This window comes from Delphinapterus leucas, chromosome 11, assembly GCF_059928025.1.
Source record: "Delphinapterus leucas isolate spDelLeu-1000000601 "Yukka" chromosome 11, BTC_Dleu_Yukka2, whole genome shotgun sequence".
In the NCBI taxonomy this organism is placed as follows: Eukaryota; Metazoa; Chordata; class Mammalia; order Artiodactyla; family Monodontidae; genus Delphinapterus; species Delphinapterus leucas.
The window spans coordinates 11,046,425-11,118,513 of record NC_143139.1 but is presented as its reverse complement, the minus strand read 5'-3'; positions in this window follow the sequence as shown (position 1 = coordinate 11,118,513).

The following is a 72,089-nucleotide window of genomic DNA, read 5'->3' as shown; positions in this document are numbered from 1 at the left end:
TATCCTTAGCATTCAACCCTTTACCCTGGATAGCTTAATTCATTTTTATTATACTGCTTCGTCAAACCTCATTGGGTTTATTCTCCTCTTACTTTCTCTCTTTAAAGAAAGTATGCACCTAATAATTCAGACAGTGTACCGTAGAGGTCACTTACCATGTTGTACTTGGCTAATGTCTGATGTGTTGTACTTTATGCAATAGAGAACTTCAGTGGCATTTAGAAGTGCCTCATCTCACTGAGATCTCATGTCTGGTCCTCTGCTTTCACCTTAGTTCTAAGGTTAGGTGATTTGTACTATTGTGTGAATATTAGAATCATTTCTTTTGCCCAGAAAAATGTCAATGTGAATTTTTTTCAAGTCGAATCAAAACACTGTGATTTTTAAATCGCTTGCTTTGTTTCTTATGCTAATGTCTGAAAGTATTTTGAGAATCGCTGAAGGGTCATATCAACACATTTCCAGTTAGTTCAGATTTTGTAGAAGTTGCATCTCTATTAGTGGGGCTTTTAGGTTGCAGTCCACAGGAAATGACATTGACTCATTTAAGGGGGGAAAAAAAGATGTATATTAATTTGAAGGGAAAGGAAAGGAAAAGTGTCATGGAGCTTCCAAGGATCTGGGTAGCAGGAATTAATAAATACACTTTCTTTGTCCCAGAGATACACTCCTGGAACGAATGATGCTTGATGGCTCTATGGTTTCTGAAGTCTTTGTGGTACTCTGCTTAAGATTCAAATTCCAGGGAGAGGGGATCTTTTTTGGTCCAGCATGGGGCATCTTGTTTGACAGGCCCATGGAGATTTTATCCACTGGGGAAGCTGTTGTTCCTCAAAGCACAACTTGGGTGTTGTTACCACTAACAGGAGAACGGGTGCCTGGCGGGCAAAGCCAACAGATGTCCACTTCAGCATCTCTCTTTAGTCTTCTGTTTCTCTCTCTGCCAGATCATTAAGTAAGACGTTACATAAAGCTGGACTTATCATGGGTGCCACAGGCTCCCCACCAGGCATTCCTCTGACTATGTACATTATCACTAATAATTGTCCATTTGCTTTTAGGCAGGTTTTAGCCTCTGTGATGAGCTTCACACTCCTGCCAGTTTGAACCTCACGTAAGGAATAAGCTTTCATGAGTTGTTGTGTCAGTTTTTTAAAGTCAAAACGTATTATTTCATTGCCTGTGTGCTCCTCTCTACTAATCTTGTAATCCTACCCCAAATAACAGTTCAATTTGGAAGGCTGCCATGTGGCCAAAACATCAGCTTTTCCTAGCCAGGTTCCGTTGTGTGAGCAAGGGCCCGAGCTAGGACAGCCAGGGTACCCTGCTATCTGCCATTCTGGCTAATGAACTGGAGACACAATTTCTATTTCAGATGACCTGCTGAAGCACTTTAGTGCTCTCTGAACCATTGAGGAAAAATTGAATTAGACTCAGTATAGGTGTATAATCCAAGCATATTTGAGGCTATTCAAATCCAGGGGAAATTGGTAATGATAAGAGCTAATATTTATGGGGAGCTTACTACGTGCCAGACACCTTGCACTTCACCTGTATCACCTCTCTTGAACCTTCACCCCAACCCTAAAGACCCTATAAAGTAGGTACAAATATTATCCTTGTTCTCCTGGTGCAGAAACTAAGGCTTAGGGGCAAACTAACTTGTTCAAGGTTACACATTTACTAATACGTATTGTATATACTCTAACCTCTATGCTGTGCAGCCACTCACGCTTGGTAAATACCTATGCACCTCGCCATCTCTTCACTGACTCCTCAGTTCAATGAATAAGATATGTATCAAATGCTCAGGGTGGGGCAGCACTGTTGGAGGTGCAGGTGCGGAATGTGTAGCTGATGAGACACGATGCCTTCCCTGCCAGGAGGGATCTTGCCTTCCAGGAGCTAACGTGTGTACAGAAGCTCAGTGACTTGAATGCTGTGTGCCCTGACTGTGCTGTTCACAGAGAGTGTATCCCCAGTGCTACCAGGGCATCTAGAATCCCTTCTGAAAGTGGAACATGGGAGAAGCTTAGGTAGGTAGGTAGGTAGGTGGGTAGCTAGCTAGCTAGCTAGCTAGATAGAATGATGAATGGGTATATAGCTAGATGATAGAATATGTAGATTAGATAGAGAGATGATACATGGTGTAGATAGACGATGATAGACGATGATAGATATACAGACAGACACATGTGCATTGTGTCTCTAACTCGTCCACCACGTTACACGTAATGGGTATATAGCTAGATGATAGAATATGTAGATTAGATAGAGAGATGATACATGGTGTAGATAGACGATGATAGACGATGATAGATGATATACAGACAGACACATGTGCATTGTGTCTCTAACTCGTCCACCACGTTACACGTAATGGGTATATAGCTAGATGATAGAATATGTAGATTAGATAGAGAGATGATACATGGTGTAGATAGATGATGATAGACGATGATAGATATACAGACAGACACATGTGCATTGTGCGATGATACATGGTGTAGATAGATGATGATGATAGATATACAGACAGACACATGTGCATTGTGTCTCTAACTCGTCCACCACGTTACACGTAATGGGTATATAGCTAGATGATAGAATATGTAGATTAGATAGAGAGATGATACATGGTGTAGATAGACGATGATAGACGATGATAGATGATATACAGACAGACACATGTGCATTGTGTCTCTAACTCGTCCACCACGTTACACGTAATGGGTATATAGCTAGATGATAGAATATGTAGATTAGATAGAGCGATGATACATGGTGTAGATAGATGATGATAGACGATGATAGATATACAGACAGACACATGTGCATTGTGTCTCTAACTCGTCCACCACGTTACACGTAATGGGTATATAGCTAGATGATAGAATATGTAGATTAGATAGAGCGATGATACATGGTGTAGATAGACGATGATAGACGATGATAGATATACAGACAGACACATGTGCATTGTGTCTCTAACTCGTCCACCACGTTACACGTAATGGGTATATAGCTAGATGATAGAATATGTAGATTAGATAGAGCGATGATACATGGTGTAGATAGATGATGATAGACGATGATAGATATACAGACAGACACATGTGCATTGTGTCTCTAACTCATCCACCACGTTACACGTAATGGGTATATAGCTAGATGATAGAATATGTAGATTAGATAGAGCGATGATACATGGTGTAGATAGACGATGATAGACGATGATAGATATACAGACAGACACATGTGCATTGTGTCTCTAACTCGTCCACCATGTTACACGTAATGGGTATATAGCTAGATGATAGAATATGTAGATTAGATAGAGCGATGATACATGGTGTAGATAGATGATGATAGACGATGATAGATATACAGACAGACACATGTGCATTGTGTCTCTAACTCGTCCACCACGTTACATGTAATTGCAGAAAGTGGAAACACGTCCTTCACATTCTGAGATGCTCTGTAGAGCGGCCTTCTGCAAGAGTTACATTCTTTTAGGTTTTGTGTATTATCTTAAAATTTTGTTTTAGTTCTTTTTTTTAACTGAAGTATAGTTGATTTACAATGTTGTGTTAGTTTCAGGTATACAGCAAAGTGATTCATATATATATATATAAAAAACAGAATATATGTGTATATATATATTCTTTTTCAGATTCTTTTCCATTATAGGTTATTACAAGATATTGAATATAGTTCCCTGTGCTGTACAGTAGGTCCTTGTCATTTATCTGTTTTATATACAGTAGTGTGTATCTGTTAACTTCAAACTCTTAATTTATCTCTTTCCCCCCCTTTCCCCTTTGGTAACCATAAGTTTGTTTTCTATGTCTGTGAGTCTATTAAAAGTTCATTTTAAAATGCCCTTTCCCCCATAGTATTTCAATGATTATTTTAACATAAAAATAAATCCCTAAAAGTAGATAGTGGAGTAAACTGTGGCTCCAGGATAGGTACTGTGTTTCTGGGCAGTTTCCATATCCCCAGTGCCCCCAGGGGTTGGTCCGTATACTCTAATTTGAGAGGCAGGGAAGAGACTAATGTATCTCAGAAGCCTCCACAGATATCTTGAATGGGAAGTGGTTTAATACCAGGAATTTGAGGTTTATGAAACCTTTGAAAGGCTGGGGGAGTGAAGGCCAGGAAAGTCCTGTTCAGGAAAAAGGTACGTGCAGGGACTGCAGTGAAGCTAGTGGGCGATTCTCAGGAGATGCCTGATGTCCCAGGCAAACCCCCCTCTGCTGGGTGCCAACAGTCTCACTGTTGGGATCTAACTGGAAACTTGCTGGCTAGGGCACCTACGAAAGGCAGTTTCTAGGCTCTAGAGAGCCTAGCATGCAAGGGAGAGCTTGGAGAGGTGAGGATGGTGCTGAGGATCCACCAATGATATCCCTACTGCACAATGAAAAGGGACATGTGGCCTAGGATAAGGCAATAGCCATTCCTTTTTTCCCTACTGTAGTCCTATCCCTTTCAGCCTTCTCCTTGAACAGCTTAAAGTGCCAAGGAATGAGGTTTCAGTAAGAAGCATAACCATGTTGGGGAAATTTAGTTTTATTGATTCTCTTCCTTTTTTATTTCACTTTCCCACTTTCTACCATCTTGGTTCTCCCATTCCCTTCTTTTAGGGAAGAGAAGGGCTGTTAGTCTCAGGATTGTGTGTCAGTTCCTCTGGGGTCTGTTATCATCCAAGGCCTCTTCAGAGATAAGCTCTTTAGGGAAGACACAGGGTGAAAAGCTGAATGGATCGAAAGGATTTGTAGGGTTTTCCTCTGTAGGAATGTGATTTCCTCCTGTGGTAAAGGGAGCTAAATGCTCCAGCTAGTTCATCTGGAACTGATCTGATCTCATCTGATCTCATTTTCAAGATGCTTCTGATATGAACCTCAAGAAGAAGGTCTGTTTTCTTTGGTCCCTGTGGGGTCCCAACCACTCTCAGGTTGCGGAGCCTTTCCACTCTTTTTTCAAGAAGATTTTCTCTTCTTCACCTCTCAACTTTCAAGCAAGATCTTGGTCAAAAGTTTTCATTGGTTCATTTTGATGCTTCCCTACTGTTCTGTAAATGGATACCACCATTTTTTTTTTTTTAACTCAAATGAATTAAGTTGATGGACTGTCTTAAAAGACTGCGTCACGTTTTTTTAAAAAAATTATTGTTAGAGTTGTCATTAAGCCTGTTAGAAAGAGAAGCCATATGGCCTCTACCTGGCATCTTTCATGTCAGACGGGGCCATTGTTTCCAAAATGTTGGGACCATTCCAAAAGAGAATGGATAGTTATGTATTAGAGAATGTTAGTTTAGAAAAGAGGTTGAATTTTAGAAAAGTTGTGAGAGAAACAAATGATTTAATTTATAAGTGAGTGTTTCAGGGGAAGAGTGTGAGAAGAATCTATGAAGAATAGTAGTTTATAATCTTAAACTTGGCTTTGTTTGCTGTCTGTATGGATTGTATGTCGGGACTAAACCACATTTAGAAGGTCACCAAGTATGAAACTCTGAACATAGACACTCTGACTTAGAAGACTGAAGGTCTGCATGCCTATTTGTAGGGAGGTTTGGTTAAAACAGTGAAATCAGGCAGGTAGATGGTGAACTTTCTGGTTCTGCATGTGGAGAAAAGGAGCTCATGGTGGGAATTCCCCAGAATAGAGATGTGGAAGCAGGTGAATCTCTCTGTTAGCTGGAGTTAGAAGTCTTTATTCCTTCTGTCAGTAGTTTCGAGTGGGTGGAAAAGATTGAGAAGGATCTGGACAAAGAGAAAGCTGACTTTCAAGCTGATAGTTCCAGAAAGAGACCACAGGAGGAGGGGACTAAGGAATCCTTTTCCAGCTTCATTTTGATAAAGCCATTCATTTTGGAGCTACAAACCCTGTAAAAAAAGGAGACCCCCAACTTCATAATGGGTAGTCTGTGAGTCAGTTATCCACAGGCTTTTAGGGGAGGGAGCAAATAATCACCCTTTTAATATATTTTATTTTCCCTTAACAGTGCCCCACTGCAGAATGGCAAATAAATAGAAAATGCAAGGGAACTGGGATTCATGTTCTCAGTTTGTGACTGATCATTAGTCAAGGGATGGAAACCAGGAGTTTTGAAAGCTATGTGGACATTTTTTTTTTTTTGCGGTATGCGGGCCTCTCACTGTTGTGGCCTCTCCTGTTGCGGAGCACAGGCTCCGGACGCGCAGGCTCAGTGGCCATGACTCACGGGCCCAGCCGCTCCGCAGCACGTGGGATCTTCCCGGACTGGGGCACGAACCCGTGTTCGCTGCATCGGCAGGCGGACTCTCAACCACTGCGCCACCAGGGAAGCCCTATGTGGACATTTTATTTAACATCCAGATTTCAGACTGTCAAACTCCTATTATGAATCAGTGCATGGTGTTTATCAGAATCAACTGAACGAAGATTTACTGACTACTATTTTCTTTATGCTTTCACTTATATCATTGTCTTTAATCTTCCTAGCAATCCTGTGAGGTATTACTATTTCCCTTTTACAGATTAGAAAATTGAGGAACAGAGAAGTTAAGAGACTTGTCTTTTTAGATGCACACAAGGAGGAAAGGGTGGACTACAAAAGTTAAAGCTGATGGCTGTCTGAGAGCAGGTCCAGAGCTGTGGTCACAGTGCTCGCCCTACTTGGTTCCAGTTTCTGGGGACCTGAATTCTATCATTGATGTTGCCAGCTGACCACTGTGATGTCTTTATTTGGGAAAATCCACCCAGCACGTCCAAAAAGCCTGGCGAGGTGACCTAATTTTAAGAAGATACAAAAAAAAAAAAAACAAAACTCTACCCAAAAGTTCCGACAATTTTCTAGCATCCGGAATAATAAGAAAGCAGAAAGAAGTATTTTTGTATATTCTGAAGTTGTCACTTAACATGAGATATTGTCACCTAATGTAACAAACGTTTTTCATCTAACAATTATAGGCTAGTTTTGAATTTATATTTATCTGTAATATTGTATAGTTTCCTGTGAATATTCTAGCTTCTTCTGCACTTTGGGGTAAACGTACCTTCTTAAAACTTGGTCTCCTAAATAAGCGTGACTTAAAAGATCAATTTCAGGAATCGAATGTCATGCCAGAAAAATTTCCAGCGAGCCCACGCTTACCTTGGTCATTGCGGTCTCCTTTTCTTCTTCTGCATCACTCTACTGTACTGTACTTTGCAGCCACTCTTAGCCTCCTGACATTCCTCTCATTAAATTAGCTATCACGTAACACCGCTTTTCTTTTTTTAAGGTACTACAGCACTTCCCAACACAGCCAGCCCACCCCAAGGGCTTCCAGCTCCCTCTAAAATCTTTGGGTCATCATCTGAGGTAGCTACCTGCGGCGGCAGCGGAGGGTCTATTCCCAGAAACGGCAAACACCATTCACGTGGGTGGCAGGTTGCTGGGGCTTTGTATAAAGAAGCAGCAGCCTTGATCTGTAGGACCGTGTGATTTTGTTAGCAGGACCCAGTTTGGAGCCTTCTCATAATGGGGCGTGACCCGGAGGAACAGGTTGTTCTTGGACTGGTCGCTTGGATCTGGAAGAGGGCTAAGGGGGTCGGTAAAGCCCGGGAAGACTGAGAGGCTTCAAAATGAAAACAGACCAGTTCTGGGGCTCCTCCCTGGTATAGAAGGCTCGTCCCTGCCCCTCCCTCGTGCTTTTATCCTCTTCCTGAAATGTAGCTCCTCCCCCTGCCGTCCTTGCCCTGGCATACTTCTCTCCAGTCTTCAGTCCCAGCTCAAGGCTTCCTCTTGGGAAAGCCTTCCTTAACTTTCCCTGTGGAACGTCCATTCTCTGTGTTCCCAGGCAGCTTGTGTGGACCGTGTACCTTTTATGTGGTGATTACTTGTTTATAGATTTGTCTCTAGCTAAGCTTGGAGCCCCATCATCTGTGTCTTCCTGGCAGATGGTAGAGACTTAGTAGATATTTATCAGATGAGCAGATGGGCTTTCCCTCCCACCCCCCGCTTTCTCTTACTTGGGCCAGGGTGTTGTATTTTGCTTTGGTTTTGCTTAGGGTAGGTGACTGAGAGCAATCCACACAACACGTTTAATACCTTGGATGAAGGTCATGAAACTATGCAAGGTTCACGCGTTATAAACAAGAGGATGAATCTTCTCTCTCTCAACCCCCTCAGGGCCAATCTCAGTTTGGCAAAGATGACCATTTGTGTAGGATATCAACTCTAACAAACTTTCTGATTTAAAGTGAAAGCTAACTTAATATTCTTTATTGCTTCTTGGAATCTGATCTTGGCAAGATTAATGTAAAAAATATTATGAAGTAAGGTAAATCTTGTGGGATTTTGACCGAGTGAAATTGAAATGCCAGGGATCTCATTTTTCAAAAGGTCCCCAGCATTTTGTCCAGCATCTTCCGTCAGTGCACAGCCTCTTAATCACTGGCCTGAAAGCTCTGCCCTCTGGTGAGATACCCCACAAAGTAACCCCACTGCAGGCAAAACCCCCAGCGACTATTAAAAGAATAGCTGAAATTCACATACATTCCCCCAAATACAGTAAACCAGGGAAATGTTGATTTTACCTGCACGTTAAAAACAAGTCATCTGGTCACCTGGTGATTGGGGGGGGCATTGGAAATAGCCGTTGAGCGGCCTCATTTTCCTGCTCCGCCAAGCCGGCCTGGCTGGAAGTAGCAAAGTCCAAATACAGATACCAGCCAGGTGGTTGGAAGGGTCAGATGTCTTGTTCGGAAGAGTAGCTGGAGTTAGCACTTCAGCCACGACTGGGGTGGTCCTAAGGCTGTGTTGTCCAGTACAGGATACGGTAGCCACAGATCATCTTTACATGTAAATAGATTAAAATTAAATGAAATAACCATTCAGTTTCTTCGTTGCTGAGCTCCATTTCAAGTGCTCAGTGGCCGCCGCAGATAGAATGGCCGTCACCGCAGATAGAATGGCCATCACCGCAGATAGAATGGCCGTCACTGCAGAAAGTCCTCTTGGGTGGTGCTGTGCCAAGGACCTGGATGCCTACAGCGTTACATCTGCAAGATGCCTGACTTTTCCAGAATGGCCAGGAGCAGTCCCGGGAGGCACAACTTAAAATAGAGACAGAGGACAGCAAATGGTGTCGGTTTGCCTGTGGCCAGGGTTTGGGTGATGCCCTTGGGTACCACTAGCAGGTCTGAAACATAGTGGAGAGCGAGGCAATGGAGCGGTTTAGATTCAAATTGAAATCTACCTAAGTTATTGTGTGACTAATGCATGCCAGGACCTACGCTGGGTGCTTTCACCTCCGTTACCTTATTTCTGCCTCTGAGATAGTGGCTACTTGCCTACTTTCTACAGATGAGAAAACCGAGGCTCAGAGGCGTTAAGTAACGTGTAGAAGGGCGGCACATGGTGGCAGGGTCCAAGTTGGAACTTGGTGCTTTTAACTCCAGTTCAGTGCTTCTCTGCCTTTAGGGCTAAGGAGAGGGAGGAGGGTGCAATGAGGGACCTCCATCCACTAGGTCCCTTGGCGCCTGGTTAGTGCTTGACCTTTCGGTCATGGCCTGATGCCGAGGTGGGTGTTTCTTCCATGGGGAGCTTAGTGAATGGAATGAGGATCTGCTTCATTTAGAATCAAAGATGAAAATACATCACCAATCATGACAGTAATAATAATTAGGTAGTTGGTACTGTTCAGTGTGCCAGCTACTGTTCTAAGCGTTTTGCATAAGTTAATGATTTAATCCCCATGACTACCCTATGAAGTAGACACTGTTTTTACCCGTGTTTTATAGATGAAGAAACCAAGGTTTGGAGAGAGAAAGTCAGGTGTCCGATGGCACAGTGAGGGGGTGGCATCTTAGAAACCATTATCTCCACTTGTGGCATCTCAGATGGCCCTGGGACAAGGAATAGTGGGGCAGGAGCGCACGCCCAGCCCAGTGCTTCATATTCACATTGCACGGCGCCCGCAGCACCTCTGTGAGGCCCCGCCAAAGCTCACCTGCAGGTGGCACGTTGCAGACTCTCCATTTTTCAGGTGTGGAAGCAGAGGCCTAAAGGGTTGAAATGACTCACCCAGTGTCCCAGAGAGTAAGTGGCAGCCCCGGCAGCCCAGGATCGCTTATAAACCTTTCCCTGCCTCTGGTACTCCAGTTCTGACCCCTTCTTGGGAAAGCCGGTTCTCAAAGGGGACGCTGCAGAGAAGTTTCTGGAGGCTCTCTGTGTGCGTCAGAGTATAAAGCTGTCTTCCACCGTCCATTTCACTCCAGCCATTCCATGTGTGTCCTGTGTTGTGCTGAGTAGGGCTGATATCAGTAGGGCATCAGAGGTGTTGCATAGAAGATTCTAGTCTCGAAAACCATGTCTTAGTACTGATTTCTGCCTGCGCTCTAATGAGATTTTTGTTTCAGAAAAGAAAAGGAAATGTGGTGAACGTGGCTCTGATAGGACTAAAGATATACATGGGGTCCTCCACCCAGGCGGTGTGGACTCTGGGTATTGGATTTGCATCCTTTCTACCCGGGCTCTTTGAAACTCACTACCACTGTTACTCTCACCTCAGGTGTAAGGAGGAGGGCTCAGTCATTTCTTTCCAATGGGTGGATCGGGGAGTGAGGTGAGATGTTACCCATCCCACTGAGGCATCGGGCTGCGACGCTAGCCCGCGGGACCAGGAGCCTGCCTAGCTCCTCTTCTAAGCAGGGACCAGGAGGCGGCGCCCCAGGGGTTTGTAACGTGCACCTGGACCCTCCTACTGTTTTGCTTGTTGCTTCCCCCCGTTTTTTTCTTTCTTTTCGGCCGTGCCTTGTGGCATGCAGGATGAGCTTAGCTCCTCGACCAGGGATCAAACCCGTGCCCCCTGAAGTGGAAGCATGGAGTCTTAACCGCTGGACCACCAGGGAAGTCCATTGCTTCCCCATGTTGGGAGGCACCCAGAGCTGACACTTGGATTGCACGTTGCAAAATGCACATGCATTGACTCCTCTCCAGCAAATCTGCGAAAGGTATTATATTCAGCTCCATCTTACAGATGAGGAAACTGAGACTCTTCGAGGCCAGTCATATAGAAAAAGTAGTTTGAACCCAGCGCCCCCAATTCCTAAGGCCATGCTCCTTCTACACCGCAGTCACCTTGACTCTTCCGGAGGGCGGTGCAAATTCAGACACCACCTCAAATCCCTGCTGCCTTCCTGTGGCCACACCCTTATCCTGTGCCCACAGGTAAGTACAGAGCTGTGAGCAGGAGGCTCAGGTGAGCCTGCCCCTCTCCTGGACATGCTCTGCTCTCTGAAACCTTGAAGGTGGCTTCCTGCCAGTCATATTAAATACGCAGCTTCGACAGGAGCACTAATTCCTGCCTAGTGTTGTTTGAGAAGCATCTCCTTTAAATGCAATCCACATGTCTTTCACTTTCCCCTCTCACTTTATGTCCCACTCATTTCCTCCTTTCTTCTTCTCTGACCTCTGATCGCCTCCCCTCTCTTTTGCTTTCCTCTTTCTCCTGTTGCTCCGGGAGTGGCAAGCGACCCCGGCTGGTTGTTATGCAGTGTGTACCGTTGTTGAATCGCACCGGAGTGAGCGTCGGCCTGGGATGAAGGGCCATGGCATCAGCTCCGTCCTAATGACCGGCCTGTGCTGCCCGGGGTGGGAAGCACTGAGGAGCCGCCGGCAGGACCCGCTCCCGCTGCGGAAGGGGGAGGTTACAGGGGCCTCGGTGCATCGGGCTTCTCGCCGCCCGTGCCCTGGCCCTGCGGGTCATGCTGGGGGCTGTTTTCATCTCTGCCTGCTGGTCCCGCAGGCACGGTGGGGCAGAGCCTCTCCCTCCTGATGCCTTGGGCGGTCAAGCCTGCTGTTTTCCTGCTACAAGCTTTCTGCAGGAGGAGATGGAAAAAACCAGAGAAGGAGGAGAGTGACAGAGGCTGGAGTGAACAGGTAGCTGAGTAGCTGCCTCTGTGTGCCGTCAGCTCCGCCTCCTGCAAGGCCCGGACCAGGGCGCTGACCCTAGCATCCTGTGCTTGTGAGGGTGCCTGTGTGCGGGGAGCGAGGGGGTGCGGGGAGCCTCAGGCCTAGAGCAGGGGTCCTGACAAAGGGAGAGAGGAGAGCTCATCTGCCCACAAACCCCTGCAGATCAGGGGCCTTCCAGAAAGCCGTCAGATAGGAGTGTGATGTATGGTCTGCGGTGAGCAAGAGAGCAGGTAGCTACGGAAAGCTGCGTAAAGAAGAATAAATACTGACACAAACTCCTCGGAGGTTGTAGGTAGGTTCCTGTTTCCCGGGCTGTGAGGCCAGCGCAGACTTCCGAGAGGAATTTGCTCTCCTGGCTGGGGCCCCCTTGCCGCTCACTTCTCTCCCCTCCTCCCCGCCTCCAGCTTCTCCCAGAGCCTTAGTGTCCAGGCTGGGAGCACTGTGTCAATGCTAGAGATACAAGAAGGAATGGGATCCAGCGGTTTTCTGGAGTTGCTCCCAGTCTAGTTGAGGAGACGGTCAAGACTTGCCACGGTACTAACTGTCACAGGAGAGGCATCAGTAGGGTCTCACCTGAGAACAGAAAGGGGCCCGGAGCAGAGCCAGCCCAGGGAAATGTGGGAAGGGTGGGAAGTGGCTTTCAAGCGAAGGCGATGCTTGAACTGGCTGCTTAAGGAGAGAAGGGAAGGGCGGCCCAGGCGCCCCTTGAGCTTGAGTTGAGGCATGGAGATGTGAAAAGGCACCGCAAATGTAGGAGCCTTCAAGTCAAGGGCAGTAGGTTTGGAGCAGACGGGTTCCTGAGGTGCCGTAAGCTGAGAGTGAAAATCTCTGAAAGATGCAAACCGCAAAGATCATTTTATGTCATGCGGGGGGGGGATTAATTCAAACTATATCCTGAGAGCTGCAGGAAGCCACTGAAGAATCTTTAGACAGAGGAGTGACACAGTGCAATTTACATTTTATTTAGAAAAATTCCTTGGGAGACGGTGTGCAGGAGGATTGCTCAGAGCGGTGAGGCCTTGCCAGTGATCCCAGCCAGGAAAGATGAAGGTCTGAGCCCGAGCAGCGTCAGGGAGATGAGACGGAGGGGGCACTTGAATGGAGGGATTAGCTATGGACAGGAGAGGGTGCACCTCCTCTGGGACGGAGAGAAGGGAAAGAGCAGGCTGCATATTGCTGGAATAATTCTGTCCGAGCGTTTCTTCCTTTTCATCAAACGAGACCAATTCAGTTTTCACGCCTGTACCTAACACCAAGACGTGGTAATGACATTGATTCTTGTAAGTACTCTCTGGCAGAGATTTGGGGGTGTTTATTTGTGTGTCCTATCAGTTTTATAAGGCTCTTAAGCTCTTCAAAGAGGGCACACGATGTATTTATCCATCTATTATGTGCTGCATTCAGCACACCAGGGAGACCTCATAAGTATTTAATAATAATAAGATCTAAACCCCAGGAGCATTATTGTGTTTGTCAGTGAAGGAATAAGTAGGTTTGGAAGCATTTTGTCTAAGTTTAAACTTTATAAGAAGAGTATCAAGTATTTGAACTTCTGAACATATTAAAATCCATTCCTGAAATGTAATATAAATGGCTTCTGCTCTTGGGTTTCCTAGGTAAATAGTTTAGTTGCCCTAATTGGAGATTGTTTCTTACAGTGCAGGAGGCGGTATTTCTTTGTTGTTCTATAATCTCTGACAATCAATCAATCTGCCTTTAGAAAGAAGAGCTTTTTGCAAAGATGGCTGATATCTTCTAATTCAGGTCCCTTTTCTCTTCTCTGATGTTTTATATAAATCAGAAAAGCCACCATTAGTTTGTCTCACCATTAGTTGCAACATCCTTCTCCCTCTCATATTCATTCCTTGTCACATTTACCTTTATTACTCCTGGGTATTCCTCCAGCCTTACAGCCCTCTTGTCTGCATCTTTTTTCCTGAGTCTCTCTCATCTCTGTCCCAGTTTAGGGACCAGTCAGACGTCAGCCATCAGGCCGCTGGATACAGTGTATTTCCCCAGCACGTTAATGCGGGGCGCCAGACCTCGCTGTGCCTCTGTCCGTCGCGATGCGTACAGTTCGTATCTTTCCCTGAGACTCTGATAAGCCTGATCAGAAACTTTTGCTGGATTTGGGAACAAAGCTCATTATTTCCTGCCCTCCGCTCCTGTTTGGGCTCTCCCTCACTAGGACACATAGCACTGTTGAGGGGTATTATTACTAACCATCGCAACAGGCTTCCGACCTCCCTGTGTTGAGCCCAGGTTGTCCTGATCAAAGATAAGTTCGCACAAGTCAGTACTGCTCGTGTTTATCTACTTGGGTTGTCTCCCAGCCAGTCGTGTGTTTTCACATGGATTTCTACACACACGAGAAGTAGTTAAGTCAACTTTAAGTGAAGCTCTGTGTAACATAGCCTGCCTGTGCCATGGAATTTGGAGCTCCAAAATTTTGCCCTTTGTGCTGCCCAAGGATAAGTGGCTTTGATCTGGCTTTAGGAAAGTAGAAGGAGAGAAGGAAGTATCATTATGTTACTTTCTTGGAGCCTGCCCTCATTGCAGGGTATGAACTCATACACATTTATACTGAGCATGGTGTGTGTACACACAAACCCAGGGCTGCTGCTTCTGACCACTTCTTCCACTACGTACCAAGCATTTCTAGCCTCTATTAAGGTGGTCGTTCTCTTCTGGAGCAGTCTAGCAGTATGCTTTGTGTTGTGTACTTTTCAGGCCCCTTTGAATGTCCTTTCTTCCATTCCAGGCAATCACTGAATACTCTGGGGTGCATTTTGTAAGAAGTCTTAAGTAAGGGGACATGACTTGAAACAAGTTATATCAAAAACAAACAAACAAAACAACTGTGGAAGGCAGTGGTGGTATTTAATCTGCAGGAGAGAAGATCAGAGCAGAACGCGATAGTTTTCTTCAGGCATTTGAAATGTTGTCATATGGAAGGGGATCAAGGTTGTTCTGCGTTTCCCCAAGGAGCAGAACTAGTGCAAGGTAAAGGGAGACAGAGTTCAGTTCACTGTCAGGAAGGATTTTAGAGTATGATAGTTAAGAATTTTTGCACTGGAATCAAGCTTCTTGAGTTTAAATCTACCATCTGCAGTTACTAGCCACACTTGGGTACATTTTTTTTTTTTAACTCTTCTAATCTTTAGTTTCTTTATTCATTCGGTGGGGTTAATATGAGCATCTATCGCATGAATTTCTCTGGTTATCTGGTAACATAATACCAGTTAAATGCTCTTACCATGATGCATAGTGAGTGCTTGATAATGCGGGCAATTATTAACATCCGAACTGTCTCAGGATAGTACATGCGTTTAACAGCAGTTTCCAGCATTTCCTATTACAATTGAGCATTACAATTTTTTCTTTTCAAATTTGAAATTTAGAATATTTATGTGTGGTTTTCTTATTTTTTTTCTTCAGTGAAGGAGGTTGGTGGTGTCAGGGAGGAAGAACTTTTCCTCCACCCTTCTAGGTTTCTTCTGGCTGGTCTAAGAATGAAATCAACATGAGACAGATTAATAGGAGAAAATCAAACAAATGTTTAATAACATGTATATATGGGAGAGACCCAGGAAAACTGAGTAACTTGCCAAAATGGTCGAAATCCTCACCTCACGAAATCCAGCTAAAGACAAAAGAGGATGTTGGGGGTAGTGGTTTGGGACCTCAAAGGGGAGGAAGGCGATTCACATGAAGATGGAAACGCAAATGTTTGGTAGAGAAACATTTGCTGGGCCTTGCAGACAGTATGAGACACAGAGTGGGCTCTGATCTATAGGTCCTTCCTGAAGTTTTCCCCACCACACCCAGCCCAGATTGTTTGAAGATCCCTCTGAGGACAGCTCTACTCAGGGAAGCAGGCCCTCTATTTAAGTTCTTTGAGGCAGTTAAGGGGAAGGTCAAAGTTTCTTCCTGAGTCTTTTGAGCCTTGATTATTTTCACCTAGAAATAATCTGCGTGCTAAAGAAACAGTTTGAGGTGGCAAATTTTGCTCCCCTACAGTGGGGAACTGAGAAGGCTTAGCTTCCGGAAAAAGTTAAATGGCATAAATATTCCTGTGATGCGTAGGAAAAGGAAAGTATACAGTGTCTTGAATTCAAAATAACTGGAGCCTGGGGTAGAATGGATGAGGATGTCATTCTGACCTGGTGAAAGTTAAATGAAGATATTTTATTTTTTTTAAATAAAGAAATGAAGTTTTAGGATTTAAAAACATCATACATATTTCTAACTAAGGCATTCATGGGCAGTAATAAGTAAAATACCGTTCACGCACAGATTTTTTAAAAGAAAAGGATAAATTGTTTGATCTTTTTAGAAGCATTGAAATAATAAAGTCTGTAACTTTTGAGTCCTTGTTTATACACTTGAAAAAATTGAGGTGAAACATACACGTAGTTAAGTGAACAAATATCACATATCAAGCTCAATGAATGTTTACATATGTATACGCCCACACCACCATCACAGATAAAGATATAAAACATTACCATCAAGCCAGGGAGTTCCCTCATGCCCCCTTCCAGTCAGTACCACCTCCAGTACTGATGAAACCACTATTCAGACTCTGTCAAGCCTTAGATTTATCCCTGTTCTTGAATTTCATGTAAGGGAAATCAGGCAGTATGTACTCTTGTGTCTAGTGGCTTTTGCTTAACATCTTGTCTCTGAGATTCTTATCGTTGCATGTAAAAAAATATGCAAAAAGCTTATTTCTAAATGGCTTTCCATTATTAAAAATAAATGTTTGGAAGAAATGTGAGGCTAGAAGGAGTCTTACACAATTTCATGTCCAGGCCCTGTGATTAAGAAATGAAGCATCTGACATTAAATGACATTAAGGGGACTTCCCTGGTGGCACAGTGGTTAAGATTCCACGCTCCCATATGCAGAAGGCCCGAGTTCGATCCCTGGTCAGGGAACTAGATCCCACATGCATGCCACAGCTAAGAGTTCGCATGCCACAACTAAGGAGCAGGCGAGCCGCAACTAAGGCCCAGTGCAACCAAATAAATAAATAAATAAATAAAATATTAAAGAATATATAAATGACATTAAGTAACTTGCATAGTTAACTCATGACCAAGTGATGTGGTATGCTGTATCTTCACATATATAAATCTTTTGCAAACTTTATTCTCAGTGAGAATCATGTACCTAGTGTCTGAGTTATATAGAAAATTTGAATTATTTAAAATTGCAAATTACTTTGATACAAATTAATCCTCTTCAGCATTGGTGCGTCTTCTTAGGTTGTACGCACATTTCGACAATGACGTTTTTTGAGTGCCTTATTCTGATTGTCCAGTGGGCACATTGTCATTATGCCCATTCACCAAGTCATAAAGCTCCAGGTACAACAAAATGAGATTGATTTCGCCAGACTAAATCTTCACCTACACATCCTCTCTCTCTCCCGTTCTCACTTTCTCTTGTGTGCACTCACGTAAACACACACAAACACACATACTCACAAGCACATGTACCAATTTCAGTAGACCCTGTGAAAACCACACATTTCCTGGGATGTAACCATTCATCTCCATGTCATCAAGTGCGTAATTGTCTCTCCCCAATAGTATTGTTTCAAAATGTTATACTTGGAATTGACTGAATATAGCAAAACCTTGTAGTAAAGGGATGGGAGGAGATGGAAGGGTGGTGGAGAATGGGAGGACAGGGTGTATGGCTCAGAGCGCCTGTGGATTTGTTGGTAGTGAGGACGCCAGATACAAGGTAAAACGCGTTAAGTGACAGGAGTACAAAGAAATGCCATTTCGTCTCCTGGAATATGGCATTCTGGCTATTCAGCCTAACCCTCTGGCTAAAATCAAATTAAAATACTGGATAAAAAGGATGTTGTCCTAAGAGCATCAAATTGCTTTAAGAAAATAAGGAATCGGGGGCTGAAATCCAAGAGAGAGGAAAGCATTGGGAGCTCCTTTTACCCAGTGGTATTTGCTGATCTAGGAAATGGAGCTGCAGTTTTGATGGCCTGGCAGGAGAGGGCACAAAACAAAGCTTGGAACTCAGCTCAAGTGGGGTCCCTGGGGAAACCCTCCCGTATTAAGCTGGAGTCTCTGAACCAGAAATACCTGCATCACATCCCCAGGCAAGTCTATGGAGAGCTGCCTTGAGACTGAGCACAAGGGGCTTGGGGGTGGGCAAATGAAAGAAACCTGTGGCTGAGAAGTTGTAACCACATCGGGCTCTCAGCCCAGCAGCATTCTTGCAACCATATTTGCATAAATGGATGGTCAAGAACCCTCCAGCAGGGAATTCAGTTAGAGGTGGTTCCGGGTTCCCAATACTCTTAGGCATCCGGCAGAAGCAAATGCAAAATCTCGGGGGAACACACCTTCATCCTAAGATTACCGGGAATGCCTCCTCCCCTACACTTTCAATGAAAACGAGCATGCCGCAAAACCACCATGAACCAGAAGAAACTAATAGCGCACAGAGACAGACCAGAAACATCTCCAGACTCTGGAATCGTCAGACGCACTTTGTGAGACGGTAGTTAACTGTGTTTAAAGAAGTAAAAGGCAAGCTTAAAAGTATCTCCAGGAACCAATGAAGTATCAAACGTGTTCTCGAAGATTTGTAAAAGAACCATTTAGGGATTTGGGAATTACTGCCGTTGAGCAGGCGGGCATCCACAGCTGTGCAGGGCCTTGACCCCAGCCGGCTGCTGGCGTGCGGGGGACATCGGAGCCTGGAGCCTTCTATTGGCTGCATCACGGAGCACAGGCTCTGCCCTCTTCCCGCAAGAACAAAGGGAGCCGGGATCCTCTGATCCTAAGCCTACCCAAGATGCAGCCCGCCGGCTCCCCGAGAGCCCCGCCCCCTCCACGGCTCCCAGGCTGGCTTTGCAGTGAGAGCCGAGGGCATCACTGCCCCACGTGTAGTTTTACGTGCATCTCCTTCTCTTCCGCTCTCTCTGCTTCCTCCGGGCCTCAGTCAGGTGGATCCCCTCTACTCGCGGTGAAGTTCTTGCGACCTGCAAATTAAACTGATAAAAGACAGATTAACAGGAGAAAAGGAAGGACAACTGAAATATAACTTGCTGCCTTGTCTGGACTCACATGTACTTGGTAGCAATTTGCTGCAAGTCAGCTCTGCCACTTGATGGATGACACCGCTTTTCACCAAAAAATAATTCAAAAATGGCAGAACTCTTTATGGAATGCGAAGAAGAGCTGGAATGGTGGCAGAAGAAAGTATGCAAAAGAGTGTGAGGATGGGGATGAGCCAGTCTTGGTCGGAGAGGTATCAGGTTCAAAGCTAGCAATTTCAAATATTTTGAACACAGCTCCTATTCAGAGGAATAAAGAATGGTGCACTCAGTCGATGTATTACTGCTGCTCTCAAGACTACAAGTCAACACTGTGTGAACCCAACGTCAAATCCAGTGGCTGCCTGTAAATTTTCATCCTGAATCTAGATCTTCAGGTAGTTCTGTTATCGTTCAGCCTTTGTCTAAACCTGGAAGTGTTTCTGAAACTATGCAGTCTGCTTCGGCATACAGTGGAAACTATTTATCAATACCAGCAATACGCAGTTAAAATTCCGGACTGTTATGGGTAGTCATCCAGTAGAAGCATAATTGGCCTCAGAACATGTCACCATCTTTATGATAGCTCAAGCAGGAACTAACTACCCATCCTGTTTGCAAATCAGGTAATATGCTTAAATTAAATAGATACAGAATTGAAAACCGTGCCATCAAAACGTGAATCAAAGTATAATCAGTAATGAATATTGTATAACGGTAAACTGTTTAAGATTATAAACTAGGCCAAGTGTTCTTTTTTTTTTTTTTCAAGTGTTCTTAATTCTTAATTGGGAAGATTGTTGAGATGCTATTGTAACTTTTAATTCTGAAAATATACCTTCATAGTTTAGTTCGTTTAAAAAAAACTCTTAAAAAGTAATAGTTAATATTTATTGATCTGATAATATTTATAAGGCTTTGTGTTAATTGCTATGCATAAATTAATCTCATTTAATTCTTAAACGTCCCTACGAAGTAAGCACTATTATTACTCTTGCTTTACAGTTGAGGAAACTGAGGCTCACAGAGGTTAAATAATTCACTCAAGGTCACATAGCTGGCAAATGATAGATCTGGGATTTCAATACAGACTAACACATAGTTTATATGTATCTGCCTACATGCATACGTATGTGTTGTGTATAAATGTATACTCTTAAAAAAATGGAAACATTGCCTTAGTGCAACAGCTTTCAAAGCGTAGTCTTTAGTCCCCTGGAGTTCATGGGTTTGGGAGTCAACACTATTGTAATAATAATATATAGATACTACTTGCTTCTTTCACTCTGTTGACATTTGCACTGATGATGCAAAGCCAGTGATGGGTGAACTGCTGGTGCCTTCGTATAAATCAAGACAGTGGTACCAAGCTGTACTAGTAGTTTTTGTATTAGTCACCACCATGCATTCACAATAAAAAATGGTAGTCATATTGAATTTCTGTGATGAAATATTAAAATGTTATTAATTTTGTTAGCTCTCTGCCTTTGGCTGTGTGTGTTTAAAAAAACAGTTTGTGTGATGAAATGGGTAGTATGCATAAAGCACTTCTGTGTCTGTGCTTTAGATACAGGATACCATGGTATCTTGAAGAAAAGCACTTGGTGATCGGATTGTGAGCTAAGCCACCCGCTTTTTAACAATAGAAGACTATTTTTATCTGAAAAAAGAGAGAACCAACCAGAAGTTTTAGAAGAAAAACAAAAAACCTGAAAGTGAAAATTCATATGATTGATTTAGCAGGTTTACATACAGCTGAAGAGAGAATTAGTGGACTGGAAGAGTAATCAGAAGAATTATCCAGAGGCAGCAGGGAGAAACTGTCCCCCTTGAAAAAAAGAAAATGTAGAAGAGCAGTTAAAATACATGAGAAACTCTCCCCACTGTCCCCCTTGAAGAAAAGAAAATGTAGAAGAGCAGTTAAAATACATGAGAAACTCTCCCCACTGTCCCCCTTGAAAAAAAGAAAATGTAGAAGAGAGGTTAAAATACATGGAGGATAGAATGAGAAAGTAAAGACCTTTTCTGCTTGTAATCAGAGTTCTAGGAATGGTGAGAGAAACTAGGTAGAGGCAGTATATTTGAAGAAATAATTCCATATGTCACATACATAGATCTCATGATTGCATCATAATGATAAGAAGTTTAGTTTACCAGAAATATGTAACAATTTAAAACTTGTATATACTTAAAACCATGACCTTAAAATAGCCATAACTATCTATCTTGATCTGTCTATATTTATAAATTAATAGACTTATAAAAATAAAACGTACAGATTCAAGAGGTGTAATGAATACTAAGAAACACAAATACAGGTAAATGTATCTTTAATTTATATTTCAAAATGGTTTGTGCAGTAAACTTAATCATAGTATTACAGCAGAAAATCAACTACATAAAGAATATTTTAAAAGAAGTCACAGAAAAGTGGTAGATTACTTTAAAGAAATACCAACAGACTAACTCCTGATTTCTCAACAGCAACAACAGAAGCCAGAAGATAGTAGAAACTTTATGTGCTGAAAGAAAGTAACTGGTGCCTTAGAATTTTGTGCCAGTGAAAACATCTTTTAAGAATTAGAAAGTTGAAAAAAGTTGGGGACCTCCCTGGCGGTCCAGTGGTTAAGACTCTGCGTTCCCAATGCAGGGGGCACGGGTTCGATTCTGGTCAGGGAAGTAAGATCTTTCATGCTTACTTTCTCATTAAAAAAAGAATGAAAGAGCTTCCCTGGTGGTGCAGTGGTTAAGAGTCCACCTGCCAGTGCAGGGGACACGGGTTCGAGCCCTGGGCCGGGAAGATCCCACACGCCGCGGAGCACCTGGGCCCGTGCGCCACAACTACTGAGCCTGCGCTGTAGAGCCCGTGAGCCACAACTACTGAAGCCCACGCGCCTAGAGCCCATGCTCCACAACGGGAGAAGCCACCGCAATGAGAAGCCTGCACACTGCAACGAAGAGTAGCCCCCCCGCGCTGCAACTAGAGAAAGCCCGCGCACAGCAACGGAGACCCAACGCAGCCAAAATAAAATAAATAAATAAATTTATTTTAAAAAAAAAAAGAATGAAAAAAGTTGTAAGAAGTAAGCAAAATAAAAACTAGAATTTTAGTCACTAGAGAACATTCTGAAGTTTTACTTTAAGCAGAAGGAACATGAGCCCAAGAGGAAAGGTCTGAAATGCAAGATGGAGTGAAGAACAAGTAATGAATATGTGAAACTAAAGGAATATTAGCCATATACAGTAATAATAAAATTGACCAAAAGTGATAAAATTAAAAATGGGAAAAGGGAATGATAACAACAATGTATAAATGAAGTAGGGAGGTCAATGGGGTTAAAGTGTCTTAAGATTCTTATATTTTCTGGGAGAGGGGTAAAGTTATTAACTTTACACCAGTAAACTAAGTACACATGTTTTAATTTCTAGGATAATCACTAAAACAGTAAAACTGTGTATAACTTCAAGTAGCAGATGGGAAATAAAATGATAAAAATATTCAGTCAGCCAAAGGAAGGCAAAGAAAGAGGAAATACGAAAAAGAAACAGGTGAGGTGGAACAAATAGAACAAGCAAAATAAAACGATAAATTTAAGCCTATTAATTAAACTAAAAATGATCTAATTAAAAATCAGATTAAAAAATCTAATTATATGCTCTTCATAAGTGACGTATCTAAAACATAAGGATACTGAAAGAGTGAATATAAAAAGTTAGAAAAATATATACTTTGTAATGTTAACCAAAAGAAAGCTGATATTGCTATGTTAATATCATACCAAACATGATATTATGCAGATGGGTCACTTCAATGATTAAAATTTTGGTTTACTAGGAAGATATAAAACTTTTAGATTATAGGAACCTAGTAACACAACCTCAAAATATATGTTATAAAGATTAACAGTTGCAGAAGGAGAAACAAAATCATTCAGAATTATGATAGGAGATTAAAACATACTTCTCTCAGTTGCTGATAGAAAAAGCCAACAAAATATCAATGTGGATATAGAAGATTTGACCAATACGATTAGCAAGTGTGACATAACAGATATATGCAAAACACTGCAGCATACAATTTTTTTTCAAGCACATACAAAACATTTAAGAGATTGATTGTTTACCAGAACTTAAATCACATCTCAATAAATTTCAAAGAACTGAAATCAAGGTAAAAAAGACCTTATTCTTTCTGACCACAGTGCAGTTAAACTAGAAATCAAGAACAAAAGGATAAGTAGAAAATCTCATATATTTGGGGATAAATAACTCGTGTTAAAGGAGAAATCGTGATAGAAATTTAGAAAGTATTTTGAGTCAAACAGTAACAAAAATGCTACATATCAATACCTGTGGGATGCAGGTAAAACAGTCCTTAGAAGGAAATTTATGGTCTCTACAGCTTGTGTTTAAAAAGAAAAAGACTGCAAATTAATAAGCTAGACATTTGTCTTGTGAAGTTAGATAAAGGGAAATAAAATAACCTAGAAGAGTGTAGTGGGAAGTAAATAATCAAGAGTATAAATGAAAGAAATTGATAATAAACATATAAAGTATTCACGAAGTCTAAAGATTTTTTTTTGAAAAAGAGCTTACACAGTTACAAATGTCTGGTAAGGCTGGTCTTGAAAAAATGATAAAGGGAACATGTAATCAATCTAAGGAATAAAAAAGGATAAACTATAAATGCTACATAAAATAAAAAGATAAGTTATAAAAACTATGTGCTAATAAATAAGAAAATTTAGTTAAAATAGAAAAACTATTGGAAAATATAGCTCACCAATACTGATTCACAAATAAGTAGAAAACCCAAGATTATGATAATCTTTGAAATGTTTAATTGGTAGTTAAAGAAATCCTCCAGAAAAGAAAATGCCAGGATTAGATGGCTTCACTGGCAAGTTTTGTCAACTATTAAAGGAAGAAAACTTTCACTCTTATGTAAACGCTCTCAGAGAATTTAAATAAATGACAATCCCTAGGGGTGTGTGTGTGTGTGTGTGTGTGTGTGTGTGTGTGTGTCTTTTAAATGTGGCTTAACATAGTCTCAATACCAAAATTCAGCAAGGGTTCTCTGAGAAAGACAAATTACAGTCCTATTGCACTCATAACATAGATGCAGAAATTTTTAAAAAATAGAGCAAATCAAATCCAGCAGTCTTTGAAATCACTTTGATGTCATGACCAGGCATTTTCCCAGGAAAACAAGGTTGGTTTAATATTATAATAGCAATTAGCTTAATTCATCATATTAACAGATTAAAGGAGAAAGTCATATTATCATTTCAATAAACATTTGAAAATATTCAGCATTTATTAATGATGATGATAAACTCTTAGTAAACCAAATATAGAAGAGATTGTCCTCACTCTGATAAATAGTATCTAAAAATACCTATAACACACACGATAATTAATTGTGAAATATGGAAAACATTACCTTTAAGATCAAGAACAAGACAAGGATGCACCGTATTGTCACTTTTACTCAGCACTGTTTTGGTGGTCTTAGCCTGTGAGGTAAGGAAAGAATAAAAGAACTTAAAAAATTAGAAAGGAGGAAAACCCCCATCATTATTTTCAGATGATATGATTGTATATGCAGAAATAAAAAGTAATCCAAATATATTTGTTGAAACTGATGGGAGTTTAACTTTGTTGTATGATAAAATATATGAAATCAATTATATTGTTAAGCCAGCAGTAATTACAAATGAAAATTCAAAATATATCATTTATAATGCCGTAAAAATATGACCTAGGAATACATCTAACAAAAAAAAACGTATCTGCAAAGACCACACAGAATACTATAAAACATTATAGACTTAAATTGAGGGAGAGAGAGACTATATTCACATATGGGAAGACTCTGCATTTAAAAGATATTAACTCACCTTAAAGTGATTTGAGATTCAATTTACTCCCAATCAAAATGTAGCAGATTTTATTTTGGAGAAATTAAACAGATGGATTAAAAAATTCACTGTAAAATGCATTCAGAAATTCACTGTAAAATTTTACACTGTAAAATTCACTGTCTTGCATACAGCTGAGCATACAGTCAAGACATTCTTGAAGAGGATGATCGGAATGGGAGAACCTGCCCTACCAGGTAGCAAGACCTACTTTAAAGCTTAATGGTGTAATATTTTTACAAAGATATACAGACATGTCAGTGGAATGGACTAAAAAGTTTCTGAAACAGAGCCCCACTGGTAGAGATACTTGATAAATGATAGAAGCACATGGCAGATTGGTGGGGGGGAAAAGCTAGACTTTTTAATAATTAGGGCTGGGGAAATTGGGCACTATATTAAAAAAATTAAATACATTCCTCACTTCGCAGTATATACAAAAATCACTTCCGGGTGGATTTGAGATGTAATTGTAAAAAGTAAAGCCATAAACCTCATAGGAGCTAGAAGAATATTTCATCAACTTGGAGTAGGCAAATATTTTTTATTTAAAGCAAAATATATCTAATAATAAAGGGCCAGTTTGATATGTTCAACTACAATACATTGAATTTACAATTTTTTATCAAGTTACACCCTAAAGATAATGAAAAGACAGGTTGCAGAGTGGGAAAACATATTTAAAGATACATAGCTGACAAAAGACTCCTCTTATTTTGATTAGTTGTACTGTTCAGTACGGTAGCCAGTAGCCACATCTGGCTATTTAAATTAAATTAATTTTAACAAGCAGTTCTTTACTTTCACTAGCCACATTTCAAATGCTCGATAGCCATGTGACTACTGGTTACCATACTGGATAGCACTGATTTAGATTTTATAAGGAAATCTATATCCAGATTATATAAAGGATAGTTCCCTATATAATTCATAAAGAAATGAATATTCTTGTATAAATTAATAAAGAAGACAACTCAGTAGTAAAATGGGTAGTAAAAAGGCTTTAATAGACCCTTCCTAGAAAAAGATACCTAAATGGTCAATAAACATGTGAAAAGATGTCAACCTCATAAAGAAGCAGAGGAATACAAATCAAAAGCATTATAAGTTGCCCCTATATACTCTGTGGATTGACTGAAATATTTTAAATAGCACCAAGTGTTGGTGAGAATGTAGATTAAGAGGAAAACATCTACACTGCTTGTGGAAGCGTAATTGCCCAATTTTGAAAAATAATTTGGTGTTACCTATTAAATCTAAAATATATAGAGAATAAGTTTGAAATTCATAGGGACAATATATGTGTATATACATATATACCCATGTATATCCCTGCTCTGAATCCCACATGTAGGTAAAAACCTTAAGAGAACTTCATACACTGTCATACCAGGGTTCCTGAATAAGAGTTGACATGGAAGAAGAGCTCCAAGCTGCAATCGACCCAGAGGTCTTATCTGTATTCTAATGTACATAAGTATTTTGAGTGGAGCAGTGTATAGCAATTAAGGTAAGCGAATTACAGCTGCACGCAACACCGTGGCTAAATCTCACAGGTGTGATATAGAGTAAAAGAAGCAAAATGGGAAATAATACACACGGTATGATTCTATTTACGTAATTTTATAAAACAAACAACTAAATCATACTACTTAGGAATTTGTCATTAAGTGAAAATTTGAAGAGGAGGAAGAAAATGATTAGTATAGTACTCAGTAGGCTGGTGGCTTCCTCCACTGGTGAGAGAGAAGGTCATAACAAGGAAAGGGCCCAGAGGGGCCTTTTGGGGTAGTTATAATATGCTATTCTTTGATCTGGGTGGTAGTTATGGGAGTATTTGCTCTAGAATTATTTGGAAGAGTGTACATAAATATTTTTTGAACTTTTGTTATATATATTTCATAATAACAAAGGAAGCCCTAAGCTGCTTGTGTTTTCTTGAGTATACTTGAAGTTATACAGGAAGGATATTTAAGAGCGGTATGACTAGATTAAACAGTAGATACAGAGAAAGATCATTCTAGGACTGGAACATCATGAAAACAGCATGGAGGTGGGAAGCCATGCCTGCTTGAGTCCTGTCAATAGTGCCAGCTTCCTTTAGGGGAAGGTGAAAATTGTTGGGAAATAAGGCTGTTACATAGGTTAGTGATGTATAATGGGAGATCCTCCTAGACTTGAAACTGTTCTGAAATTATTCTTGAATTAAAAAAAAAAAAAGCCCTTCATATGTAACATCATCTTCTACAAAACACAGCTGTGGATTTCTTGAAAGAAAACATGACCATAGTCATAACCCCATTGGCACCAGACAGAATAGGACAAGTATTCAACATCTTAATATGCTATTCTTTGTTTATACCACATAACAGGAACTGGACAGTTGGCAATATCCCCATTTGATTTGTTTAATTACAGATGAGCCATTTGCTTTAATTTATTATTTTGACGTAGAAAGTAATCATGTCTAATATTTATAGATTTCCTAATGTGTGTTTGGCACTTTTAACCACCATGCTATGTTGCGTAGCAGAGCTGCTTGGGGCAAAAGTAGACGCCCCTCTGGACATTCCTGCCTATTTTCATCTTCATTTGGATTGAACATGGCTTACGTAAGGCACCTGCCCAATTGCTCTGCGACTAAACTCTCTTCAGCTTGGCACTGACCCATTTACTTTTGTCAGGTCATAGTGTCTTGTCTTATTTCTACTGAATGTTATCCAGTCTTTTTTTGTAAGGGTGGTTTTTCCATTTTAAGTATATATGTGTGTGTTTGTGTGTATATATATATATATATCTTATATATAAAATATGTATACGTATATAAATATACATCTTATATGTATATAATATACATATTTTTTACTTTCAAAGAGTTAAGGGCCCTGCACAAGTTAGTGTCATATGTCAGTTTAATTAACGTGGCCCTCTTTTAAAAAATTAATTAATGTGGACTTGATTCCACATCCAAATTTTAATAATATATTTTGGGGTGAGTCACACCGTGTTGGGCTCTAATTTCATCTCCACTTTATAAGCTGTTTTGACCAGAGGCAAAATATGGGCTTCCTGAATTTTAAGTTTTCTTATCTATAAAATGAGGAAAACAATTCTTACGCAAGCCTAGGACAGTATCTGACAAAATGTAATTCTCAGTAAGTGATGGTAGTAATACTAAGTAGTAGTAATAGCAGTAGTCGTTATTATTTGCACTAGAGTATATGCCAGGAAACGCAGTGAGCAGACAAGGAAGAACTACATTTGTGTTTTGCCTCTTGATTTCTCGCCACACCCAGCAAGCAGGATGATCTGGCTACACAGTGACCATACAGTGACAACAGAGTTCTCTCCTGTGGTGAAAAGCACCAGCCTGGGAATCAGGCAGGCCTGGGTTCATATCTTTACACTGCCATTTATTAGCTGTGTGACTTTTGGCTAATGACATAACCTGTCTCTAAGAAGCTTGAAGTATTAAATGCAATTCTGTGTATAAATGGTACAGCATAGTGGCTAACACATAGTTATTCAATAAATATTTATTATTATTACCTCTAAGAATAGTTCTATTAATCAAGAACACAAGGAGCTAGAAATAATGACTGGGAAAAAAATCCCTCCACCTCAGACTCTGATCCTGATGGGTCTTATTTGCAGCCTGTGGGCTTGGTTAGCTCAGAAAGGAGAGAAGGAGAGTAACATAAGCAGCTCCTGTGGGTATTAATTATCATTGTTCCTTCCCACCTCTCTTTGTCTCCTCATTAAAACCCTTGTTGGCAGAGCCAGTGCTGTTTTAAGGTAGCTCTTTCTATATTATGAAGAAGATGGCAGTGGGAGGAGGACGGAGGAGGATGGGCAATAAGGACCAAGTTATTTATTTATTTTCATTGCAATGAAAAGCACATAGTGTAAAATGTATCATCGTAGTCTTTTTTAAGTGTGCAGTACACACTTAAAAAAGTGTTAACTTCATGCACATAGTTGTGCAAATGATCTCCAGAACTCTTTCATCTTGTAAATGGAAACTCTGTACCCATTGAACAACAACTCTCCTTTCTTCACTCCCCAGAGCCCCTGGCAGCTACCATTCTATTTTCTGTTTCGAAGAGTTAGACTCCTTTAGATAACTCATATAAGTGTAATCATGCAACGTTTGTCTTTTTGCACCTGGCTTATTTCACTTCGCATAATATTCTCATAATTCATCCATATGATAGGATTTCCTTAGTTTGGTGGTTCCATTTTTAATTTTTTGAGGAACTTCTATTCTGTTTTCCATACGGGCTGCACCATTTTACATTCTTACTAACAGTGCACAGCAGTGCACAAGAGCTCCACTTTCACCACATCCTTGTCAACACTAGTTACTATTTTTTTTATAATGGCCATCCTGTTGGGTGTGAGGTGATATCTCATTTTGCTTTTGATTTGTATTTCCCTGATGATTAGTGATGTTGAGCATCTTTTCATATGCTCGTTGTCGGTATATCTTCTTTGGAGAAATGTCTATTCAAGTCCTTTGTCCATTTTTAATTGGATTATTTATTTTTGTTGTTGTGGTCTATATTCTTTATATATTCTGGATATTACCTCTCATCAGATATGCAAATATTTTCTCCCATTCCATAGGTTGCTTTCACTTTGTTGATTGTTTCCTTTGCTGCACAGAAGTTTTATGTTTGATGTAGTCCCATTTGTCTATTTTTGCTTTTGTTGCCTTTGCTTTTGGTGTCATATCCAAGAAATTATTACCAAATCTAATGTGATGGAACTTCCCCCTATCTTTTCTTCTAGGACTTTTATGGTTTCAGGTCTTACATTTAGGTCTTTAATCCATTTTGAGTTAATTTTTGTATGTGGTGTAAGTTAAGGGTCCAGCACCTTCTTTGTATGTGGATATCCAGTTTTACCAGCACCGTTTGTCAAAGAAACTATCCTTTCCTCATTGTGTAGCCTTGGCACTCTTGTCAAAGACCATATGGCCATATATATGAGGACTTACTTCTGGGCTCTCTGTTATGTTCCATTGGTCTATATGTCTGTCTTTATGCCAGTATCATACTGTTTTGGTTACTGTAGCTTTGTAATATGTTTCAAAATCAGGAAATGTGAGGCCTCCAGCTTTGTTTTTCTGTCTCAAGATTTTTTGGGGTATTTGGAGTCCTTTGAGATTCCATATGAATTTTAGGATGGTTTTCTATTTCTGCAAAAAAAAAAAATGCCATTGGGATTTTGATAGGGATTGCATTGAGTCTGTAGACTGCTTGGATAGTATAAATATTTTAACAATATTAAGTCTTCCAATCCATGAACATGGGATGTCTTTTCATTTATTTGTGTTTTTCTTTAATTTCTTCAAGGACTATTTTGTAGCTTTCAGAGTATGAGTCATTTTCCTTTTTGGTTAAGTTTATTTCTAAGTATTTTATTATTTTTGATGATATTATAAATAGGATTGTTTTTTAAAATTTCCTTTTCAGATTATTCATCGTTAGTGTATAGAAACACAACTGAATTTTGTGTGTTGATTTTATACCCTGTAACTTTGCTGAATTCACCTATTAGTTTTAACAGTTTTTCTGTGGAATCTTTAAGGTTTTCTATAAAGAGGATTATGTTATGTGTGAACACAGATATTTCATTTCTTCTTTTCCAATTTTCACACCTTTTCTTTATTTTTCTTGCCTAATTGCTCTGGCTAGAACTTCCAGTACTATATTGAATAGAAGTGGCAGGAGTAGGCATCCTTGCCTTGATCCTGATCTTAGAGGAAAAGCTTTCATTTTGAGCATGATGAGCATGCTGTTGAGCATGATGTTGGCTATGGGTTTTTCCTATATGGTCTTTATTATGTTCAAGTAGTTTTCTTCTATCTCTAGTTTGTTGAGTGTTTTTAATCAATGAAAGAGTGTTGAATTTTCTCAAATGCTTTTCTGCATCAATTGAGATGATCATGTAGTTTCTGTCCTTCATTCTGTTAATATGGTGTATTACACTGATTGATTTTCGTATGTTGAAACATCCTTGCATCACAGGAATAAATCTCACTTTGTAATGGTGTATAATTCTTTTTTTTTTTTTTGTGGTACGTGGGCCTCTCACTGTTGTGGCCTCTCCCATTGCGGAGCACAGGCTCCGGATGCGCAGGCTCCGGATGCGCAGGCTCAGCGGCCCAGCCGCTCCGCATGTGGGATCCTCCCGGACTGGGGCACGAACCCATGTCCCCTGCATCGGCAGGCGGAGTCTCAACCACTGCGCCACCAGGGAAGGCCCGGTTTGCTAGTATTTTGTTAAGGACTTTTGCGTTAATATTCATCAAGGGTATTGGTCTGTAGTTTTCTTGTGGTATCTTTATCTGGTTTTGGTATCAGGGTGATGCTGGCCTCATCAAATGAGTTTGGAAATGTTCCTTCTTCAGTTTTTTAGAAGAGTTTGAGGATTGGTGTTAATTCTTCTTTAAATGTTTGGTAGAATTCTCCAGTGAAGCAATCTGGCTTTTTTATGTTCAGAAGTTTTTGTCTGCTGATTCAGTCTCCTTACTAGTTATAGGTTTGTTCAGATTTTTTTCTTTCGTCATGATTCAGTCTTGGTAAGTTGTAGGTTCTGAGGAGTTTATCCATTTCTTATACATTATGTTATTTATTGGTGTGTAATTATTCATAGCAGTCTCTAATGATCAGTTTTATTTCTTTGACATCAGTTGTGTAATGTCTCCTCTTTCATTCCTAATTTTTGTTGAGTCCTCTCATTTTTCCTTTGTCTAGCTAAAGATTTGTCAGTTTCATTGGTCTTTTCAAAACACAAACTCTTAGCTTCATTGATTTTTTTTTCTGTTTTTCTAGTCTCTATTTTGTTTATTTCTGCTCTACTCTCTATCTGCTAACTTTGGGTTTAGTTTGCTTTTCTTTTTCTAGTTCCTTGAGGTGTGAAGTTAGGTTGCTGATCTGAGATTTTCCTTCTTTTTTAATGTAATAAACTTCCCCCTTCGTACCGCTTTTATTGCAGCACATAACTTTTGGTGTGCCGTGGTTTTGTTCTCAATAAGGACCAAATTATTAAAATAGTCTGGGCCCAGGATGTACTTCTCCAGTAGAACTAAATAATTAAGCTATACTCAATTATTTTTATTTTCCTAGTAAAAATATGCTCTCATTATATATCTATCATCTATTGATCGTCTGTCTAAATACAGCCAACCCTGGAATATAACGTGGATTTGAACTTTGCTGGATCCACCTGCATGTAGATTTTTTTCAATAAATATGTACTACAGTACCATACAGTCAACAGTTGGTTTAATTTGGGGGTGCAGAACCATGGATACTGAGGGACAATTGTAAAGTTATACAGGGATTTTCGACTCTGCAGTGGTCAGTGCCCCTAACCTCCGTGTTGTTTGAGTTAACTGTATCTATCTGTCTGTCTTTCTACCTCTGAAATGGACTGCTACGATTACCTAATACAACATTCTTATCTTCTAGAGGGAGAATCCAGGCCCAGAGAGATAAGTGTCTTGCATGAGATCCCCATAGCCAGTTACTTCTGAAGGTCTAAAAGCTCCTGACTCACTGGGGGAGCTTATGCACCCTATAGACTGAAAACAGTGTTAGAATGCAGGCATTCAGGAAACCTTTCTTGAGAAATGATAGGTTAAGGAGGTTACTGTTTTAATTTGTATTCTTGTCCAATAGTAAAGATTTGGGAGTCTCTTACCGATCATCTGATGTACTCTTCATTACACAGTGGTGTTTCTCTCCTCTGTGTCTGCTCCTTTTGTAACTTCTGGCTTTAGCAAGCCAGTGGAGCTGGAGGGTAGGGTGTCTTTTATTTAGAACATACTAACAGAGAAGGTGGTGGATTTGGACAGTTTCTGCAGCAAGGCTTTAGCTGGTCTGGGCTGTGATTTCCCTGCATGAGAGAGGCATGAGTTTGGCTGACTAACTTAAGAAGCTCTGAGGAAGTATACTCAGTCAGTGAGAAACTTTCCTAAGACATCAGCTTTTCCCTATTTCTTGTGCTTTTCTCAGAGAGTTGTAGGGAGGATGGGATGCAGTGGAACGATTCTTCTTTTTAGGGCAATCGAAAAGAGCAAGGGAAGGAGCAATTTAAATGTTTGTAATATTTTAAGTAAGTGACATTATTATTGTAACTTGTTGTCATAATTATTATCATTATGGGGGGCAGATGTGCCACACTTCTTTCTTGGTACTTTACATACATGATCTCATTTCTTTATCACAAGAGTTCTTCAAGGTAGGTATTATTATCTTAATTATTGTTATCTTTACAGATGAGAAAACGGCTCAGATGGTTTAAACAGTTTACTCAAGGTCACTCAGCTAGTGTACGTCAAAGGTAGGTCAACTCTGTTTATAGTCCTTGCTAGAGAGTAAAATATGTAGATAAAACTTAACTTGCCCATAAAGTGATAATAGTCTTTATATATGTGGACTTCTAAAGGCCTCCCCCAAAGACATTTTGTATTCTGGACTTTTCTTTTTCAAGGACTTCACTTGTCCACAGAGCCATGAGAGCACCGTGTGAGTATGGTAAAACACTGAAATGGATTTTCTAGTGTGACTTACGGAAGTCATTGCCATGTAGTTGTGCATTACACTCATTTTGGAGATGTATTTTAAAATTTACAAACACCGCTATGGCCTTCATGATAACTTTCTTAAATTGTCTGTATTTTCTTGACTTTGGATTCTTTGTGTGCCCTCCCTGGCCAGTGGTGATGCTGTAGACCTTTCGAAGGACCTACCCGATCGCTTTGCTCTTTTCATTGGACACCCTCTCCCCTTCTGGATTCCATTCCAAGTATCTGCCTTGATCTTTAATTACAAGGCTCTATGGATTGTCGTAGCCAAGCTCGTCCTGCACCTTAGCTTCATCAGCTGTGCACTCCTGTCGCAATCTTCCCACTGTTACTCATTTGCCTTGGCGCCATACTGCTGTTCTCAGCTCTGAGTTGAGTGTCAGTTAAAGGAGACTCCACCTTGGTAGAGCCCTCTGTTACACTTCACCTCTCCTCTGAAGTCGCACTATGATCCTCTGTTGGCACTCGTTATTTTCTATTATCAATATTGAGTTTCTAAATGTAGAAAATATTTGCAAATGGAATTTATCTAAATAGTATAGATGAAATATAAGGCCTATACACCAACTATAACATGCACACAGACATTTGGTAAAAGCCCACTGGATATAAAGGGAGTTGATGTGTTCTCCCAAAGTGGTTTAAGTCCTGATTTAGTCAACCTTTGCTACATATAAGGATACCCTGATTAATATGCACAAGGACTCTTAAGCCAAAAGGCACTTACTTAGACCCCAAAGTTGGAGGAACTGACGTAGTATGAAAAGATCTAAAGATCCACGTTCAAAAACTTTTTCTGAAAACCTCAGATAATGAGCTTAATGAGTCACCTTGAAATACTTTACATATGCTAGTCACAGCCACCAAGAATCACAAGGCAGGGATAGCTAGCCTAATGTTGTACAGGAGCGGTGAAATAATTATTATCTGCAGAGTTCAGTTTATATTATGAACCCACTTTTCTGTCATTCCTCAAGAACTTCTCAAATTCTTGGCCTTTCAGATTTTGGAAAGAGCTGTTTTGATCTTACACTACCCATAAAGCAAATACTGCTTTAGCCTCCGCTTTCAGTTTATTCTGCTAATTGAGCAATTAGTGACCACCTAGGACCGATATATACAGATCAAAGTGCCCAGCCACGCACTCCCAAGAGCATTTGAAGTCCCTTCAGTATACAAAATGGTTAAAGTGAAAGTACTCATTTTCTGGGCAGGGTAAGAGTGGGTGTTACTGTAACTTCATTTCAACTTTCCAGTTTCTTGCAGTCACAGCCCTGGGGTATAAACTTGGCATTGCAGTTTCTTGGAAAACCCCCACACTGGTTGTTCAGCCACACTGGCTTTGTCACTGGCTGGCCAAGCAGCCCTGAGCAAATTTTTTAGCCTCATGATTTCTTTGGGTCTCAGTTTCTTCATCTGGCAAGAGAGAGGGTGGAAATAAATCAGCCGATACAACTCTTAGTTGCTCTTACATTCTTTAGTATGTGTCCACATGTTGCAGGCACATTCATGATATTTACACAATGTACAAATGACTTTATAGGCAAACAAAAGAGGATGCAGCCCTTTAAATAAACTTGAATACTAAGAATTAGCTCATGACTCTCATTTAACTTAACAGAAGTGATTGATTCCTTCCAAAATGACTCATTATGTGATTCCTTTAGGTCAGAAGTAGTAAATATGTGACCCAAGACATTTATGTACTCAATTTTATTTGGCTAATGGGGTAAATATTTCATATGCTTGCAGTTGCTAACACAACATGGCCTTAAAAAATTTAGTGGCAGTACCTAAAAGGAGACAGGAAGAGGCTCCATTAATCTGTTTCTCTGCCTTATTTCAGTTTTATCCTTCTCCCTGCCTTTATCTTCTTTTTTTTTAAAATTAAATGGCTGGTGTACATACTTGAAATACATGTAATATATAATTTTAATAAAATTTTTTTCTGATTATGAAATTAATGTATACTCACTGTATAATATTTGGGAAAAATGGAAAAGTTGGCAGAAAGAAGAAAAAAATCACTTAAATTCCAACAAAGTAATTGCTATTAACGTTTTGGTATATTTCCTTCCAGTATTTTCTATGTATTTTTATATAGATGGAATCATACTATTTTTTTGTGTGCTGGTTCTTTATTTAATATTACAGCCATAAGGGATTTTCTATGTTTTAAAAATTCTTGGTAAACATAATTTTTTAGGATATTTAGCATTCTGTCATATAGCTATAGCATAATTTACTTAACCACATTCTTACTGTCACCTATTTAATTAATTTGAATTTTTCACTATTATAAATGATGTTACAGTGAACATTTTGGTGTATGAAGCTTTTCTGTCTCTATTTTACATTATTTCTTTAGGATAGATTCCCAGAAATTGAATTACAGGGTCAAAGGTATGAACATTTTTAAGGCTCTTGATCCATAATGCAAAATGGCTTTCCCAAAATGGTTTTATCAGTTTATACTCCCTATAGCAATACGTGAGAGTGCTGTTTTACCATATCCTTGGCTACTCCCCTCTAAAAACTAAATAAAAACTCCTTTATGATTTGGTGGGTAAAAGTTATACTCCACTGCTAGGTTAATTTTTATTTCTGTAATTACCAGTGATATTGAACAGTTTTGCATGTTGGTTAATCAGCTGTAGTTTCTCTTTTGTTAAATTTCTGCTCATATCTGCAGTATTTAAACAATTCTTTATTGTGGGCTTCCCCGGTGGTGCAGTGGTTGAGAGTCCGCCTGCCGATGCAGGGGACACGGGTTCAACTGGAAGGCACATTTCTTCGGGAGTTGGCTGTATGATTAGAAATCAGTGTGTGTATGGGCCCCATGAATATTTTATTGATAGCAGTGGTGAAATAGAGTGTGTTCGCTGTTTTAAAATATGGCTGCTCAGATGTAATTCAAAAGCTGTTCAAAACAATTTAATCACCTTTATTTGTACACAAGCACTTAGATATGGGCAAGTGCTAGTCTTTGATCAATGTCGATCAAGTCATTTGCATAGTGAACAAAACCCAGAACCAACCCGGATGGTTCTCAAGGGATGGGGACATTTGTGGTCAGGTCACAGCTCCTCTCTGACTCTGGGTGCTCATCCCTGGTGACTGTTGCTCTGAGCTTGCAATCCACTAGTTCTCTTTCCTGAAAGAGAAAGTACTTTCAGGATGTCAGGTGAATTCTTTTGGAGCAAGCTTTAAGATTCATTCTCTAAAACCTCAGAAATAGGAAGTCTTCCTGGAGGGCTAACGGGATAACCTTCACTCCCTTAAAGTCCTCAAGAGAACTGTGTGGTTAATGTGGGCCATAGGCAGCCCTTGGGGCTCTCATTGGATGCTCTGGTGCCCCACTGTATTCTCATGACTGCAAGGCTTTTGAGAGGCAGTTACAGGGAGAAGCTTCTTTATCCAAGGTGGCAGTTTTTGCCTTGCCTCTCTGACCTCTGCAGAACCAAGAGGAATAAACAAATGGTTGGGGAGTAGAGAGAGTGGGAGATACAGCCTCATTCTGGCCTGTGTGATGTTTCAGCTCACGGTGTCTGGGAATCGTGGACCTTCATCGCCCCCTGGATCACTTAGGGAATTTCGTTTATTCTATTCCCAACATAGGAAGGATAAATCTAGCCTGCATGATATTTCATTATGAGAATTTGAAATAGCTTCTTAAAAATAATATTCTTTATAAGGGAACTAGGACTAGAGAACCATGAGGCTATTTTATTGAATTTGACATATAAGCATTAAATACAAATTAGAACTGGGCCATTGGGAGATGGAACTTCTGATTCCTTTCTTCCCCTGTGTTGTTATAGCCCTGAATGAAAACCTTTTCTGAGAGTTAATTTAAGGATCTCACCTTGGTTTTTTGGGACAGTTGTGTTTAGCCTGTGAAATTTTAACTCAACTCATTTAACAATTATTTATACAAGAGTCACTAGGGTGGTTTCTTTGGGTTTGAATCTGGCCTCTACCATTTTTTAACTGTAAGATCTTGGGCAAGTATATTTGTCACGAACAACCAATGATATGTCCATGTTGAGTGCTGAGCATGGTGCAAAGTAAGTGCTGAGTGAATATTGGTTCTTGTCATTATTTTTATTAGATTGTACACTTCTAAATGGCAAGACTGGTCTTACCTTTATACTTTTAACAACTTAGAAGAGTGCCTTGTACATAGTAGGCAAGTAATTGTTGGATGTGATTAGTTTCTTCAGTTGCTTCTCTTGGGTCCTAGCAAGTCTTTTTCTCCTTGTAGCTTTGATGGTAGGTTGTGGTGATGATGATGGTGGTGGTCCCGTAGCATGTGTAAGACACATGTAATTTACTATTCGGAGGCTAAATAGAGGGTTCAATTTTGCAGGTGCCAGTCTGACACCTTTTACCAGCCCCATTGTAAATATCACTTTAAAAAGCTTTGTAAACTGCATTTTTTCTTTAGAAAGCTTGAGTGGCTGCATCTGTACAGTAGGTGAGAACATTTAAATTCAGAATTACTAAGGAGACTGTCAGATTCCGTGAGGTTGAGAATAAAATCCCAAATTGGCAGTGAAGGAGGGTGACCCTCATTGCATTTGTAGCACACCTAGAGAAAGGCACTAAATAATGTCTCGGAATGACCATTATAGGTTTAAATGTAATTCAGTGGAGCCTGTAATTTTCTCAGGGCTTTGAAGCTTAGTGAAGTTACAAGCTGGTCAGGACCTTGAAGGGAAGATGGGGAGAGCATTGATGCAGGGGGATGCAAGGAAGATGCTCTTCCTTCTTGAATAAGAATCACAGTCCCATTAAAATAAAAGTGCCAGAGTCTTGGCAGAAAACACAGATTTGCATATTATTCACATGCATTTGCATATCTAGTTCAAGAGGCTCCATCTTCAAGTATGTAAAATAAATAGTGTAACCTGCTGCAATTGTGCCCCAATCCAGTCTCCAGGGCACTGCACAAATGAAGTACATAACGCATCCAGAAAGCACACTCCAGAAGACGGAAGATGGCCATCAGCTAAAGGCGGCAGCGCATCAGTAACCCTGACAGGGAGCAGAGATTGTCTGGCTTGGCTAAAGTACAAGAGAGGGAAAGCCACTCTCCTCGAGTGTCCTCACCTGCAGAGGAAGCCGGCTTGGATGAGTCCTGGGCCCGCTGGAGTTTGCAGCTTCGGAGACCAGGCTGCCCAGGGTATTGCCTCTCTCCCGAAGTGGAAAGTCTGCATGGTGCCCAGATAGCACTGCTTTCCCTTAAATCCTACCTGAGCCGGGCAGGAGTCACACCATGTACAGGGTATGGGTGAGATGTGGACCAGACACCCCCCATCCACTAGATTTCACGGGCTCTTTCAGTTTGGTCTTAGAGACCTAAATACTCAAAATGGTTCAAATGACAACAATGAGATAAGGAATGATGGGGAAACATCATCCCATAATAGCTATAAGCCTTCCTACAGCATCCCTTCTCCTCAATAAACATATACACCAAGGGCTTCCCTGGTGGCGCAGTGGTTGAGAGTCCGCCTGCCGATGCAGGGGACACGGGTTCGTGCCCCGGTCCGGGAGGATCCCACATGCCGCGGAGCGGGTGGGCCCGGGAGCCATGGCCGCTGAGCCTGCGCGTCCGGAGCCTGTGCTCCGCAACGGGAGAGGCCACGGCAGCGGGAGGCCTGCGTACCGCAAAAAAACCCCAAAAAACCCCAAAAAACCCACATATACACCAAGTAAACATAGTGCTTGCTATGTAATTGCTGCCTTATGACAAGTCCCTCAGCTTCTTTTTCTACCAGCTTGCTGCTCCTAAGCCTCTCTTAAATGGACATTCTAGTGCTGCCACTGGCTGCATGGGGTGACGGTAGTGGTGGCTCCACCTCACTCCTCCCCAAGTCAGCAGCAGATGGATTTCAAGACCCAGTTGAGGTGCTATGGTTTACAAATCCCCAGTATGGCTTTCAGAAGTTAGAGTCATCTGTAGGAGATTCAGAGTACGGAAGTCCCTGATGTATTTTGCTTTCTAGAAGTGATAAGATAGATGGGCAAATTTCACAGAATGTTAAAACCAAAAGAGTCTGAGATGAGACAGATGGGGCAAGAGGAAATTATTGGAGGTGGCAGCAGTGCGCTGGTAATGAGTGGCAGATATCCAGGACAGAGGATGTTAACATTGAAACTGTGTCCTTAATGTTTTACGGTTCACAAAGATTTGACTTTAAGATGTAATGGGATCCTAGCAGTAGCCATTGGGGAAAAGGGAGGATGAAAATGGTGCGTGAGATCAGGGAAAGTAGAACTGATCCAGCAGTCCTGGAGAGGGCTTCCCTGGTGGTGCAGTGGTTGGGAGTCCGCCTGCCGATGCAGAGGACACGGGTTCGTGCCCCGGTCCGGGAAGATCCCACATGCAGCGCAGCGGCTGGGCCCGTGAGCCATGGCCGCTGAGCCTGCGCGTCTGGAGCCTGTGCTCCGCAACGGGAGAGGCCACAACAGTGAGAGGCCCGCGTACCGCAAAAAAAAAAAAAAAAAAAAAAATAGAGCGGGAGAGAGAGAGAGAGAGGGAGGAGGATGGGTGGAGGATGTACCAAGTGATAGGGTCTGAAAAGGCATGAGGCAGTCAGGTCCTTACTGGGAATCTGGAGAACTTTGTGTTCCCCTAGAAGGAAGAAACTGTCAAGAGCCAGACAGAGGCTCAGGGCTCTATTTGGTGGCTGGAGTTCAGGGCAAGCCTCCACTTGTAGTAGGGGATTTTTGAGCCATCAGGGAGGCAAGGTGGGCCTGCCATATGGTCAGGACCAGCACCACAGGTGGGCAGCAGGGCCTCAGTTCCTCTTAGGCACAGGGAGGACAGAATTAGGATAGGAAGACCATTTCAGTCCTCACTCACTGGAGGGACCCAGACTGTTGCCTTGACCAGGCTTTGCTTAGAAGCCTAAAAAAGATGAAATGTGCTGACAAGCAAGGCTGAAGAATGGCAGCGACTGACAGTGAGCTTTGTGCCCCTGCTTGTACTTCTCTGTACCTATTACCACTGGGTATTTTAGTTTTCTGGGCTCATATTTACTTGTGAGAAACGCACCTCTTTTTGTCATTTGAATGAAAACCAGGTGTATGCACCTTGTACTAGTGCAAAATTCCATCCTTGGTGCCATTCCATAGATGCTAGGAGGCTGAAAACACAAGCAGTTTGGAAAAATATGGGTTTGGCATGGTCTTGGGGAACAGAAATACTTTACTGCTGTTCACATTGTGATTTCACATGCCAGCCTCTCTTCAATTTTAGATAAGTCATGTAACCCCTTCCTCTTGGTTTATCCATTTACACTGGGTGTTTAATACATACAGACCTTGTGGAGGTTTGGTGAAAATTAATTAGGTAACGGTTATAAAGTAGTTGGAAGATAAAGCACTCAATAATATTAAGTTGGGTAATTGTGCTTACCTAAAACCCTCTCAGCAGACTCAGATAGTAAAGCTTTTTTATGTCCTATCCTGTGCTAATAGGTGATGACCATGTTGTTTTCCTTGCTAGAGATGCTATATATATGAATTTCAGGGTTAAGTACAACTGTCTCTCTGTCCCCTTTTATACTCATTCTCCTTATTCCCTCTTCCTCTCTCGTCTCCTTGCCTTCTCTTTCCAATGCCAATTCAGCTGTTTCGTTGTTTGTTCAAGTGACTTGGAATTGGCCCAAAGTAGCAAACAGGCTTGTAAAAGTGGATGAAGGTGGACTGCGGACTGCATCGGTCCCAGGGCTCAGTCCACAGCCACTAAGACAGAGCTATTGTCACAATACATTTGAGGACATGACATGGTTTCCTTCATATTTCAGAGTGAAGCTGCTATATAAATGTAGTACCTGTCCCCAAAGCAGGCTGCAGAAGTAAATACCTAAGAGCTATTAGCCTTCTCTGCTTCTCAAGATTGCTCCAAAGAAATAAAATCCATGAGATCCAGAAAACCCCAGTCTTCATTACTCACTTTCCATAATTATTACGTGTCCTGGATGAGTGGGTAAGTGTAAGTAAGTCTGAAATAAATCCCCAAAGTGTCTGAAAGCAGGTCACTTTGACTAAGAATTGAATTATTCTTTTAGGAGTTGTGATTTCCTTTTATTTTTTTCAGCTTCCATTCATGCCATTGTTTGCTCATCTTTTTGTAAGAGTTCTATTGAATCCTCTGCCTTATCCTCCTGCCCCTATATATTAGTTTGTTTTTTTTTTTTAATTTAATTTCAGGGGTAGAGAGAGCAAGCACCCTTTTTTTTCCCCATGAAAATTTCTCTATACTTAATTATGAAGGCATTTAAAATCTTCAGTGGTGGTTTATTTTATAAAAATTCATTGAGCTGTGTGCATACTTATAATGTATGTACTTGCCTGTGTAAATGTTACCAGTTAATAGAAAGTGTTTTAAAAGTCACTTAGGTTATTCAGATTTTTGTAAACTGTTTTCTTCTTTGTGTTTCGTTTCTTCTGTCTCACTGAAGTTTTTTCAAAAGCATTTCAGCTTATTTTTGTAATTATTTGGCTTTTCCACACTCCTCCAGTCGGGGCTCCTTTATTTATAAGTGCACAGTAGAATCACTTGGGGCACTTATGAAAAATGCAGATTACCAAATTTCATTCTCAGAGACTCTGCACCACCTTTTCTGGAGTCAGGCCTGGGTTTCTACAGATTTTGCCAAGTGCTCAAGTGGTTCTGAGGCAAGGTGCTTGCAAATCATCTTTGGAGAAACACTGCATTGGATGTGAGTTCTTTAATAAACTGTATACCTCGCCCTCCTTTTGTCCTTTCTGTGCACGAGTACTCTATCTTATGAACAAGTTCTATTCTGAAAGTCAGTTTCTGAGACTCTCGTTTAAAACTGGTGGCACAGTGGTTAAGATCCCACGCTTCCAATGCAGGGGGCCCGGGTTCGATCCCTAGTCAGGGAACTGGATCCCACATGCATGCCGCAACTGAGAGCTTGCATGCCACAACTAAGAAGCCCGCATGTCACAACTAAGGAGCTGGCGAGCTGCAGCTAAGGAGCCCACCTGCCACAACTAACACCCGGTACAACCAAATAAAATAATAATAAAAAAATAAATATTTTAGAAAAATAAAACTTAAGAATACATGTCTTTCGGGAAGGTTGGTAGATTCCTAAGCCAACATGTAAAAGCCTAGTTAAGCTTTCCAGAGTTTGTTACCAGCACTTCCCAAACCTTGTAGCTGGCAGTGCTGGCGTGAGGGAAGTGGGGATCCGGATACAGGTCATAGGCAAGGGGCAGAGACGGGGGCCCCTACCATAGTAGGAAAGCATTTATATAAAGACTGAAGTAGACATGAAGGAAGAAAGAGTGAAAATTCTTACATTAATCGGAAGAAAAAAGTTTGTTTGGGGGAGTTTCTAACCATACCCAGGTAGAAAGGATGCTCTTCTCTTAAGGATGTATATCTGTGCTTTCAATTTAGAGAGAGATTTCATCTTCATTTAGTTGTCACTTAGGTCAGTGTTTTTGGCTCTGACTTCTCTTTCTCTGTGGTTTAGTATTTATCTTTCATCATTGCAATGTTTTCTACAACTCTGTGTACCGCTGACACCTGGAAATTGATATAAAATACACAGAAGTTACTCCCTAAATTGTCTCCCATCCCTGGCTTCTCCTTCCCAAAACATTGGTGTAGAGAACAATTTTAATACAATTTTAGTCTCCCACCTTCTCCACATCTTACTGTCCTTTACTCCTCATCAATTTCAGATCTATTATCTCCTCTCCAGCAATTTTTTTTTATGGCCTGATTATCTTCTACATGACTAGCTACAACCTCCGTGGTGGGGCTTCTTTTTGTTATACTTCAGTCAATCTGATAAACTCTAATCAGAATAACGCACTACATGTGTAATTTAAATGCACCACTCATTGCTTTTCAAGTCCTTGTGAGCAGGCAAGCTCATAGAAAGAATCTTGAAGCAAAGGCAGAAAAAAAAAAAAATTCCAGGGAAGGAAACAAACTATTCATGACTAAAAAAAATTCATCAAACTAGAACTAGATAGGAACTTCCTCAACCTGACAAAGGGCATCTATGCAAACCCTACAGGTAATATCCTGCTTAAGGCCAAGAAACTGAATGCTCTACCCTTAAGATTAGGAACAAGGCAAGGATGCTTCCTGTACCACTCCTCTGAACCATTGTATTGAAGGAGGTCCTAGCCAGTGTAACAAAAAATAGAAAAAGAAGGGAAAGGGAAAAATAAAACTGAATTTATGATTGTCTATGTAGAAAGTAGCAAAGAATAGACCCCAAAAAGCTATGAAAATGAACCAGTAAGTTTGGTAAGGTCACAAGGCCAATATACAAAAATTAATTGTGTTCATAAATGATATCAATGTTCAATTAGAAATGGAAATTTAATAGTTTGCCTCTGCTAATCCCAAACTCCCATTACTTCCCTCCCCTACCCAGCCCCCCCCACCCCGTCCTTGGCAACCACAATTCTGTTCCCTATATCCGTGAGTCTGTTTTTGTTTCGTAGATATGTTGATTTGTATCATATTTTAGATTCCACATATAAGTGATATCATATGGTATTTGTCTTTCACTTTCTGACTTATGTCGCTTAGTATGATAATCTCTAGGTCCATCCATGTTACTGCAAATGGGATTAGCAGATGCAAACTATTATATGTAGAATGGATGAGCAAGGTCCTACTGTATAGCACAGGGAACTATATTCAATATTGTATGACAAGCCATAATGGAAAAAATATGAAAAAGAATGTATATATATATATGTTTGAGTCACTTTGCTGTACAGAAGAAATTAATACAACATTGTAAATCAACTATGTTTCAATAAAATAAAAAAAAGAAATGGTAATTTAGAAACAAATTTATGATATCAAAAACATGATATTCATGGGGTAAATTTTATAAAATTTCTGACTTCGTATTGTTCAGATGTCAGTTTTTCTCAAATTTTTGTGTAGATTCAACACAAGCTCCATAGAAATCCCAGCAGAATTTGTTTGGTAGAAATTGACAGATGATTCTAATATTTATATGGAAAAGCAAAAAAGCCAAGAGAACTTTGGAATGAAAGAATAGAATTGGAGGACATACACTGATTATAAGACTTACTATAAAGAAACAGTAATCGCTAGTGTGGGAATGGCATAAGAATAGATGTAGAGGTCAGTCAGGCTGCGGAGATAGTTCAGAAGTAGACTCACACACGTGGGCAATTGATTTTTGACAAAAAAAGAACCTTGACCCATATCTTATGTCATGTAAAAAATTAAAATGTATCATAGAACTAACTACGAAACTAAAACACTTTTGGAAGAAAACAGAAGAAAAATCTTTTTTGTTTAGGTAAAGATTTCCTAGATACACAAAGAGCATGAACCATAAAAGAAGTGATAAACTGGACTTTATTAAAAATAAAAACTTTTGTTCTTTGAACATCATTGTTAAGGAAATGATAAGATAAGCCACAGAGTGGGAGAAAATACGAGCAAAATACATATCTTATATAAAGGACTTGTGTCTAGAATATATAAAGAACCTTTACTACTCAATAGTATGACAAACAACCCAATTAAAAAATGAGCAAAAGATACTTTACCAAAATAGAGATACAGATAGTAAATAAGCACTTGAAAAGATCCTCAACATCATTAGTTGGCAGGAAATTTAAATTAAAATCATAGTGAGATACCACTAAACATCCAATAGAAGTGGATGGATTTTTCTTTTTTCTTTTTTAATTAAAAAAAGAGGAAGGAAGGAAAGAAAAAAAGAGAAAACTCACAAGATCAAGTGTTGGTAAGAATGTGGAAGAACTGCTGGCGGGAATGCAAAATGGTATAGCCACTTCGGAAAAGTTCGGCAATTCCTTATAAAATTAAAATTACGCTTAGCATATAACCAAGCATCTTCATTCCCAGGTACTTACTTAAGAAAATTGAGAGCATATGTCTAAGAACTTTATGTGAATGGTATAGCAGCTTTATTCATAATCACCAAAGTGGAAACTCCCAAATGTCCATCAACAGTGGGTGGATAAATACTTTGTGGTACATTCATACGGGGAGTATCACTTGTCAATAAACAGGACCGAGTACTAGTACAAGCAACAATATTGGGAAATCTCAAAAGCCACTATGTCACGTGAAAAAAGTCAGACACAGAAGGTTGCATACAGTATGATTCCATTTATAAGATGTTCTGGAAAAGGCAAAATTATAGAGACCAAATCAGATCAGTGGCTGCTAGGGGTTGGAGTGGAATAAGGGATTGATTATAAAGGAGTTCATAGAGGGAACTTTTTGGGTGATAGAAATACTCCATATCTTGATTATGATGGTGGTTACTTATATACTGTATACGTTTGTAAAAACTTATAGAACTGTACACTTAACAGGGTGAATTTTAATGTATGCAAATTATACTCCAGTAAACTAGACCTAAAAAAAAAGAATTTTGTTATTAGCTAAAATTTACATACTGATGTATGCGTGAATGAATAATTTGTCAGTTCCATTTAAGAATAACAGACTTCCTCATTCACATGGTACCTTTCAATTTATATGCTACCTTTATACATATTTTCTCATTTAAGTCTCATAACCCTGTGAAATAGGGGTATTTTCACATGATTGTTCACATTTAGAGAGGACCACGTCTCTGAGGTTCAGAGAGCCTAGGTGATGTGCTTAATGTCACATGGTAAAACTTTTTCAAATCCAAGCCTTTTCCCACAATTTCTCAGTGCCTCTTTAAAAATGAAAAAAGAAAAACAAAAGCTGTTTCTCACTATGGGTTACTTGGGTGCTCTTTATTCCCTTTGACTAGCTGGGAATTCCTGCTTTGGTGCCTTGCACTGATTCTCCGGTCCAGACCAACTCCAGGGAGCTTCCTGGTGCTTCACTCAGTCCCTTCCCCCCCATCAGAGCTCTTCCATTTCCTCCAGATTTTAGGTCTCCTGGGAAAATGCTCTTGATGAGCCCAGAGTCACCCTGGGCACCCACTGTGCCCCCTTCCTTTGGCAAATGTGGCACATATGGTTTGTGTCGGATGTAACTAGTTCATCTCTACGTTATTTCTTCATCTGTCTTTTGGAGAGATTTGTGTAAGAAAGAGCCTGTTGACTCTGGACAAGGAGACATATGGAAATTTGGAGAATTGGTGTGGGAATGACCAAGCGCATGGCTGGGAGAAGAACCGGTGAATTTCAAGGCATGAATGATTAATTAGGTGCAGGGGTAAAGGCTTAGCCGCCTTTTCACTAAACTCTGTGGAGTTCAGACTGGATCAGTTATGTTTCTGTCAAGCGACATTGCTGAGTGTCTGTAGACTCTTAAGGCAAGAGGAGACTAGGAAACAAGATGTCAGAGTTTAAAGAAAGAAAAATGTAGTTTGGCAACCAGGAGGAGATGATTCTGATGGGGATATTTTGATGTGAAGTGAAAGAAGAAAGATGGTTGAATGAAAACAATAGGACCTTGCATCAGGTGATGAGGAAAGAATTTGGTGGGAAAACAGAGAGAGTAGCAGGGTCTGACTTAGACCTGAATATAAATTAGACAAAGGAAAATGACAAGGGCATATGAAGAGCTGTGAAAGCATTTCAGACATGTCAACCTTGAAGTGAGGCCAGACAACTAAACAGATGGATAAAAGTGTAAAACAAGACCTTTCTTTACAGGTTAGGAATGAGTAAGATTTGAGCCACCAGCTCAGTTGAGGGGAGGGGAAAGTATAAGGTTAAATTCTGGGTAGAAGTGAAGCTGCCTGGAAAGACAGGATGAGGAAAGAAAAAGAGTGGTCCAGAGAAAGTAAGAGAGTAGAGGCAGAGGCTCCCAGAGACATTCAGATGTAAGCAGACCGAGGAAAGCAAGGAGGTTAGGCTTCCGGAGAGATGATGAGATGGGGCAGAAACAAATAATGAATCCTGTCAAGCACAGCCAGGGAAAATGAGAACAGCAGGAAGAAAGAGGCAACCGGGGTTGTTCGTGAATATATTGTAAGTGACTTGTGTCAAGGTAGTTTTAGTCAAATGGAGGGGATGAAAGTGGGAAGACACTCAAAAAGAACTCAGGAAGAGGAAATTCTAAGAAAAAGAGAAGACAGATTTGAAAAGAGAGGTGAGGAATGGAATGAAAAGGGTGGAGGAGAGGCCAGATGAATGAGAATGAGTTATTCCCGCTTGCTCTCTAATCCACGCACATGCAAAGCCTTATACCTATTCGTCAGCCACAGTGCGGCCAGAGAGAATTTGCAAACTGAAAAAAAGGCCGCCTGAGGATGAAGGGTTTCCGTGAGGCTGTGAGACAGCCTTTGAGTGAGCAAGTGAGAGTCCTAAACTGGAAGAGCTGAGGGACTCGATTTAGGATGGAGGTGAGAGGACGAAAGAGGCTTTGGAGCCCAGGGGCAGTTTCAAGGCAGTGGTCCAGGGCTGTGGTGTTGAGGTTCGTGTTACCAACAGGGAAACGTTCATGTTGAGAAGAGGACCGTTTCCATGAATAGTATCTCAATCAAAGGCGCTTCAGTGAATGGCATTTCATCAGTACTTCGGTTTCTTAATCATCATAAAACTGGGGTCTTCTCAACAGTGGCGGTATTATCCTGGGCCTAGAAGGATTTACCATGCTGCAGTAGGCCAGCCTGGTTGATTTCCCAAACAGCACTAGAGTTTCATTCGCCTTGGAAATTGAGACTAAACCGAATTTCACGATCGGAGATCTTTTCCTTCCCCTCTCTTTCTTCTGTCATTTCTTGCCGCCTGTCTAGCATATGTTAAGCACCTTAGCTGAGCACCCAGATTTCTCTGTGTCCCTTTTCAGCTTTATCTCGCGACTACTCTTTCCATGAACTCTTCTTCTGGCCAGACCATGCTGTTTACCATCCCTGTTAAGCTTTGTGTCTCACTGCTTTGCTGCCTTAGTGCCGCCTGCCTCACTTCTGTTCCTGCGCTCAAGCTCGATTCCTCACCTCAGATACCCTCAGAGCTGCTTCCAGACAAAGTTGTCCGCACTACTGAGCCCAGAGCCAGCCTCCCTCTGCTCGTCTCTGTAGCTCTTTACATCCTTCACGCCATCTGACGGTCCAGTGTTGGGGAGTCTCTGTCGTCTCCTTGCTGGATTGGGTAGTCCTCGTGGGCAGAAGCAAAGTGTTAACTCCCTGGAACACTTCTCTGTGATTCGCAAAGTGAGTCTTCAGTAAGGATGTGTTGATTGATTGGACTTTTGAGGGGAAAGGGATAGGAGCCGGTGTGTGAGGTCGAGTTTTTTGCTTTCAAAATCTATATATTTTCCCAGTTTTATTGAGATATAATTGACATACAGCACTGTATAAGTTTAAGGCATACAGCATAATGAGTTGACTTACATTATTGTGAAATGATTACCACGTAAGTTTAGTTAACATCCATCACCTCCTGTGTCAAGATCTGATTTTAACGGGAAAGTCGCATGTACCCTGAGTGCACTCCCTGTATTGGATGCGCAGATCTCCGCGGGTGGATTGTGGCGCTGCCTGCGACTGAGTTGTACGGGGCAGAGGGGTTCATTTGGCCTGGGCGGGGCCTGGGAAGGGAGGTGCAGGCAGTGCCAGCTGGCCTCACCCTACCATCTCTATGGTGATAGTGGACATGGTGATGCAGGCCTGATGTACATGCTGTTCTAACAGTGTAAAAATGCTGGACTCAGGCAGAGAGAACAGCTACTTGCTTTTTAAAAACAATGAAAAATGTGAAGGGTGGCCAGATTACAACTATATTATTATCATTACAGCAAGGGAGCCACAAACATTTTTTTTGTTCTTTTTCACTATTTTAATTTCTTTTCCACGTATTAAGAAACAATACAGAGTTAACTGTCACGTTTCCTTGAAATATCACCTTTATGGTTTCTTGTGTTGCCGTATTTCTTTGTTTATACTTTGGCTTATAATTTGACAGTGAACATTTGACTCTAAAATTCATTTTTTCATGAAACGGATTCCAACCAAACCAAAGAGAAAGAACAAAGTTAAGGCTTCCTTACCCAGTTTGTTTCTTCAGCTACATAAAGTCCCATTTAATGACCACATCTTCCTTCATGAAAATGCTTGGCCTTTCTCTGGGTTGTGCTTTGGAGTCATTCTGATAATTGGTTGGTGTATTTTTCTGATGCCCAATGCTTTTATATTCCTCACTCAAAATGCTAGCTCCTGGAGGCTATTCTCTTGAAATATTCTACAGACGTTTATCCATTCTTTGCAGGGGGGCCAGGCGCCCAGAGAATGTTACTGTTTATCATACTGCTGACCGAACCTGGACCTGAGGATAAGCAGGAAGCACCATCTGGAGGGGCCATACCTTATTCAGTGGTGGGTGGGGTGGAATTCAGGTCCTGGTTTTGCCATTTTGAACCTGAGAGGCTCCTAGGCATTATGGAATGCAGGAGGAATCTGTATCATTTATGGTCAGAGTAGGAAACGGATAGCAACCCTCAGCTGGTTTAATTTGAAGAGAGTTTAGAAAAAGGACTGTTTACCAAGATGTGGGCAATGCACAGAAACCACAAGAGGTGGTACAGTGTCCTGAGCTAGAAGTCACCTGGCGTAGTTACCACCATTTTTAGTCCCGAAGGAGGAAGCTGGGAGTGATAATCTGGAATCTGGAGGGGGCACTGGGTAGAGAGAGCTGTGTGGAAAAGGATGTTTCATGGAAGCCATGACCTTCAGTCAAGTGATAGAGCCAACCTACCGTGAACCCACAGGGAGGGAGGCACGAAGGGGAAATACCCCAGTCTTGGCTTTCTTGTTCCCTCTTTCCTCCTGCTTGGGCTGTCTGTTGGGTCAAACCCAACAGGAAGCCAGAGGATTAGGACGTCCATTGATGTGCTCCAAACAGGACTGCCTCCCAGGGCTCAGAGAAGAGGAGAGAAGAGTAGGGAGTTGAACTTGAGGGGGGTATGGAAGACAGAGAGATTCCCAGGGTTTTAAAGCCGGAAGAGACTTTGAGAACAACCAGTCCATTTCTCTTACTTCACAGATAAAGAACAGAGCCACAGAGAGGCTGAGTAATTCTTTCTAATTCACCTGGCTTGTTAGTAGTAGGGTTGTAACAGGGCCTGGGGTTTCCTAATCCTCAGATCCGTGTCCCTTCTGCTGCACATTCTTCTCGTACGGTAATTGGAGAGGGAGAGAGTGAGAAGTGAAATGGGAGAGGTATGTTTCCACTTATGATTAATTCTCCGAGTAGGTGCTCAATTCCACACGTGAGGTTAAAGGGATTTAAGCGAGCTCAGAATTCAGTTATGATTGGTTGCGTGGTTAACAAATATGAATATTGATGGCAAAAATAAAGATGGCATTTTACGTTAAGAAACATATGACTGCATCTGAAGTTGGCCTGATAACCAGCCAGCTCAAGTGATGTGGCTTTTGTTCCCTATTGATTCTGGCCTTGCTACCATGCTCTCTTTGAGGTCTTTTATGGCCTCAGGGTCTTGTTTCAAACCTAGGCTTTGAGTGAAGGCTGAATCATGTTTGGGTACCATCCTTCAGCAGCAACAGCGTCTTACAACTTAGAGACCAGGGGAAAGAGGGCTAATTTGTACACATATGTATATCACCAGTATAGGCATTGATTTACCCACATATGTACATGTGCAAATGAACACTCAGATACATAGACAATTATCAGCTAACAACACTGACCTAAGAATGACCCTGTAGAATATCAAGAAGTTGGGAATTGTATTGGTGTTTATGGTATTTCCCCTCATGTTGTAACCCTTGGGAGTGAAGGACCTAGACTAGTGCCTTCATTTATGTGTCAGTGGAGATGGAGAGAATCAACTTGTTATTGGCATTCTTAGGTACTTATTTATCGGTTCATTCATTAGTGTCGCCAACAGACGTTTCTTGAGCACCTACCATATGCCAGGCACTCTGCTAAGTACTGGACGTAGATAAGGAAGACACGTTATCCTTGACTTCACTTCATTAGGGTTTGCTAGAAAAGCTATCTTGTTAGCCAAGCTAGTGAGAATTGGGTTCTCCCTTCCTATATTCCATGCAGGGAGAATCACTATTAGTAAGTGAAGGTATGGGTTCCAAAGATAAGAAATGAATGTTTTTATGTAGTTGAAGCTATCATGTTACTTTGCACAGAATTTGGTGGCTGTTTGGTGGCTGGTGGGAGGTGGGGGAATAGGTTCTACTGCTGGGTGGTTCTAGGATTTAAAATCTATTTTAGGGACTTTCCTGGTGGTCCAGTGGTTAAGATTCCGTGCTCCCAATGCAGGGGGCCCGGGTTCGATCCCTGGTCAGGGAACTATATCCTACATGCCGCAACTAAGACCCGGCGCAGCCAAATAAATAAATAAATATTAAAAAAACAAAACAAAACACTAAAAGCTTAAAAAAAATAAAACAAAATCTATTTTAAATATTGTTTATGTTGGATATCAGGTTGTTACTTGTAGACTAGCTTTTAAAAGCAACCTGTGTCTAAGGTTGGTAGAAATTGTACTAAAGCTGGAGAGAGGGGTGGGAGGGAAGGAGTCTTTGACTTCTTTCTAAGTAATTCAAGGCAAAAGAAGCCCCTTATCTGTCTCTGAACACAGTATATTCATATTCAGTAAGTAAATATCAGGTACGTGCTATTTGCTAGATGCTTTCAAGTAAATTGTTTAATATTCACAACAATTCTGTGACGTAAGGATGATCACCCCCATTTTGTAATGAAGAAAATGAGGTCCAGGTAGTTTAAGTTACTGCCTCCCCTCCATCTAAGGGAAGTAAGTGTCGAAGCCTAGTGTCAATTCTAGATCTTTTGATGTCTAGTTCCTTGCTTTCTCCCCTGTATCATAATATCCTTCTAACTAATATTTTATTATTTTTGCAGTTTCAATATATTCATTACTATTCCTGCTTATGTGTTAGTACTTAGCTTGTTAATCTCCTGATCTCCCAGACAGGGTTAGGCGGCCTCCTATGGAGCACTGAGCAGGCTCTTTTCTAACTCATCACATCGTACCGTAATTTCCTGTTTATTTTGTTGTCTTGGACACTAGACTAAAGGCTCCTTGTGGACAGTATTCCATTCAGTGTTGGATCCCATCTCCTAGCACATTCTCTGGCACATGGAAAGCATTTAACAAACGTTTGTCCAATGAGTGAATCTTCACAATTATCCTGTGAAAACCGTTACTGTCTCACGTTTTACAGATGAGGGGGCTGAGGGTCAGAGAGGTAAAGAAACTGATCTAAGATCACATAGCAAGTTAAGAGTAAATGTAAAACATGTTCTCAACTCCAGAGTTTTGCTATCTCCACCACAACGCAGCACGATTATTATTGCTGTTGCAGAACAGGCTTGGTAGAGGGTTGCAGTGGCTTGGGATATACTTAGGCAGTAGAGTAGATCATATGGGGGACTTGGAAATGGGCCTCCTCAACACCCCAATTTTAAATCTATTTTAACACAGGCTGTTTATCTGCAGCTCAGAGCACCAATGTGTTCTGGGTGGATGCGTATGGTTCTGGTGGTCCCTGTTCCATCCCTGGCTCACCGTTACCCTCCCAATATCGCCCTTTGACCTCCTTCCCAGGTGACATTTTTTCCTGCTCCCCATGATTCTCTTTTTATCATCCATCACCCGTTTTTACTGCTCATCCCCCCTCTTAATAGTCAGTGACAAGGCAATAATTTTTATTAACACTTGAAAATGCTATTTTGCTGTTAAACCGATACATGCAATTGCCCTAATCTGCTGCCAAATGGTGATAATCAGAATCAGGTCTCAAAAGGTTTGGATTTCAGCAGGGCTGCCTACACCGTCCTTGGAGGCATATAAATTAATTATAATTAAGAACGGTGTGCAGATGTTAGAAGAGAAATTTTGGTGTCTGCTCTTGCAGAATATTGAAGAAAAAAAAAACCGTCAGTGGCTGTTGCTGATGGGAGTACAGAAAATCATCTACATTTATGTTACAAATTTCTATGAAAATGCATACATATAAAGTGATTTATGATCCTTTGTTTGTTATCTGTTCAACTCTTGTGTCAAGAAATTGGGTGACAGTAGAAGTGATACTTCTGCTTTGTGCATACAGCAGGAAAAAATAGGTCAGATAGAAAAGCCAGGATTTAGCTCCTGGAAGGGTGCAGAACAAGGTGGTAGGTTGTAGAACAAGGCTCAGGTGGTAGGCCTGCTTGGACTGAGCGAGAACAAGAAGGCTCTTAGGTAACAGGAGTCCTAGGAAAGCAAATTCCTCTGCCAAGGAATTCAATGGCACATTGGCCCTTTGCAATGATGAGGCCATCTTCTCATAGGGTCTAGGGGACTGGTGGTCTTTGGAACGGCATCCTTACTTGCTTTATGTAGGAGGACTTGATGGAACCATCTGCTGGGTCAAAGGTTTAGATAATTTTTTCCTCTATCTTTTCCCTCTCTCCCATGTATCCTGCTCTTCCCTGATCGAGTACTTTCCCAGAAATGACTTAACTAAGGCTCTGAGTTCTTTGATTGTCTATTTACATTATTTGTTATGACTGTGGTATGTTGAAATGGATTTGGGATTAGCTCTGCATAGAAGTATGTTTAGATAAGTTAAATCCTCCGACAGGACCAAGGAGAGCAGTTTATTGCCATGTCAGTCACTACATTAAAAATGGATTCGGCATGTTTACGGGATGTCCAGGTAGACTTTTCTTTCATCACTGGTTTCATAGGCACATAGTCCCAGACCCCAAACCCCAGATTACCAGGCTTTCTTACCTTGTTCCTTATGAAGAAAGAGCAGGGGCAAGGGAGCTCAGAAGCTCTACAAGAGTTTGGATGATGATAGCAGTATGAAAAGAGGAGAATAACAATGCAGAGAGAAGTTTTAGGTTCTAAGTCCACTAATATTAAAGATAGGTGCCTTTTATATGTTATTTTTTACAGGCTTAGATGACGTTTAGATGTGTTTAGCAGACCCTAAATGCTTCTGGAGGATTGAAATTGGGTTTCCAAATGCCCTGAATGCATAGATGGCATTGTGCTTCTTTTGCTAGAAATGGCTATTAGTCTTGTACTTCAGAATGGCACTGGATGGTAGATGTTTGACATCTGGTGTACTCCTACTTTCTGCTTCAGATGATTGCGGAACACATTTATTACCTAAGCTAAGCATTCGGACTCAAAAAAGCACCTCTTTGGTTCCACATTTGCTGTGCCTCTATAAATTGGAATTTAGAAAGTATGACTTAAAACCTGAAATTGACTTGGGACTTAAACGTTTTAAAAAAATGTGTTAATTAAAAAATTTTTATTTTGGATCTGTTCTGCAGAGTTAAGTTATTCATACTTCGCTGTTCAAGGCACACTTTCATTACTGGTTCAGATAAAGATGTCTTGTTTAATTAACTTGTTCTCCATGTACCTTTATTCTTCTATATATCTTTTAGAGTAAGATAATAAAATTCCTTTAAAAATCCTGCTGTTATTTTGATAGGAATTGCCTTCAAGTTACGGATTAATTCGGGAGAAAATAGAACTTTCTAAAATATTACGTTATCCCCTCCATGAATTCGTCTATGATTACATTGTTCAGGACTTCTTTCATATCCTTTAGTAGAGCTTCAGATTTTCTCTGCAGAGGTCTTGTGCACTTTTTGCTAATTCCTAAATAATGTATAGTTGTTTTTGTTATTATGACTATTATATTTTCTGGTTGGTTAAAAAGAGCTATTGATTTTTTATAAGAGTATTATTTATCTAGCAATCTCATTCTACCCATATTAATAAATAGTTTAAAATTCTGTTGGACTTCGTGTAGATAACCATATTATCTTCATGTACTGCTATTATTTTCTCTTTCCTTCCCATCCTTAAAACTTTTGTTTTCTTGCCTATTTTATTTACCAGAATCTCCGGGAGCAGCGATAGCACTAACTCACTGTCCAAAAAAATCTGATTAAGAGTTTTTGGTATATACTCTTACCAGGTAGACTGATGATCTCCTTCATTGCCTGTCATCAAAGAGTTAAAAAAATATTCTAACATTTATATCATACATAGGTGCTACCCTTAATCAAATGTGTCTTCTTCTTTTTTTTTTTTTTTGAGATATTCATATAAATATCTTGTTTGGTCCATGAATGTGGTGAATTATTTTGATTTATATTCTGATATTAAACCGTCCTTGCATTCCTTATATAAACCACGCTTGCATATTATTATTAAAATATGCTATTTGTTTTGGTTAGCTAATATTTTGTTTACAATATTTTTGCCTTTAGTTTCATAAGTGAAAGGGATCTATGCTAATCTTTTCTTGTACTGTAATTATCTGGATTTAGAATTAAACTTTTCTTGTTTTTCTGTTTTGTTCAACTTGTGTGAACAAGGCTCATTTCCCCACGTGTACCTGTTTTACTTCCTTTTATTTTGGCAAAGATGGGGTGGGGTGGTTTTGGTGGATTAGGGTTGGGGGCCTTTGATAACCATTTTATTTTCTTTAATGGTTATTATTCAAATTTTCCATATTCTTTTGAAACTTTTTGCTTTTTAAAATTAGATATTTATACATTAAATTTAAAAGCAACTAACTTTCATAATATTCTTTTTTTTGTTTTTTGTTTTTTTTTGCGGTACGTGGGCCTCTCACTGTTGTGGCCTCTCCCGTTGCGGAGTACAGGCTCTGGACTCGCAGGCTCAGTGGCCATGGCTCACGGGCCCAGCCGCTCCACAGCATGTGGGATCTTCCCAGACTGGGGCACGAACCCGTGTCCCCTGCATCGGCAGGCGGACTCTCAACCACTGCGCCACCAGGGAAGCCCCATAATATTCTTTTATTATTTTAAAATTTCTACTGTATATGTTGTTATTGTCCCTTTTTCATCATCAGTTCCATTTGCATTTTCTCTTTCGTTTCCTTGATTAGTCTTGTCAGAATTTTATCTAGTGTAATCTTTCGAAGGATCAACTTTTGGTTTTGTTTTTTTCTTTTCTTTGCTTTCTGTTTCGTTAATTCCTGCCCTTATCTGTATTATTCAGTTCCTTCTTAGGGTTGACTCTGTTAATTGTTCAATAAATGAAAATTTAATTACAATTAATTATTTTATTTTCTTACAAGTGAATTTAAAGGTATAGGTTTCTCTCTAAACCGTTTCATTTATGCTCTAGAAATTTTGGTATTTAATATTTTCATTGTCATTCTAATCAAAGGATTTTTCAGTTTCTGTTATGACTTCCTCCTTAGTGTTATTTAATATTGTTTTTTAAAAGTTTTGGATGTGTGATATGTTTAGCTACCTTTAGAATTTTATTTGTAAATTTAATCACATTACAGAAAAATGGCAATCATTCATATTGATTCTTTGGAAGTTACTGAAGCACTTTCGTAGAGTTAATATTTTCCATGTGCTTATAAAGAATATATATTCTCTCTTGTATATGTTGCTAGATATTTGAAATAGTTCAAGCTTATTATTCATGCTTTGTTTTGTTTTTTGATCATTTATGTCATTGTTTATATTTTCTCTGTTGGATTTGTCTGTTACTCCCTAGGGTAATTTTAGTTATTGCTTTATACATGTCAAGCCTGTATTTTTAGATTCATGTATGTTCATGATTATAGTATCTTCTTGGAAGTGGTATGTGACATCTCTCATTGTCACTTTTGATGTTTTCACCTTGAATTTTATTTTGTCGTGATATTAAAATTTTGATAGAGATTCTCACACTGCCCTCCAAAAAGGTTATACTCATTTATATTTCACTTGACTTATACTGTATGAGACTCCTTTTCCCCCCACATTCTCCTGTGTGACAAATTTTAAGGCCTGTGCATCCTAACTTTCTGTCTTTATTGGTAGCTTGGGAAACTGGACCTGATGCATAGTTCTGGCACTTCTGATCTTCATTTTATTCACTGCCTATCATATTCTAATCACAGTCGCCTTAGTTAGGTCACTTGAAACAGCGTCCTGACTCCATTAAGGATGGTGCTTGGAAAATTTGACTTACTCATCTATTAAATCACATTTTATCCTTCTTTTGGGGTTGCCCCAGGATTCAGTTTTCTCTGAGAACAGGATTGGCCCAGCTTCTCACTCAAATATGTCTTCCCTTGGAGCCTACTGTGGGCAAAGTGTCGCCTGGTCCCTGTTAGTTACCCTGCACTGGTGGTAGGCATGAACACAAGCTACTGCAGCCTTCTGCTTGCTGTAAATCTAAGGGCCGCTCAACTCAAGCCTCAAGGAGGCAGAAGATCAGGAGGTGAACAGTTGACTCTCTAATCCTGATGCTTTGTTTTTGGTTCTGCTTGTGAACCCTCGTGTCTGAATTTACAGCATGATTTGGGGGTGCCGAGTTCCACCGATCCCCATTACTGCCCCTGGCCTGAATTACCCTTGAATTCTGCTGCACTTGACTGGTAAGCTGTCAGTGGAGTTTGCTGCTCCCCTGAGGCCATTATGCAGCATCTTCTTCAGGGAGTTAGAACGTCAGGGAACTCATATCTCTTGCCACCCACCCCCCCTGCCCCCCAATCCCCACCTCCACCTCCACCCTCCCCTGCCCTGAAGTTCCTCTCAACATTCCTCTCAGACTGTCTGCCATTCTCTCCCGGCCCACCTCCCACATGCTGACCTGGTGCATTCATAAATAGCTAGCTAGGCTCCTTGAACAACTTCTGTAGAAGCTTAAAGGTGACATCCTTTGCATCTCTAGAGATTTTATATTCTTCAAAGCACTTCCAGCTGCATATCATCATTTGATCCTCACATAAAACTCTCTGGGTATTTAGGTTAGGTATATTATCCGGATTTCACCGATGAGGAAACAGAGACAGTGATGAGGAATTGCCTACCCTCAGGTACTTAGTTACTGTGGAACTGCTATTAGAACACAGCTTGGTTTTGGTTAGTGAGTTTGTTTATTCATTCATTAATTCACACACTCATACTGAGAGGCAGCAGAATGGAAAGAGCAAGGGTTTCGGCGACAAACTTTGGTTTGAAACTTGATGCCAAATTATTAGCTGTGTGATCTTGGTCGTGCACTTAGCCTCTCTCTCAGAAGATCAGTTTCCTGATTGGTAATATGGGGGAAACTATATCATGTTTATATGTGATTTAACAATCCATGAAAAATAGTGCCTGGCATATGGTAGATTATAGGTAAAATGTTACTATAAATATATAATATATAAAATAGGTTACTAGTGTAGGTAAAAATGGCCAAACATTGACAATTTTATTATGGTAGAAACTCAGCAGCTACCATTTATTGAGTCCTTCCTTATTGTACGTATCCAAGGCACTGCTAGGCCCCAAGAATTGCAAATACAAGTGAGGCAAGGTTTTCTTGTGTGTCTGTGTCTTCTACTAGACTGTGGTCCTGGAGGGTAGAACCTGTCTGCGTTATATCCCTGACACCGAGAACAATGTCTGCTAGGGAGTGGGTGCTTAATAAAAGTGCTTAATAAAAGTGGGTGCTTTCTGAACTGAAAAGGTCCCTGCCCACCAGGAGATGACCAGCAGTGAAGACAGGCAGATACATAATCATATACTCTAATTATGGGTATTTAGATAGACACACACAGGCCATGACGAGAGCTGAAGGGAAACGGTGCTCAGTTCTACTGGGGTAGGGGGCACTGCAGTGCACAGGAGGGGGCACAGCTTCATAAAGCAGGTGCCGGAAGACTAACGTGGTCTGTTGGGTGGAAGGGAGCGCCACCAATTAGCTTATCTTGGACTACAAGCTTTCTCTCAAGTAACCCCTTCTAAGGTGTGAAATTGAGTTTGTATTCACAGCACTTCTTTGTCTCGCAGTCCCTCTGTTACTGGTATCTCCCATAATGTATTACTTCATAAAGTGCTTTGCTGTATCCTGAGTATAAAAAGAGACACTCAGTAAAACCAGAGTCTATTCTTCGAGTGTCACGACTAGCCATCGCATAACAAAGTATAATATATTGTGTAAGAAGAAATAGAGGAATGTAAGAGATTTTTTTTTTTTTTCCCCGATACGCGGGCCTCTCACTGTTGTGGCCTCTCCCGTTGCGGAGCACAGGCTCCGGACGCGCAGGCTCAGTGACCATGGCTCACGGGCCCAGCCGCTCCGCGGCATGTGGGATCTTCCCGGACCAGGGCACGAACCCATGTCCCCTGCATTGGCAGGTGGACTCTCAACCACTGTGCTACCAGGGAAGCCCTGTAAGAGATATTTTAAGAGACCAAATAAAACATCAGAGTGGGAGAGTGTAGACGGCATTAAAGTCAATAAACAGTCATGGCAGAGTGGACCACTTTTCCATGTGAAGGAACCTGATTTAGTGACTGATGACTGTACGATTCGAATCCCATTGGAACGAAGTTAGCTGCTACTTTTGCCAAATTCTAAATCTTTTGGTTCTCCTTGAGAACCAGTCCTTGAAATTTAACAGATTATTTTTGTTACTGTTTTGCCAATAGCTCTTTGAGGTGCTAAAGCCGTCCGTCTTCCTCAGTATTCAGTGCTGCTGGACTCGATATAGTGCTGCTGGCTTAGAGCTCTGGGAGGAGGAATTTGGGCTCCGGCTGCCCTGCTCAGCTGGGGACAGTTCATCACACGGGTTGCCAGGGCTGTGTAGTCATCCGGTCTCCACAGAGACTCAAAGCCGAGGAAGTTGTCAGGAATAAACTTGGTTCAGATGTGAACCACTGAGCTGCTCGTCTTACTTGCAAGAGAGAGACAAGGACGGTGTTACAGGGCTCCTTCTTGGCAGTGTGGAAGGATGACTACAACAGCAAGGGTTCCAAAATGTTTTCTGCCAAGAACTGGATTGGATTTTTGCTTCCTCAGCCACAAAATGTCCCCAGCATCTTAGCCCCAAATCATTAATGCCCTTTGCAGTCAGTCTGCTCAACCTGGACACTTTCTTACCTTTCTTTGCTCAACACCCTCATCATTATTGTTTGCTTTTTGTTAGCTAAGCTCTCAAGGCTTTTTGATTCCTAATATCTTAACTTTTTTTTTTTTTTTTCCAGACAAGCAGGAGATATGAAGCAACATTATCATCCTTGATTACATTCTCTCCCTTTGGAGAAGAATGAAAATCCCTGGTTTTGGTTTCGGGTGCAGTTTATAGACTATTTCCTTGGAGTATAAAAATACTATGTGTATTTTATTTTTTTTTAAATTTAATTTATTTAGTTTTGGCTGCGTTGGGTCTTCGTTGCCGTGTGCGGGCTTTCTCTCTTGTTGCAGCGAGCTGGGGCTACTCTTCGTTGCGGTGCGCGGGCTTCTCATTGCAGTGGCTTCTCTTATTGCGGAGCACGGGCTCTAGGCGTGCGAGCTTCAGTAGTTGTGGCACTCGAGCTCAGTAGTTGCCGTGTGTGGGCTCTAGGGCACGTGGGGCTTCAGTAGTTGTGGCGCACGGGCTTAGTTGCTCCGCGGCATGTGGGATCTTCCCAGACCAGGGCTGGAACCTGTGTCCTCTGCGTTGGCAGGTGGATTCTTAACCACTCTGCCACCAGGGAAGTCCCCAAAACGCTACGTGTATTTTGTATTGGCATGTACCGGCATGCTGGTGTTGTAATATCATTGACCTTGGCAACATAATGTAACTGTTTTGAGCCTCGGTTTCTCCATTTGAGAAATGGGGATAAAATGACTAATTTATAGGGTTTCTAGGAGGACTAAAGAGATTGCAGAGGAGGAAATGCCTAGTACGGTACCTAACACATACCAGATGTACCATAAATGATTATTTAAAACAAATCAATACAATCTAAGCAGGACCAGTTCTATTTCAGTAAGGGGAGCTCTTGGAGAATGGTGAGACATGAAAAGAGAAATGGCCAAGCTTTGTAGAGAGTTGTGTCCTCAGTCTGGTGCAGAGTGTAAGATTTAGGGGCACATGTGGAAGTAAAGAGGCAGGAGGAGTTTGTGGTAAAAGGTAAAAAGTGGTAAACTGCATGCAAACATGAAGTCAGTCATTTCAGAAAGGTCACTAGGTCAGTAATTTAATAGCATTTGTCCAAATCGCCATACTTTGATGCATAAACAAATGGGAATAAAACTATTCCTCGTAATAACTGATGTAAGAGGCAATGTGATGTAAGGCGGATTGACCTGAAACCAGAAGATCTGGGCTCATGTTCATTTCACTTAATTGGCTTATGGTCTCGGACTTCTTAGCTTTTCTGAGTCTTCCCTTCAACATCCATAAAATGGTGATAATAATGTTTTTCTTATTTCCCCCCCGCTGGTTTATTGTAAGGATCGGAGATGTTTTTAAAAGTACTGCCCAAACAACATATGGGCTGTTTTTGATTTAGTATTAAGAGCCGGATGGGTTGCTGAAGAATTTTCAGGCTCTTGTCCACCTTTGAGGTGAATACAAAGTAAAGGCATCAAGAATGGGGGCTTATGTATCTGTAACTTCCTGTATCCAGCTCTTCCAGACCACGTTTTGTAGGTAACCTCTGCTGAGCCCATTTTGCTGCTCACTTTGCCTGGCCTTTGCCATCCCTTGGCCCCCAGAGCAGTTCAAGGATGGGTTGTGACAGGAGTACCGGGGATCTCGCAGCAACAGCCGGACACGCTCTTGGAGACTCCTGTGTTCGTGCGCTTAGTGTGACTTGCCTGGTCCTCTTTCCGTTGTTTGTCCCTGTCTGTTTGCTGCTGATGGCTATAGCAGTAGCATCTTTTAGTGTCTTGCTCAAGGATTTCTGATGCTTTCGGAAGTTTTTTTTCCTCACTCTGCTGTGCAAACACAAGAGATAAGAAACTAGGCTAGAAGATAGAAGCTGGGTTTGATGATCAGTAGAAGGAGATAAGTTCCTTGACTTGCAGTATCCAGCCTCTTCCCAGACAGTCATGTAGTGTGGGGTGTAACGTTACCATTCTCTCTTTGTGTTTCCAGGGAGTCGACGAGTTGAAGATGAAGCCCAGAGCAGAATGCTGTTCCCCCAGGTTCTGGTTGGTGCTGGCTGTCCTGGCCGTGTCAGGCAGCAGAGCTCGGTCTCAGAAGAGCCCGCCCAGCATTGGCATTGCCGTCATCCTCGTGGGCACTTCAGACGAGGTGGCCATCAAGGATGCCCACGAGAAAGATGATTTCCACCATCTCTCTGTGGTGCCCCGTGTGGAGCTGGTAGCCATGAATGAGACGGACCCAAAGAGCATCATAACCCGCATCTGTGATCTCATGTCTGACCGGAAGATCCAGGGCGTGGTGTTTGCTGACGACACAGACCAGGAAGCCATCGCCCAGATCCTTGACTTCATTTCAGCCCAGACTCTCACCCCCATCCTGGGTATCCACGGGGGCTCCTCGATGATAATGGCAGACAAGGTAAAAGGGGGCCGTGGTGAGAAGAGCCTGGGGGGTATGTACTGAGAACTAAATGATGCATTTGTTTGAATGCCAAACTCGATTATGAAAGATGGAGTGTAACCAGATGGTAACCAGAGGTAACCAGAATGCACTGAGTGAATGGATAGACCAGGAGCTAGTCTAGTGCTTTGGAGTTGAAAGTGAGGGAAAGATGCTGGTGCCTAGAAGCTCCTTTTGTTTGGAACAGGTTTGTGTGTCCATTTGTTTGTAAATGGATTCACTGAAATGACTAAGAGATGTTGAAGGTTGTAGCTCGGTGATACATTTTCTTCAAATACGTGTATGAATACCTCCTTCAAAACTTTAGAAAAGGTGTGCTCTATTCTTCCTCGATAATACATGTTCTCCCCCCATACCAGTTTCAAGAATATAAAAAGCAAAATTCCCTGAGGCAGGTAATTTGTCTCCTTGAAGATTCAGATATCCTAGAGAAGTACTTCTTGCTAAGGTGTCCAGGCTCAACACGCATCCCATCTGCACATGTGAATGGATTTTAATCCATAGAACCAGTTGCAGCTGTGTTTTCCCCAGGCTTAGATTTGAAGGCAGTGGTTCTTAACCTTGACTGCACATTGGAATCACCTGAAGAGCTTTCAGCACAACCATTGCCTGGGTCCCACCCCTAGAGGTTCTGGAGCACAGCCTAGGCTTTAGGAGTTTTAAAAGCTCAGCAGGTGATTCTCGTGTGCAATTAAGGCTGAGAACCACTGCTTTAAGGCCGCAAATAAATCATAGTCTCTCCTACACTAATATTAGATTGTCACATGACAAAGTAATTAGCATGTGACATCGATGCTTATTCTCTGACTACAGGAAAAAGTGTTTTGTTTGTAGTTATGTTTTGTTTTTACATTTTTCACTTATTCGGTTATTTTTCCTTGCTTTGTACAATGAAAGTACAGTACTTTTCACGTACATATTGTCTTTGCAGTCATTCATACCTTAGAATGATCCATTTCACAAATGCAATATTTGTTGTGTATCACTTTGGGTTTCTTAAATTGTTTCTACTTTTGCATTGTCATCTTATACTTCTTAGTGTCACTTTCAAAACCTCCTTCAGTGTTGTACTGAAAAGACGTGCTGTGGGCTTAACGATGTTTGCAAACACCTCAAAACCTAGCACAGACGCCACAAGCGTGCTGCTTGGCCAGTTGAGAACCACCAGGCCACAGGGCTTAACAGAGTAAAATAAGCTTGCGTGATCACTATCGCCATCTGTCGGCAGCAGGCAGAGATGTCTGTTTCGGAGCTTCCTTTGTTCAGTCTATAGGAAAAGTCAAGTGGAGAGTACTGAGTGCAGGGACTTCATGCTTTCAGTAGCATATGAGAAGGCTGTTGTCCCATTCGCATGGGTAAAGGCACAGGTAAGGATGTTAGAAAAAATGCTGCCCCGAGGAGCCCATGCTAAGGGAAGTGGGATAAACTTGAATAGAATGGAGAATATAGGTGGACTTGGCAAAACCTAAGGAGTGTTTGCTTCAGGTAGATTTTTTTAAACATCATTGCCCTTAGCAAAGTATATTATATTTTAGCAGTGGTATTTTGAGGGCACAATTTGCATGGAAAGAATGCCAAGATGGAGGAGCCCAGTTTTTGAATCATAAATAAGTGCAAACTTACTTTGAGAGCAAGTCCGGTGAAAATGATTGATTGATTGATTGATTTAGCGTCTGTGGACTCGTGCACAGCCTGTTATTTCAGGCTCACCCCTCCGCCCATCCCAGTGTAAAAGGTTGTTGGCTAAACTGGTTGGTTGCTTCTCTGCTGTGTCTCTTACAAATGCATAATAACAATATAAGAATCTGAAGAATGACGCAGGCCACGTGGAGAGACCGGGCTCTTTTGTTCAGTGATGTGTCCTGGGTGCTTCAGAGTGTTTACCGTGTGGTGGGGACGTACTGCTTTGCCTGCACTATCTTAGTTAGTATGCCTAACAGCCCAGTGAGCTAAGTGGTATCACTTATCTCCATTTAGCAGATGGGGAAGCTGAGGCTCAGAAAGCTTAAATAACATCCCAAATTATGCTGCTAGGAAGTGGAGTCCAGGACTGGTTGCTGGCTCCACAGACCATGTGCTTGATTGCCTCTCAAGAAAATGGAGAGGGGGGTTAAGGTCTCTCATACCTTCCTCTTCTTTACTTTCTCCTCTGTTACGTAGCACTGTGGCAAATGTTATCAGCCTAAAAGTGAAGCATCGCTTGATTCATTATGGCAATACCGGAATCTGACTAGAGGAGAGGATTAATGAGCTATGAAATGGTGGAGGCCTAGGTGTAGTCTAATTCTACAGGGGGCCCCTTGGCTACCAGTTCCAGGGGTCAAATGGAGGATGGAAGCCAGTAAGGGGGATTTTTCCAGGTCATTGTAACGAGATCCCCCTCTGGTCTCCTCCCCCTTCCCCCTCCCCCCACTGCAACCACACCCCAATATCCCATCTTATCTTTTCCTTTCTCCATCAAAAAAAGGAGGTAGGCAATGATTGTTAGGCACTTTGCTAAAATGGCCTAAATAATATCTAACTGACTTTGGACCTGAAAAGAAGAGTTACTGAAAGGTAGGTAGAAAGAGGAGAAAGAAGAAAGAAGCAAGCAGGAGGTCCTGGTGCCACAGAAGCGGGAGTGTTGAAGGCTCAGTCACGGGGTGGGAGGCCTGGATGGGTGGGGGGCGGCTGCAGGGGATGGGTGGGGCAGCAGGAGGAACTGCCCCCTGGACCTCTGGGATCCAGAGGGCAGCAGCACTGAGATGCTGGGCAGCTGTGCAGAGGGATGTTCGCAGGCCTAAAGGACCAGCCAGAAAGCAAATAAAAAGTCCCCCAGAAATCAGAGAAATAAGCTTTGGGGGCAAGTTTCAAAAATAAAACACCTCAAATTCTAAGGCCAGCTTTTTTATTTTTTGATAGAAGTTATTTTTAGTACCATGACTGTATCTTACCAACATAGAATGGGGACACAGAGTTTGACAACTCTGAATCCACTACGGGCAATAGGACAACACGTTTGAAAGCGGAACTAATGCAGAAAATGTAAGAAACACAGCTTTGCTGTGTTTAAGGCATAGTCTTGAAGGTACAGTCGCCACCCGAAGGATGGTGAATAAGCCTTCCATTTTGCTTCCTCCTTCTACGAGATAGGTAATTGCCACTCTGTTTTGACTCAGTTGTTTTTTGTGTGTTTCAAATAAAACTTACTAAGTGTCCTTGTGGAAGATTGGTTTACAGGGAGGAAATACCTGATTCAAGGAGTTCGTGATGGAAGAAAGGTAGCACAGTTAGTTACAGAGACTTTTTGGCAAAAGTAGGGAGACATAGTTCAGCATCTGATCAAATAGATTACGCTCACTTTTTTGCTAATGCGAATTAATGTGCTAATTAATCAATACAAACATTAATTAGTCTCCACTTTCCCACTGAGGAAATGCACCTTGTACCATGGCAGAAAGAAGCATGGGAGCTGATAGAGCAGAGCTGTTCTAAGCTCAGAATTCGGACTCAGAGCAGTTTTAACCATCATTTCCTAGACGTGGGGATCTGGACAACTTACCAAACCACTTACGCTAAACCTTGGTTTTCTTGTCTGTACCATGGGGATAATCATATATCCATTATAGGGTTGTTGAAGATTAAATGAGGTAATACAGAGCAGCTGCTTCACTAAGTGTCCAGCACAGCATTCAGCAGGCTGAGCTGAAGGTTGTATGGAGCAAGTCTGAAGGAAAGAAGGCTTCATGAGACAGGAGAAGCACGGAAAGGAAATAGGGTCACAGCCAAATAGAGAGGCGCTTCACAGCTGGAGACCAACCGAGAAGGGAGCTCAGGTGAAAACCGGGGGAAGGGCTCTGAACTGTGTTGGGAGCTTTGCTCTTGTCCCACCGGGGAGGCCAAGGCTCATTGGTGGTGTAGCCGCTCCAGGGCCAAAAAAGGGCACATTCAGTTAAGGAAGAACTCTAATAAGGAAAGAACTGCTCGCGCTTGTTGCAGAAGACCGTTTAGAACAGTAACGGGGCCCATTTAAAAATGCATGAGGCGGGCTTCCCTGGTGGCACAGTGGTTGAGAGTCCGCCTGTCGATGCAGGGGACACGGGTTTGTGCCCCGGTCCGGGAAGATCCCACATGCCACGGAGCGGCTCGGCCCATGAGCCATGGCCGCTGAGCCTGCGCGTCCGGAGCCTGTGCTCCGCAACGGGAGAGGCCACAGCAGTGAGAGGCCGGCGTACCACAAAAAAAAAAAAAAATAAATGTATGAGGTGATTTTTGGCAGTTCCCCGCCGAGTATAAAGAGTCCATTTTATTTTGCCTTTGTTATAATTGCTTTTATTCTCCCTGAGATCCTGGATTAGGATGCCCGTCAGAATCCAAATGATGAACTAAAGCGAGACATACTTTCATTCCTTTGCAGGAGATTTCTCTGCTGATTTGCTGAACCCTTTCTTGGGTTTTCAGATTTTAGCTCAGAGAGGTTAAGTAACTAATCCAGGATATTACAGCTTACGAGCAGTGGAACTGGGATTCAGATCCCGAAGTACCTAGTTTGAAGCCTGCGCTTTCTACTTATGCAGTTCTGCCCCACAAAGCACTGCTCTAAGAATTGTAAGTCCTGTGTTTCAGTCTCCATTCTCAGGAGCTTTGGAAATTTAGGCAAACAAATCACTGCAGCTACATGATGCTCGGTTTCTAGTTTATAAGTGTTCAATTTTGTTTTCTGCCCTACGCACTTTACAACATTTTGAAGATAAAATAAAATAGTTGGAAAAATGCTGGGCAAACAGATACTTTAGGTGAGCCAATTAAAAAGTGGGGACAGGGAATGACAGTCACTGAAAACTATTTTGTCACTAGCATTAGGGCCGATGAAAATGGCTTGGGCAGGTGGTAGGAAGGAATACAGAAAGTGGAAGTTACAGTAGGATCAGGCAAAAGGGTGGAAGACCCGAGCTTTAATGCTGCAGAAATGGAAGAGAGAAGGTGTGCTGAGTAAAGGGTCAGGGTCTGGAAATAGATCGGAGTGATCTTCACTCTGTTGATCAGAGTGGAGTACAGTAGCTAAGACGTGTGTCGTGATCCTTGTTCCTCCCTAAAGGACAGGTGAGCAGATTCTTACTCTGGCATCTGTTGCTATGATTGTTTCATTTCTCAATTTATTGGTTGAGAATTAATACTTCTACTAGCGCTCTAATTTTCTTTGCAGAAAGCCACATTTTGGAATCCACCTGGGGCCAGGAGGATGGCCCTTACTCTCCTTTGGCCCCATCTTCCCTCACTCTCCCCCTGTTCCCTACTCCCTCCCCCCACCCCGACACCTAATGGCAATATGTTTGGAGACAGCAGTTGAGCCAGCCGTGGACTGTGACCCTGTAAATATCTTAACTGCCTTCCATCTGCTCATGTGGGTTTCCATATCCAACATAATCTTGAAACCAAGATGGCCATGCGATTCATACCGCACTGTATGCTTCTTCCCGAATTTGGGGGTGACTTTGAGTTTTTTTTTAACCTTGCTTCTTAGTTGTTTGTGATATGGTATTTCTTGGGACAGCATACTTCAAGAGCAAACCGTGGTGTTAGAACATTCTTTGGTGATGAGCAGAGTTAAGTCATAGAGGTGGGAGAGGCAAGACAGTAACAAAGCTGCTGTCATACGCCAACTTTGTGCCAGGCGTGACGTTAATGAGCATTTTAATCCTTAAGCAGTCCTGTGAGACAAGTAGCATTATTTCATTTGATGGGAGAGAGTTTATGTATCGTGGCCAAAGTCACACAGCTAGAAACATAGTGGGACTGGGATCTGAGTCTTCTTTTAAAATTTTTTCCGCCGACTTTAAAACTTCCAGTCCACACACTGAGGAGGTCAGAAAAAAGCCAGGATAGAATCATCTGGGGGCCTGGGGGTCCGTTACTCCTCTCCCATTTTTCCTACTTCCTTGAACTATACTTTGGGGGAAGGCGAGCGGGCAGTTCTCTCTGAGACACCATAGACGTTGCAATGATGCTGCCCTCAAGCCTGTGTGGGTTCCAGGACTATACACCTGCATCTCATTGGCCAGCGTATCTGCTCTTTTCCAGTTGGAGCTGGGATTTGCTTTCAAGAGACCAGCCACTTGAAGTCCAGGTGCAGTTTTAATGCCTGGAAAAACCGAGGCTCCAGAAATTGCTTTAGGCATTCACAGAAATTAAGGTGCTTGTTGCTAGAAAGTAACGCGTGAGCCATCACTTCTCACGCAGCTGGCGGGAGGCGACGGTGTGTCTGTGGAAGGAAGGAGGTGACATCACATGGAGGGAAGGCGGGCTTTGTAGCCAGTAGGCTCAAGCTCTGTGCATTCCCAGTCATGTGACTGTAGTTGTGCTCCTTAAACACTCTTAGCCTCCAGTTTTCCATTTGTAAAATGGGAACAGAAATAACACTTGGATCCTAGTGGGTTTTACCAAGCCTTATGAAGCAGCGTGCCCAGCGCTTGGTAAACCGTAGGGCCTCAGTATACGCTGTCCTGTGTTTTCCTACACCAGACCTTACCTAAATCATTTGAAGAAAATGGGACTCTAATGTTTTCCCATTAACCAAAGAGAGGAGCTTGGGATGTCAGCGCCCTTCATTTTAAGCCCGGTGGGTCAGCAGCAGCTCCGTGGGTTCCACCTCTGTGGCCATGCAGTTACTGACTGTGCCCCGATCAGGACACATCACGATTTTCAAAGCAGAGACATACAGTGATTTCAATAAACTGATACATATAGGATGTAAGCAATGAAGATAAGCCAAGAACATTAAAAAAGAAAGCAGAGCAGAATTAAATAGTCTTTGAATCCAGGGTTACTCATCGATTTGTCACTGTTGATATAAAAGAAAAAGTGAGCAATGAGATGAGGGGAATATTAAAAGTACTAGGTAGGAAGTAGTAATATGTTAAAGACATAGGGAGGAACTTAATTTACTAAATGTCACCAGCCAGGTTTTATCTTTTTAATTTTTTTGGCCTCACCGTGAGGCTTGCAGGATCTTAGTTCCCCAACCAGGGATTGAACCCGCACCCTCGGCAATGAGAGCATGGAGTCCTAACCGCTGGACCTCCAGGGAATTGCCTCACCAGCCAGTTTTTAATAGATTACACTGATACTGCTGAAAAACTCCTTGGAATCTGATTTATACACCAAGAATGTATTTTCATTCCCCTTTCTGAGACTTCTGTGATTCTTTTTGCCTCATTCTTAGGCTTTATATCTATATTTTATTCAACATTTTATATATATACATATTTTAATTAATTTTTATTGGAGTATAGTTGCTTTACAATGTTGCGTTAGCTTCTACTGCACAGCAAAATGAATCAGCCATACATATACATATATCCCCTCCCTTCTGGACTTCCCTCCCATTTAGGACACCACAGTGCATTGAGTAGAGTTCCCTGTGCTATACAGTATGTTCCCCTCAGTCGTCTACTTTATACATAATATCAGTAGTGTATATGTGTGAATCCCAATCTCCCAGTTCCTCCCACCCCACCCCTTTCCCCCTTGGTATCCATACATTTGTTCCCTACATCTGTTCTCTACATCTGTTCTCTATTTCTGCTTTGCAGATAAGGCCATCTATACCATTATTCTAGATTCCAATACATATGTGTTATATATGATATTTGTTTTTCTCTTTCTGACTTACTTCACTCTGTATGACACTCTCTAGGTCCATCCACGTCTCTACAAACGACCCAGTTTCGTTCCTTTTTATGGCTGAGCAATAATCCGTTGCATATATACGTACCACATCTTCTTTATCCGTTCGTCTGTTGATGGACATTTAGGTTGCTTCCATGTCCTGGCTATTGTAAATAGTGCTGCAGTGAACATTGGGGTGCATGTGTCTTTTTGAATTATGGTTTTCTCAGGGTATATGCCCAGTAGTGGGATTGCTGGGTCGTATGGTAGTTCTATTTTTAGTTTTTTAAGGAACCTCCATACTGTTTTCCACAGTGGCCATATCAGTTTATGTTCCCCAACGTTATATTTTGATTCTGTGGCTTAAGGGTTCACCATGTATGAGAGTAATGTTCAAGGTTAGTTTTATTCCATTTTTCTGAAGGCAAAATACTTTACTGCTTCTATTCTGTTTCACAGGCACAGAGAACCCCCGAGTTTATCACGGGTTGTTAGGAGGTTTCAATGAGAAAGAGAACTGACACTGATCATTTGCTTTCGTCAGGCTCTGAGCTGGTCACCTTAATATGAGCTTCATTTACATGTTGCTTCATTCAGTTCTTTCATTGCATTTGTAAGGCATGCATTTTGTCTGCATTTCACAGATGAGGCAACTGTGGATCAGAGAGGCTGTTTTGCCCAGGATGTTTAGGTATTGATTGCTCATGATGGCTTAAACCAATAGGTGTTTATTGGTGTCTCAGCACAAGGCTCCCGAGGTTGGGGACTGCTGGGGCTGGTGCAGTGACATGGTGAGGTCAGGGCTGACCGCTGGGATTTTCTTGACATTTTGGTAATTGTTGTGAGGAGGCTGCCCTTGCTCTAGGCGTTCTGCCCCAAACCCAAAGGAGGGAAAGCCAGGGGCTGGGTATCATTAGATCAGGAAAAGTCTTCCCCATATCCTTGATCTCATGACCCCAAATCATGTCACATGGCCACCCCTTTGGAGGTTGCAGGCTCTCTGGTGGAGGTGGCAAGGGGACAAGCGTGGGGACCAACTTTGAGGTTAGTCAACAGGCAGTGTCTCTCAAAGGAAGGAAGTGATGACCTAGGAATTCAACCAATGTTTGTGTGACTCTAAAGCTCAACATCTCTCATGTGAAAATTCTCCTGCCTTACACCAAACTCTGCTTTTGTGCCCTTGGTCCAGTCGCCTCACATGTCCTCCAGGACTTTGGCTCATCAGTTATGTCCTTTTTCTCCTTAATTATCCACTTATTCCTCCCTGCTGGCATCTGCCCTCTAGCTTAGTGGTCCTCAGGAGATGTTTGGAAATGTACTGGGGCAGTTTTTTGGATGATGATAATGACTGGTCTGTGTGTGTGTGTGTGTGTGTGTGTGTGTGTGTGTTTGCACGCACCCAGTACTAGCACTTAGAACACAGAGGCTAGGTGTGTTAAGTGTCCTGCAGTATACATGATAGTGCCCACCAGTCAAGAATTGTCTTCCCCAAAATGTCAATTTTGCCCTCTTCGAACATGCTCAGATCACTCTCATATTAATAAATAAACAAACCTGAAAGCTT